The sequence below is a fragment of the Rhinatrema bivittatum genome, chromosome 9, assembly GCF_901001135.1.
Source record: "Rhinatrema bivittatum chromosome 9, aRhiBiv1.1, whole genome shotgun sequence".
Lineage (NCBI taxonomy): Eukaryota > Metazoa > Chordata > Amphibia > Gymnophiona > Rhinatrematidae > Rhinatrema > Rhinatrema bivittatum.
In genome coordinates this window covers 190,269,839-190,341,605 of record NC_042623.1, presented here as the reverse complement: position 1 = coordinate 190,341,605, position 71,767 = coordinate 190,269,839, and the positions used below count along the sequence as shown (strand labels likewise).

Here is a 71,767-nt window from a genome sequence, read left to right as displayed (position 1 = left end):
GCTTGGTTGCCCTGTGTAGAATTACGCTGCCAATTTCTGTTCACCTGTCATCTCTGAGTAGGAATGAATTGTATACAGAGGCTGACTTTTTCAGGCCACTAATAGCCTGCTATAAACAAATTAGTAGGGTCTGAGCCTGGGGGGGGGGGGAGGGTCAAGATCATGCTCTCCTGTGTGCTGCCTTAAGGTCTGCACACACGAATCTCTACTCCCGGGAGAACAGACACGGAGAGCTCTGGAGTTTTGCGGCATCAAGCAGAGAACCACCAGAAAAGCCACCAGAGATAGGGCCTCCTATTTTTTCCACCTCCTGGAAGAAGGAGAAACCCCTAGAAAAAACTACCAAAGGCCTGCATATACACAGAAATGGGATTTTGGGGCTGATCACAGCTGTAACCAGAAGAAAATGTGTATGGTGTCAATTGGTTACTAGGACCAAGCTGGACAGTGAGATCTTATTTTTGGAATAATTCAAATGCCCAGTCTGATTTATTTAACACAGACAATCCTAAGGACTGGGCTTCTCCGGGAGACTTTTGCACAATGCCTTGGGGCCCTGGAGGTATATCCTCCCTTCCATTCGGAGAATTCTTGCCACGGTTTGAGAGAGACACTTTGCCGGACCAATCCCTGGTATTGAAAGAAATATTGCATTAGTGTAGTGCTACTCAGCCTCTGGTTCAGGGGTCACATGCATTGACTCAGAGCTCTCCAGGTCACTCTTTTTTTCCTTGCAAATTTTTTTTCCACTCCAAGCACGTAGTCCAGAGTCTAATATTATCAGGCAGGCCATTATCTGAGGTTCTCATAGCAGAAAGCAAGTCACTGGGTGTCAAGCATTCAATCAGAGGTGAATAGTTGGCCAGATCTGCAGAATTACTCCAAATGGTAGTCCAGTGTTACTAGATTATTGCTACCGTTTCTTTTTTTTTTTTTTTTCTACAATTTTAACTTGTTCAATTGATCTGTGGAATAAGACTCCCATCTCAGTGAAATATCAATTGAGGGGTAATTCTGCAAACCTCACAGTATAGTTTATTAGTGTCTATTCTACACCCATTCATGTGCTTGCCTGCAGCTCCTCAGATGACGGCTAAGGAATAAATGCACATTTTCTCTCATTGCATGCTTTCTCTCATTGAGTGAACCCCCGATTATAAGTTTGAACATCAGCAAAAAATAAATAAATAAATAATAATAATAATTGAAAACGCTTCTCTAGATGTTGGCGTATCTAATTACCTTTCAGTTCAATAACCTGAGAACTCTTGACATTTTTGACTCCACACTCTATGTTCGGGCTCCCTGAGTTACCTTCTTTGTCGCCTGTCAATTTAATCATAGACACACAGAATGTAATGGCAGATAAGGACCTCAGGGCCCATCCAGTCTGCCCAAGCCACTTCCTGTTACAATGACATCAGTCCCAGCTTCTCCCCGGCTTTCCCCTCACTTCTTTGCGACTAGGATCTTCTGTGCTTGTTCCAGGCTTTCCTTGAATACTGTGACTGATTTTTGCTCCCATCAACCTCCGCTGGGAGGCCATTCCTTACCTCTATCATTCTTCCTATGAAGAAATATTTTCTAATGTTAGTGCTTCTGTAAGCCTCTTAGCATGACCTTTTGTGACCTCTGTGAGCCTCCTATTGTCATCCCTTGCTCTGGGATCTTCTTTTGCCTGGGAAATGCTTTTTCCTTGTGCATTATTATTTCTCTTTATGAGTCAGCTATAGGTCTGATTGATTCACTATTCCTATTCTGGGTCTATGGGAAAAAGCGTAATAAACCAGACCCTGTGCCAGCTTTTTTTAAATAATGAATTTGCTGTTGAGTTCCAAGTCTTCACGCACTTTTTATTTTACTTTTCTAGGGTTAATGCTCACTGGCCCTGCACCTTTTATGACTGTTACAGTGCTACAGTCTAGAGTGAAATGGTTGCTAATTAAAAATCCAGTAAAGGGGGTGGGGGTGGGAGAGTCCATACAATGGAAAGGGGAAACTGATGAATATATAAGAGCTGCTAACACTATACGATGGGGACAGGGATCGCAGACACGGGGACTATAAACAGGAGTCTGCCTACCAGAGAAATATTTATTTGAATTTATAAACCGCCTTACACTATGAGGCCTAGGCGGTGAACAAATTTACATACATAATATGAAAAAACAAAGAAGCATGAGACAACATAAAATCTAGAAAATATGATAACAAAACAATTAAAATAAATAAGCTAAAATAGCCTAAAAAGGAGCTAACTTGTTAAAATTTTTTAAAATAAACGGGAAACATATTGAAATAAGTGGGCAAAGAAAAACACAAAATTAACCGTAAGCCAAATGAAATAAAAATGTCATAATCTGTTTTCTAAACTTATTAAATGAGTCACATTGCCTAATATCTATAGGAAAAGAGTTCCATAGAGTTGGTGCTGCGAAGGAAAAGGCGCATTCACGAGTGATGTCAAGCCTGGCTAATTTGGGAGATGGAATTTCCAATAGGCCCCACTGTGAGGAGCACAGCAGCCTGGTAGGTCGGTAAAATTTGAGAATTATGTTGGCCCAATGACGCGTTTGGTCATTGAGAAGTTTGTAGAGATGGGGGAATCTTAGACATAGGAGTCAGTAAGCAGTCCTCTCCGTGACACGTTCTAGATCACATCAGTAGTAGCTAGCCATCAGTTAGCCATCCAAGGCCTTTCAGTGGCTTATGCTCCAATCCCTAGAGGACATTCCCCATCGGCAGTGGTTGGTAGGTCCACTGCTGGACATTCACGGCAGAGATGAGGGCAGGGGTGGAAGGTGTTTATGACACTTGCATTGTGCCTGTACGCTGGGTAAGCGGGAGGGACTTCAGCTTCACTTCCAGATGGGGACTTTACTCAAGAGCTAAGCTACAGAGCCTCGTTCGATGAGTGAGATGAGCTGCATGAGAAGGAAAGGCCAATGGTAATATCGCAAGTACACTTGTGGGGGCATATACATTTATTAAATAAATAAAATAAGTAATGTCATACCCAGAAGTTTCCTTGCTACTCTGTACCAAAGACATGCTCTCACACATTTTTATTGTATTCGATTTTTCTTTATTCTCAGCTAGAGAACCCTCACATAATGCAGACCAGGTGTACTAAAAGGGCTTTTCCAGTGTGTCAGAACCGGGCACCCGTCTGCAAAGTCTGTAGGTGCTTTTATCCCTGAACCTTGCCTCCATTTTCAAGGGGAAAAGCATAAGCGGATTTCCCTTTGAAAACCAGGCTGGAGAAAGGTCCCTGCAGAGGTCTGCACCACCATTTCCTCCGGGTACGTTTTAGGCGTTTGACGCCCGATGGGCAGGTCATGCCCGTCCGCTGGCGACCTGGCATCAGCGGACCAAGCAGAGAACAGCTGTGGACGAAATGTTAACATTTGGCAGTTCCACACACCAATAGAATAAAAAATTGTGCTTTCCATCTATATCTGTGAGAAAAATAATTACATTAGTAACGAGCGCCATCGGCATTAAGCAGCTGAAGGTACATCTTGCCTCCTTGTTCTATAGATATTAATGCTCCTAGATTTTGTAAATCCTCTCCCTCCCCACTAGGCCCACCTACATTGTATTTGGCTGAAAGGACATGCAAGGTCCAACCTTGCATGTAATTTCAGCCCAGGTAAAGGCACGACAATTGCCAGCCAGCCAATTTACCTAGGAAAATTGCGATTTATTCCTATAAATGGCTTCACGGAAACTGTTTTCTGTGTGTTTAAGGAGGACACGCTTTTGTACGTCTGGCCCCGGAGCCTCGTTTCACTGCCCAGGATGCCCTCCCTACGGCATGCATCAAACAGAGCTCTCGTAATACATACAGGGGTGGTCGGCATAAATAGAGTCATATTCATCACAGGTCCGTATGCCGTCGAACGCGTTGGTGACACACTCCCACCAAAGACCTCGGCATTTAGTACTCACCTAAAGGTGGAAAGGCAGCATATTAACAGTGTTTACGCCCAGTGGGATCCAGAGGGACGAACAACAACGCAGAGAGAGACACACACAACACGATACAAGACAATGCACACAGGGCTTACAGATGTCCTTCCTTCCCCCAAAGAGCTCGCCCAGCGGCTTTCAGTACAGGGAGGTCTGGCGGCCTGTTCAGAGTCACAGAGGGCATGCATGGCAGGCTGGGAGAGACAAAAACTCAATCTCCAGGCTAATCCTCTGGCCGCTACCAACTACTCTAGAAATATCCCAGGCGAGCAGAGATTTCAAAGGCAAATATTCCTCCGCGTTGTGGGGGCAAATCTTGCAACAACCTGCATAACTTTTACATCAAACGCAAGTATAAGTTGCGCAACTTTTCTAAGGGAAGTTTTGAAAAAATGCAAAAGTCTGCACACGAGTGGCAACTCCTCACCAGCCCCTGCCCCCCCCCCCCCCCCCAGGAACGCCTCTGCTCGCTGCAGGGAAACTCACGCGCATGCATGACGCACGCGTGCATAAGTTTACCCACTTATCTGGCAGGCAATGTCGTGAGGAGGGGTCATTTTCTTGGCTAATGCACTGCGTTGCCCGTGGAAATGCCAATGGGAAATGACCCTCTGCATTTGTCTTTGCCAATGTAAAAACTCAGTGTGGCAAGCAAACAGAAACTTGAAAGGCTTGGGCTAGTAGCACCAAGTGCAATACGGCAAGGCTTGAGCGTCTGAAGTTATACAAGGTTAGAGGCAATGACAACGGTGCGACAACCAAGGGGGGCGGGGAGGCAACTTCCAGCAATGCTGTGGCAAACATCACCCGTGTTAAAGGGGTGCGGACAGCTCCCGCCATAGCATGGGATAACAGCTTTATAGCTGTGGGAAATTAAGGCCTGTATGAGATCTGTGAGCTAATGAGATGTATTTAGAGCTGTTCAGTCACTAATCCCCAGCCCTGTACATTAATGCTGCTCAGCCGCGCTGGAAAGAGACGAGTTAGCAGCGGGCCTGCCACTGTAGGGCACTTCGGAGCCAGCAAGGCCAAGGCTCATTTACCCGCATGACTGTATTTAGGGAAGAAAATGGGAGGTCATTAGCCGTTCCGTCACTTATTAATGCTCGGGGCAATGCTCTTAGCTGCTGTGGCGGTCACACCAGGTTCAGGGACGTGACACCCATGCCCACTGCATCTAAAGGGTGCCTTTGTGCAAAGAAGAGAAGGTGAACGCACCCCCCTGGGCATGTCTGAGGCTCTCCAGCGAGGAGTTTTTGCCCTTTTACATTCCTTTGCCCTGGTGCATTCTCGTGGCACCTGCTGTCTGTGCATATTTTGCTGTTTCGGTGCGTGGTAGGTGGATTTGCTGATGTTTTGCTCAGAGGTCGTGCCGTTATTATTATTATATCTTGTGTGTGTCAAATTGTGCCTCACCTTACTGTGCTTGTCAATAAGGAAAGGCAGGTTCTTAAATGTAATGAAATCTAAAATTAAATTACAAGCCTTGTGACTACTGGTTTTTATTTGAATGTTTCCATTTAAAATTGCTTTGCTGCAGATAATAAATACTTGGGAATGTTACTGGATCTGGTGCTAATATTTCTGTTTCACCAAATGGCACCAAAGCTCCCAGAATCATGATTCCCAATCTATGACCTTGTAAAAGGTGCAGATCAGTCCCCCAAATGGTTTCTGTCTGTCTGGAATGGTTGACAGAGCCCCCGGGGGGCCCTTTGCTGGGGGCCATGCCTGGGTAATACAGACGGCAGCCACGCGGCTCTTTGGGTCTGGAGCGTTTTCTGCTTTATCTGACTCTGTGTGTGTGTTCGGGGGGTCAGCACAGGTCTCTCGCCAGTAAAGGCGCTTGCTTCTGGCCCTGCTCCCTTTGGTTTATTATTTAATCCCAGGGCAATCACAAAACAGTGCACTGCATGGTGGTGCCAAGAAGAAGTTTGCGGCAGGAGCAATATCCTGCACGTTTCTCGGCTAATAAAGTTACCTGTCTGGAGAAGGATGTTTTATGGCCAAAAATGAAGGTTTACCATTGATTAAACAATCTTCCCTTGTCTGTTGGATGCACATCCCGAGTTCACTGCTTTCTGTTTTCTATTACAACAATTAAAATTTTGTTACAATCTACTTGGACAAGAAGTATAAATCCATCTCCAGTTTTGCTAATATTGATTCCCCTGCACTCACGGTATTGGATCTTAAGACTGTGGACGGTTCCAGTTCACCTCAGGCTCCAATTACCTCCCCCCCTTGGGCTTCTAAACTTTTTTGACCAAAGGTGAATTTTTACCACATATTTTAAAGAAGGCAGATATCTCCGATTAAGCCATTTTCCTAAAGTGGTGGGATGTTCACCGCTTTACAATGTATTTCTTCTTACTTTGCTATTTAGCTTTGCTTTCCCTTTTAGATGTGTCTTGGGTGCACCTTATGAACCAGATGCAGATTATTTGTGAAACTGCTTTTCTTCGCATTCTTTACCGGTTTTCTAGTTTTCACGTTTTCCTACACGATTTTTGTCTCTGTTTTGTTGTAACTCGCCTTGAGCACCCTAGCGGAAAGGTGAGCTAAAAAAAAAAATTTTTAAAACAAGAAACACTAAGAAAAGTCCAGGGGCTTGTCCTGCCCTTTATCTTCTAAAATGAAAAATAGTTAACGCGCAATATTCATTTGTGTGGTTTGTGAGGTTGTTTCATTTAATAAACAGTTTTAAATATAACATGGAGAGGGAGAAAAATCCTGTCCCTTCTTACCTCCAGTGAGTCATCTGCGTTCTCCATCCAGCAGTCTGTCCAGGTGGCCACGATCAGAAACCCAGCGGAGATGAAGGCAAAGCAGAAAGTAACGTACTGGAGCAGGATCCTCATTCTGCAGGGCAGAACCTCCGGGGGTCCAAACCCTTCCTCCAGCCTCTGCCCAAGGGACCTCCCCTGCTGGCTCTGTGCTGGCAAAGGGGCTTTCTTTCGCCTCTACTTAGCCGGAGGCCTCCGAAGCACTGTTGGGCTGCGGGGCAGAGCCGAAAGGGGGGGGAACCAGAGTAGACCTGAGGAAGGGCGGGGATCTCAGGGCTGCTTCTGACCAACCAAACACCCCCCCAACCCCCCCCTCCCCCTGGCATTTCCCTCCTGAATTCATTAGAGTCGGGACGAGAGCCAGCAGGGCAGAGGTGGTGCAGGGCTGCAGTCACATGCTTGCTCTTTTATGAAAATTAGTGAAGATGTTATTATTTATTTCATTATTTATTTCATTATTTTTAAAGAGTCTTCTGTATCGATATTAGTAGAGGCATCATATCGGTTTACAGCGAAACTATAGGAAGGAAATTACAAAAAAAAAGGGGAATGGGGAGGGGATACAATGAACCAAGGAATAGCGAAGGAGTGGGGGGGGGCAGGGGTTTACAGTTTTTTACATTTGCCCTAGGACCAGGACCACTGAGAGCAATTCTAGGCTATAAGGGAGCAAACAAAATGCTAACTTCCCTGGGGCTGCAGTGCTGGTCCCACTCCTATTGCCAGGGCCCCGGGGGGAACTAACCCAGTTATCCTCTCGCCCCCCCCCCCCCCCCCACCTCTCAGCAGGTGGGGATAGCATTTGGAAAAGCTTTAATTCAGCGTCCTAATATTTCAGTGCCTTTCCTGCTTATGGAAACTTGAATACACGTGCATAAAAGACCCTGCCGCGCATATGTGCACATACGTCCCTTCTAATGGAAACCAGCAACTCATAGCAATGCCACTGTTGATTATTAACTGGCAGTGGCAGGGATTAGGAGAAGCAGTGGCAGGGGTATTACTGCATGCATGGCCCTCATTAGGAATAAACAAAGAAAATGTTTCCAGTCTTCTTTTTTTTTTTGCAACCAAGATAACATCGCTGTTTCTGGGCTCAGAAAGCAGAATCTTCTTCTCTCCGTCGTGAAGTCGTCCTCCTCCTGAGCCGTCTGTGGGGAGAGGGGGACTCTCTCGCCATATTTGACAGTCCCAGCGCCGAGATGCACTTCTTGTCAGATCCTGCTGAAAGGAAAGGAAAGGCTGCAATTACGTTAGGTGAGGAGATGGAAGGTCATTAAAGGCTCTTCTGCCACTGCACTTTTTCCATCTTTTTTAATAGCCGGGATGAAATTAACGAAGTCCTTGACAAAGTCAAGCCAGCCGGAAGGAAAAAAGAATAATATTCAGTCCAAGAAGGAGGCAGAAGAGGAGGTAAATGCGGGAATAAAGTCTACCAGTAAGGGCAGGGCAAAAATGAAGGGTTTCTTTCGATTTCTGGAGACTTTTCTGCTCTTGCCACAGGAATCTGAGCTGTGCAGCACTCTGCCTGCGGGACACCATTTGCAGAAGCCACACAAGGCAGGAAATTGTTTGCATTACGAACTTAGCGCAGCAGCTGAATAGCAATCACCCTCTGCAGAGTACTCGACTAGGCCATCCTTGCTGGATGACAATCTGGGCATGGGCGCTTTATTATGAAACCTGTTCATAGGAGCTTGCTGGTTGATCACGTTGACAATGATGACAAACAGTGCAATGGTGCAATAGTGCCGAAGACTGGTAACATAGCTATGGATGGGGGTGAATAGCAATCACCCTCTGCAGAGTACTCGACTAGGCCATCCTTGCTGGATGACAATCTGGGCACGGGCGCTTTATTATGAAACAAGCTCATAGGAGCTTGCTTGTTGATCACGTTGACAGTGATGACAAACAGTGCTGCAGTGCAATAGTGCCGAAGACTGGTAACATAGCTATGGATGGGGGGTGAATAGCACTCTCTGGTTTCGATTCTAATGTCAAGTCCACTTCTCTTTCTGTCCTCTGAGTCTGAACTCCTACCACACTTTGCTTTTACACCCAATATTCCTCTATGTTAATGTTATAACCCCCTGTTCTTTGTAAACCGATATGATATGATCTGTATCATGAATGTCGGTATAAAAGAGTACTAAATAAATAAATAAATAGGACTGTGAGCTGCTGCTGCTTGGCATCTGTTCAGAATCAGTTTTTCTTACACCATTTCCATTTAGTTTTAGGAGAGAAGGATCAAATAAAACCTCAGTGCAAAAAAAATGGATGTAAACATAAACCCCAGATCACTAGGCTCATGCTTCATAAGTAATATTTCTTCTATTGCTGATTTTCCCTTGGCTACTTGCCTAAATTCCTTGTTATCTGCTGTGTAGTTTCGTTTCAAGCTCTGTCCCCAGGTGATTTACTTCAAGGTATACTGTAGTAGAAAAAAAAAAATCTCTACGCTTTATTTAACTGTTGCATGGATTCCATTGCTCATGAGGGATGAAGAGCGCCGACGTCATGCTTAAACCTCGCGTATATGATGAAACTGCTTCCAAGTCTGTCAAATAGATAACTGTCTGCAATCCAAGGTTCGGTCACCAGGTGGCAGCAAACCAGCAGTTTAAGGACGGATGAGGGCGGCACACGGGTGATGGCTGGGGTTCTGAAAATGGGAAGGCAAGCACCCTAGGGAGGTGCGGGACGGATCCTGGGAAGGAGAGAAGCTGGCACAGCGTTTGGTGTCACCTAACTTTAATTGCACCACGTTGCAATGCAATTTCAAAAAAGCTAATTTTTTTTGGAGGGGGAAGGGTGGGGAAAGGAGGCTGGAAGTACCAAAGAGAAGATAAAGAGGGGGTGCAACTTAAACCATTTGAGAAACCCTGGGATAGGGGACCCGTTTAGGTGCCTGCCAGACTAATAATCGTGGTCTCTTTTATTTTCAAAATGGTGTAAATTAAAATGCAAAACAAATCCTTCCAAGGTTAATGAGCCGTGTTGTCTCAATCTCACAAAAAGAAGGTTTTGATGCAGTGGCTTCATTAGATCCTGAGAAGGTGCAGTACTATGGGATGAACACCCTGGGGAGCCTAGGGAGCGCATGCCTCTGGTTTATTTTAAGTTACAATTGAAGAGATGACCTCCTCCACGGCAGCGCCCCCTCGGACACGCGGGAACCCCGGGGTTCAGGATTGTTAGGCAGGGAATTGTTAAACCATCCCAGCCACAGCACAAAATTCAGTGCTTGAAAGCAGTCCAAAGGCTGGAAAGATGAACTCCAGCAATGCACCTGCCACCAATACGTCCAGAAATACTAGAGCGGATTACTGGCTTTGTCTGCTGTAACATTTCATTGCTGTTAAACCATTAATTAGTTTTCAACGTGACCTCTTTACCTCTCTCGTCCCTCTCCACCTTCTCCACAACATACACACACACACACACACACACACACACACAGATACGCACCCTCACACATACATGCACACAGATACACACCCTCACACGCACACACATATTCATACACACAGACTTACACGTGCCCACACATGCACAGGCACGCACACACACACACACATGCACACACATGCAGACACATACCCTCCCACTACATATTCATATGCATAGATACACATGCACACAGATATGCACCCTTACATACACATACATATTTGTACACACACACACACACACTGGCCCTTTACACACACATGCGCACAGACATGCATCCTCACACGCACATACATATTCATGCACATAAACACGCGCACACACAGGCACAGACCAGTTATGTAGCCAGAACTGAATTTTTTGGGGGTGTCCAAGGTTAATATGGAGGGGCAGTAAGCATACAGGTCTAGGCCCTATTAGTTATAGTCTTATTGGTAAATAATACCTGAGCATGCACCCTACAATGGATTTCTAAGTAGTCCGCAACAGCTATCATGTTACGTTCGGCGGCCAGTGGGCTATCCCAACGGACCGCCGCACTCACCTCCAGCCCGACGAGGCAGGCGCACCGTGTCCCGGTATGGGGACTGACATCCTGTGCACCGTCACACATATTGGGGCCAGTGCGGTGCGCTTGGGCATTGTGCGGGGGCCCTCGTGCTGTGGCGTCCCGTGTGCCGGTCGTCCTCAGATTTTCCTGTTCTTTCAGCGCATGCGTGCAGGACAGCTTGGACTCCTAAAGGGCCAGCGGCAGGCGAGACTGGTTCTGAAGCCCCACAGCCTTCGCTGATGACCTCATCAATCAGGGCCTATTTAAAGCCAGGCCCTGCCTTCAATCAGGGCCTCAGCAACGGGTCCTGCCCTTCCGAGAGTGTGAGTTGTCTGCGCTCCTGATCCCTGCATTCCTGACTCTGCCTTGCCTTTGTTCCTGATTCCTGGTTCCAGCATTCCTGATCCTTGTCTCCGGTTCCTGCCGTGCTCCTCATCCCCTCGGATTGGTTTCTCGGTTCTGACTCCTTGCCTGGTAACACTGGGCAACAAATTTTCACAAAAGTCATGTTACTGAAATGAAATTAGTCAATTCTTATAAATTTCCATGTGCTAAACACGAATGTGACTGTGAAAATGCAAAATTGGCTCTAGTTTTTTTGTAATATGCAATAATATAATTACATCTTGAATTGTATGCCAATAGTAGGAGACCTACGGTTAATACCGTTTGAAAAATGAAGTCATAGACTACGTCTTAGATTTCTTTGCTTATCTCTTGTACACCTGTTCAGGAGCATCTCTGCGGAGTGTCCAGCAGTAGTCAGCCAGTAGGGATGTGAATCGTTTTAGGACGATTAAAATTATCGTCCGATAATTTTAATATCGTCTTAAACCGTTATGGAACACAATACAATAGAGATTCTAACGATTTATCGTTATAAATCATTAGAATCGTGAGCCGGCACACTAAAACCCCCTAAAACACACCCCCGACCCTTTAAATTAAATCCCCCACCCTCCCGAACCTCCCCCCCCCAATGACTTAAATAACCTGCGGGTCCAGCGGCGGTCCGGAACGGCAGCGGTCCGGAACGGGCTCCTGCTACTGAATCTTGTTGTCTTCAGCCGGCGCCATTTTCCAAAATGGCGCCAAAAAATGGCGGCGGCCATAGACGAACACGATTGGACGGCAGGAGGTCCTTCCGGACCCCCGCTGGACTTTTGGCAAGTCTTGTGGGGGTCAGGAGGCCCCCCCCAAGCTGGCCAAAAGTTCCTGGAGGTCCAGCGGGGGTCAGGGAGCGATTTCCCGCCGCGAATCGTTTTCGTACGGAAAATGGCGCCGGCAGGAGATCGACTGCAGGAGGTCGTTCAGCGAGGGTTCCGGCACCTCGCTGAACGACCTCCTGCAGTCGATCTCCTGCCGGCGCCATTTTCCGTACGAAAACGATTCGCGGCGGGAAATCGCTCCCTGTGTTGCGATCCCCCCTGCTGCTGCGCTGCAGGAGGTCTCTTACCTTCCTCCAGAGGCCGCTCTGAAGCCAGGGCCTTGCCTGCGCATCATCCAGGACTTGCTCCAGGGCCTGAGAGGCCTAGCTGCTCCTGAGGCATGCCGGTGGCTTGCAGCCTCAGTGTTTGGACTTCCTGTTGGGCGACGCCCTTCTCTAGGGGCTGGCCCGCAGCTCTCTACCCTAGTTATAGGACCAGCGGTGGGCGGTCCTGGCAAGCTCCTCCCAGGGAGTTGCCTTCTACCTCCAGTATTTAAGGACTTTCTGTTCACTGTGTCTTTGCCTTCGGATTGGGTTACACAGTTGCCTGTGGCCTCTCCCGATCCAGGTCCTCCGTGACTACGACTCCTGCTTGTCGTCAGCCTGCCTTGACTCCGGTCCGTGACTCCGACTCCTGCTTGTCGTCAGCCTGCCTTGACTCCGGTCCGTGACTCCAACTCCTGCTTGTCTTCAGCCTGCCTTGACTCCGGTCCGTGACTCCGACTCCTGCTTGTCTTCAGCCTGCCTTGACTCCGGTCCGTGACTCCGACTCCTGCTTGTCTTCAGCCTGCCTTGACTCCGGTCCGTGACTCCGACTCCTGCTTGTCTTCAGTCTGCCTTGACTCTGGTCCGTGACTCCGACTCCTGCTTGTCTTCGGCCTGCAGATTGTGCATTACAGTTGTCTGTAACCTTGCCGGTCCAGGTCCTCCATGTTTCCTGATGTCTGCCTAGACGTGTTTCCTGATGTCTGCCTTGACGTGTTTCCTGATGTCTGCCTTGACGTGTGCCTGTTGTCTGCTCCTGTTCCTGCCAGCCGAAAGGGCTTCGGATGTGAGTATCCCAGCATCGGAGTTCCTGTTCGCCTGGGTCTTCCCCGCGCCCTCCTTCTCAGCGTGGTCCGCGACCAGCCTTCCTAGGCTGTGTAGGGCGCGTCTGGGACAGGGTGGTCCGCGACTCAGTCCCACGGGCGGGCTGAGTAGGGCGCCCTGATGGACAGTGCAATGTTCCCGTCCAGCCTTGTCTTCAGTGTCTGCTTCAGCCCTTGTCCGGATGTCTACCTGTCTCTGCCTTGACCTGGTTCCTGAGCCTTCTGTCCTGTTGGGCCCTGGAGTGGCCAACAGGAGGGATTCGTCCCACGGGCTCTTGAGCTTCTGCCAGCCGAGGGGGCTTCGGATGTGAGTATCCCAGCATCGGAGTTCCTGCTCGCCTGGGCCTTTCCTGTGTCTCGCTTCAGCCCTTGTCCTGATGTCTTCGTCTTGCTTCTGCCCCGTCTGATGTCTTCAGTTTAAGGACTCTGTCTGCCCTCGCCTCTGTCCGGCCTGCTGCCCATTGCCGTTCCCTGCGGCGGGTCCGAAAGGGCCGGGAACAGTCGGAGGACCGTTCACTAGTCAACTTCCCCGTGTTGGCTACCATGGGCATGCAGGTCCGGCTGAGGGCCGGACTCCCTGTTTCTGTTCCTGCCTGCCTGGCTCACCATGCCTGCTCAGCTCACCTCCCACGGTGTGGCCTTGGGCTCCTCCTGGGGTCCTGCCGTGGCCCAAGGGCTCACCACCCGCCCGAGACGACCGCGCCCGCGCGCGCTCGTAACACCCTGACCCCCGCTGGACCTCCAGGAACTTTTGGCCAGCTTGGGGGGGGCCTCCTGACCCCCACAAGACTTGCCAAAAGTCCAGCGGGGGTCCGGAAGGACCTCCTGCCGTCCAAATCGTGTTCGTCTATGGCCGCCGCCATTTTTCGGCGCCATTTTGGAAAATGGCGCCGGCTGAAGACAACAAGATTCAGTAGCAGGAGCCCGTTCCGGACCGCTGCCGTTCCGGACCGCCGCTGGACCCGCAGGTTATTTAAGTCATTTGGGGGGGGGTTGGGGGGGGTGGGGGATTTAATTTAAAGGGTCGGGGTGGGTTTTAGGGGGTTTTAATGTGCCGGTTTTGCGATTTTACGTTTTTTCGATTTTTCACGATTTTTCACGATATTTTACCCCCCCAAACGGCAACAATACGATTCCCTCCCCCTCCCAGCCGAAATCGATCGTTAAGACGATCGAGGACACGATTCACATCCCTATCAGCCAGCATGAATATTTCAAATGCTCACCCTTTCTGACTGGGCTTCATATAGTACACTGCTGACATCAGCTTACTCAGCAGCAGCATGGCAGTAGAACTGCATTGCATCAGAAAATGATGTAATAAACTCTGGATGATGTGTGCATGATGGTATCATGCAATATGATGCAATATTACATCATTCTAGGCTTATTTACAGTCCTACTGCATAAATTTACATGACTAAACATAGAAAGTGAACTATATTAAATATCTTCAAAACGAGAGCCAATAAAAACTTTTCATGGTCATATTCGTGTTCAGCACATCAAGATACTACAGAGTAGGACCTTTTTAGGTCAGTAACACTTTCATTGTTGCCCAGTGTAATTCGACTCTGCTTGATCTCCGCCTGCCCTGACTCCTTGACTGGTTATTCTACTCCTCTGATTGCTGCCTGCCCCGACCTCTGACCTGTTCCTGGTTCTTGTCAGCCACCAGCCTCAACCCCTGGATTCGTCCGATGCTGCCTTAGTCTTCTGGCTTCTCGCTTGGGAAGACCCGCACCTAAGTTCTGCCTGCCCCGATACCCAAGGGTTCAACCTGCGGGGAACGAGGGTTGGTATAGGTGAAGGTCCAATTAGGTCTTCTCTCCCAGAACCTTTTCCCAATGACGAGGACATCCAGGGGCAATCGTCTGGAGGTAGCAAAAAGCCTTGTCTTGGCTTAAGGGTCCACTTTTCCCACAGATTGCTGAGGCCATGGACCCGGCGGATCTGGCTGCCCTCAAAGCCATTCCTGGCCTCGCTCAGAAATTGCAAACCCTTCAGTCAGCCCTAGAACTTGTTGTGGTAGATATGAACTGCCTTGATGCACGCTTGGAATCCTTGACCCTCCCCGCGGCCCCACCGCCATCTGCCATCGTGCGCCAGTTCTAGATTCCCATCAGGTGACAATTCCCTTGCCTGCACCACCCCGGTATGATGGAGATTCCAAGCTGTGTTGTGGATTTTTGAACCAATATCATATGCATTTTTCTGCACCTGCACCAGGGAAATCGGTCACTGATGGATTATGCGATCGAATTCCGAACCCTGGCCACAGACCTGAACTGGCAGGGCAACTGCTTGCATACTATATTCTTGGAGGGTTTAGCCCCCAGGAGTAAGGAGGAGCTAGCGGCATGAGAATTGCCCATCTCTCTCTCGAGTCTCATTGATTTCAGGGGGAAGATTGACAGACGCCTCCAGGAGCGAGCTCAGGAGATTCACTCAGTTCAAAGGGGCTCCTCCAGGATGCCGTCTTCTTCCATGATCGGTCTCATTCCACCTTTAGGGGATTCCCTAGAAGAACCCATGCAACTAGGTAATGTCCATCTTACTAATGAAGAGAAGATCCAACGTCGTCAACTAGGCCTCTGTCTGTATTGTGGAACAAACGGTCATCTGCCTGTTCAGTGCCCAGAGGGAAAGGGAACTTCTCCATGCCTTGAAGCAATAAATTAGATGACCCTCAGGCTAACTATCTCCTTGCCCCAGTTTCTACTGTCCATCTTCCTGGAACAACCCTCCACCTGCTTCTCCACCCAAGCCCTGGTGGACTCCGGAGCTGGGGAAAATTTCATACAAGAGATTATAGACCGGTCTTGAATCCCCACGAAATCCCTGCCTCTGTACGTGATGGTGGAATCCGCTACCGCTGTACGTATCCATTTGGCCTACAATTCCAGGTTCAAGGAGTGACTTACCGTATAAAAACACTACAGGAAGCGGCAGAGGCATTCCGCCAGACCCATTTACAAGTAACATTTCAGATCCCTAAGATGGCCGCTGTATCTTCTAAACCGGATGCCATGCCTCGATGGCACAGAGCGGGAAAGGGAGGACATCGACTTCGCAGACAGTCGGAAGACGCACGCTCCACGATGTCAGAGCAGGGCTGACAAGCAGGTATCCTTTCTGATCCTTCTATCAATCAACTGCTCCTCATATAGCATCGGAGTCTAGACTCGAATCTCACAGAAACTTTATCTGGAGGAAATGGTTGTTCTTGTGGCACAAGATTTAAAGGGGTTTTATTTACGTTTGCACTATGGTATTTTCTCTTGTTATTATATTATATATAAGAAGGTGTGAAGGGGGGGCAGCCTCATTACTGGGGGCTCCTTACACACCGGGTATAGTTGAAGCCTCCTAGAGGTTAGTATTCCGTAGGGAATGGCAGACGGAATGCATTACACAATTTGGGGATGGCAACCGGGCTCTCATAATTTGTTTTTTGGGATATAAGTGGCATAAATTGCATAATCAGGGCCAATACTTGTTTTTTTGTGTTTATGAGGGTACAGAACCTGATGAGCATAGGGACCCATTATCAATATTTCAATTAACATAGAGTTCTATTCCTTAGATTCCTTAGAATTGCAGCTGCAGCCAGCTGCTATAGCTTTTGTCCAAGAGACGCACGTACGGAAGCGTTATGAACACCTATTAACGTTCTCTTTTCCATGTTCCTACTGGGCTGCTAACACTAAAACTTCCCGATATGCAGGGGTAGGGATTCTTATCTCTCAGTCAATAGTCCACGGCATGTTACATCAGGTTCTGGACCCCTTGGGTAGGTATTTATTACTTAAGGTGCAAGTGGATACCCGCATCATTACTCTAGTCAATGCATACTTTCCTAATACCGCCCAGTTATCTTTTCTGGATAGCATTGATCTCCTGTTAGCTAGTCACGCAGAGGGGGAACTAATCCTGGAGGGGAGACTTTAATATTACTAGAGACCCTAAGTTAGATAACTCATCAAAGTCGCAAACAGCATTATCAGGAGTGCGCAAAGCATGCAATCCTTCCTTACCCGCTGGAATTTAGTGGCGGCAAAGGCACCCAAACTTTAGGTCATATACATATTTCTCCCAACCACCCATTACCTGTTCCTGCATTGACTAAATTTTTATTGATATGCATATTCAAAATTTGGTCGGAAAAGTGGGTATTGATAGCATAACCTGGTCAGACCGTGCACCTATCTGAAAGACACAGATGATGGTCTTCGTACATGGCGCCTGAACGATAGTTTACTGAAAGACGTTTCTGTCACTAAACAGTTGGAAGCACACATACGGGAGTATTTCCATCTCAATAAGACAGATGGCATGTCTGCAGTGACATTCTGTGAGTGTTCCAAAGTTGTTGTTCGAGGGCTACTAATTGCTAGGACAGCTTTCTGCAACAGTTTGAAGGCAGCAAGAAGAGCCCAGACCTTAGTGGCTAAGATTAATAATTCTCAGGGTACATTGGAAACTTCTTCTGAGGGTATTCGTAGATGCTTCTCCGCTTTTTATACAGAGTTATACTCGCCAGACGCATCAATCTCAGATTCTAGAATTGGTGAATACCTAGACTCCGTGGCCCTACTGGAACTCTCTCCGGAACAACAGTTCCTCTTAGATGCAGGAGAAGTTCCTCTTAGATGCAGGAGAAGTAACTCTTGCTATAAAGAATTTAAAACCGGGGAAGGCACCGGGGTTGGATGGCTTCACCAGAGAGTATTATCGAAGATTTGCTTCCACAGCAGGAATTTCAGTGATAGCAAAACCGGGCAGGGATCCAATATGGTGCGGCTCATATAGACCTATCTCACTGATCAACCTGGATTTAAAGATTTTGGCCAGAGTTTTAGCAGCAAGATTAAATGGGGTTTTATCTACTTTGGTTCATCCTGACCAAGTAGGCTTTGTCCCGGGTCGGTTAGCAATGGACAACATGTGTAGGATTGTAGATATTATAGGACTCATACAGCACTATCATATCCTCTCAGTCCTGCTATCGTTAGACGCTGAAACGGCGTTTGACCTCATTCAATGGCCCTTTCTTTTCCAGAAATTAGTATGCATGGGATTTGGTACCTTTTTTGTTACATGGCTAAAAAAGCTCTATCATCACCCGCTGGCCAGAGTAAAAATAAATGGTAGCTATAAGATGTTTCCAATTGGACGGGGCACATAAGAACATAAGAATATGCCATACTGGGTCAGACCAAGGGTCCATCAAGCCCAGCATCCTGTTTCCAACAGTGGCCAATCTAGGCCATAAGAACCTGGCAAGTACCCAAAAACTAAGTCTATTCCATGTTACCGTTGCTAATAATAGCGGTGGTTATTATATAGGTCAACTTAATTAATAGCAGGTAATGGACTTCTCGTCCAAGAACTTATCCAATCCTTTTTTAAACACAGCTATACTAACTGTACTAACCACATCTTCTGGCAACAAATTCCAGAGTTTAATTGTGCGTTGAGTGAAAAAGAACTTTCTCCGATTAGTTTTAAATGTGCCACATGCTAACTTCATGGAGTGCCCCCTAGTCTTTCTACTATCCGAAAGAGTAAATAACCGATTCACATCTACCCGTTCTAGACCTCTCATGATTTTAAACAGGGATGCCTTCTATGATTTTAAACAGGGATGCCCTCTATCGCCCTTGTTATTTGCCCTACTCCTTGAACCTTTTACAACGCTTATTCGGGAGGCTCCTTCTGTTGTGGGTATCCGCAGAGGTCAACAACACTTTAAAATCTCACTGTTCGCAGATGACAACATGTTTACATTCACTAACCCACTCTCCTCATTGCGGGGAGTAACGAAAGAATTAATCGCTTTTAGCTCTGTTTCGGGCTTAAAAGTTAATATTGACAAATCAGAGATTTTGAACATTAATCTCCCTCTGCAAGCCATAGCGACTATGCAGTCATGCCTACCTTTCAAATGGGCCAAGACAGCGTTCAAATATCTGGGCGTGCGCATTGGAGCAAACGTTAGTCAGTTATTTACTCTGAATTACACGCCCCCTCCTGCAATCTATTGAAAGTGATCTCCATAAGTGGTCCCGGCCCACACATTCCCGGCTAGGGCGAATAGCCATCATTAAAATGAATGTACTTCCCCGTTTTTTTGTGCTTCTTCACCACCATCCCTATTCTAATTACACCCTCTATAATAGACAGATGGCAAAAAAAGGTCTTTGGGTTTATTTGGCGCAAAAGACCACCACGAGTTTCTAGGACCACATTATATCTACCAAAAGACTGAGGCGGGTTGGGAGTCCCGAGCCTTCTGTGATGTTACTATGCAGCACGACTACGTGCTCTGGTTGGTCTTCATTCATTGTCAAACGTCCCACGATGGGTCCTACTAGAACAAATGATTTTGGGGGGGACATGTCACTCTCGGCTCTCCCGTGGCAGCCTACGTCTACTTGGGCAGTGATTTCCCTACACACCCTTTGCGCTGGGTACTATACCCTACATCTTTGGCATAAATGGAAGCCCATGTTGACAGGAAAAGAGCCATCTACCCCCTTAACGCATCTCTTTGAAAATGCTATTTTCCCTAATACCACAAAATCCAAAGCATCAGGAAAATGGATTGGTGCTGGCATTAAATATATTGATCACATTCAAATTCGGGGCTCTCTGATGCCTGGAGTTCAGCCTTTTTTTTTTATGGAAAGTGACAGTATTTTGGGCCGGACGTTGGAAGGCTAGGACAGGATTATAATCTCCAGAGGAACTGGAGACAGGATGGCAAGTCCCAAGGCAAACTCCAGCCTGTGACCAATAGTTTCCTGGGAGAGCCATGCTCATGGATCATTATGATCAACCGGCAAATGTCTCTCTGAGCATTAGCAATAGGCTGGAGAAACGCAGCCTGTGGGTTTCACTTCCAGCACAGAAGCATTTTGAAGCCCTGCAAGGGAAAAAAAAAAAAAAAAGCATCAGTTGCTGGTCGTTGTTTTAAGAAAGAATTGCCGTAGAAAAAGGAAATCTTCTCCTCCTCTGTAAACGAGTCCCTGATCTCTTCTTGGCTGATGTGCCAGGATCAGCAGCAGGAGCTGCACCCTGGAGCTCTGGGGGTGGACCATGGTATGGATGGATGCAGTTTTGTCTCTGCACTCCCTTCCGCACCCTCGGATGGAATTTCTTTGCACTGACAAGTTCCAGCAGAGTTACTGGATCCCCTCCTCTCGCTGGAAACGCTGCCTCTTGCTGTGACCCAGGAGGCTCTGGAAAGCACGCGGGCTCTCCGCCTCACCCGGCAAACGCCAAGCAGCAGGACGAGGACCATGGGCAAAGCCGTTTCCGCCGATAATAAATAGCATTTTACCGTGCGTTTGGCGAAGGCGTTCTCGGGGGGGGGGGGGGGGGTTGAGTAAGTCAGGGAGGAAGGCAGCCTCTGTAAATTGCATTTTTCAACTCTGCGTACGATATTTCCCCATAAAAGAAGGGCCTGTGTGGGGTGAGTTTTCTACTCTGGCAGTAAGTGCAGACTTTCAACTCTAGTCATTATTAAGACCAAAATCTAAATGGTCAAATGTCCCCTGGCTAGACTGAGGTGATTTTTAATCAGCAACCTAGCTGGTTAAGGTCACCTGCATAACCGGTTCAGATTAGCCAATTCCTTTTCTCTTCAGCGGCTTTTTAACGGTTGACCCCTCCCCTAGAAGTCAAATTCCCAGCATCATAGCACTACTGAATATAAAAAAAAAAAAAGAAGGAATTAATAAAAACAGGATATTGCTTTCAGCATCACAGCCTCAGGTGGGAAGAGCTTACAGCGTTAAATAACAGTAACATCATTGAAAGATCCCTCCACTCCCTTCCCCTAAGTCAGACACTTTCTGAGGCACGCTCTCCCACAAACCAGAATATTGATGGCGGAGTGTTTGCACGTGGCAAACGAGTTTTGATTTCTCAAACACCTCAAGCTCCATGTTGAGTAAGCTGGGGGGATGGAAAGGTATCCAGGTAACCCAGGTTGGTGGAAAGGTATCCAGGTAACCCAGGTTTCCTCTTGAAGTTTCCTCCCCAAGGTTCTGCAGAGGTGGCATTCACAGATTCCCCCCCCCCCATCTCCACCCCCGAGAAAGGAGAAAGTCCCGCCTGTCACAAGTGGTGTCACCTAGTGGCCAGACCCTGGATTTACAAGTACCAGGTCCCAGAGGGAGAGATCGTCTCTAGCCCCTAATGGAGGGATGTTTCTGTCATGGATTGCACAGAGAAGGAAGGAAGGGGGAGGGAGGGCTGTTATGGGGGCCGGCACGGCGGGGAACTCTCTTGGCTCCCTCGTCGCAGTGGGGAGCTCCCGCCGACGTTCCAGGCCACCCGCAGGCAGCTCCGGCCCCCGCTGCCCCCCCCCCCCCCACCTGCGCGCCGCCTCGGGGGTCGCCGTCCTTGTGGCAGCATCCTGCCTGCTTCCTAGGTGCGCGCGCGCCTCTCTCCTCCTTTTAAAGGGCCAGTGGCGGGGAAAATGCCCACGACCCTCCCCGATCACGTCAGACCTGGGGCCTTTTTAACTCCGGCCCCCTGCATCTCCCAGATGCCTCAGCAACAGGTCGACCTCCTTTGGGAGCTGCCGGCTGCCATGTTCCTGACTCTGTGTTCCGACTCCTCTCCTCTGGATTGTCTTCTGGCTTCTGACCTCGGTTCGCGTTCTGGATTTTTGCTTGTCTTCCGCCTGCCCTGACCTTGGAACGTCTGCTGACCTCTGTTTGCCTGCTGTCTGCCCTGACCTCAGAACGCCTAGTGATCTCTGCCTGTCTGCCGCCTGTCTCGACCCCTGGAACGTCCCTGGACTTCTGTTTGACCGCCGCCTGTCTCGACTGTGGCCAGCCTATGCCCCTGCCTCTCGCTGTGGGATTCCACGTGACTGGAGACCCCCGCCTAAGTCCAGCAGGCCCCGGGACCCAAGGGCTCAAACTGCGGGGAATGAGGGCTGGTATTGGCAAAGGTCCTGTTGGGTCTCTGCACTGGCCAGTCCACCTGCCGATGACGACGAGGACCTGTTGGGGGTTCCCCACACCAGGTAGCGCCAACCTCGTCTCGGTCAAGGGTCCACCAACGCAACAGGGGCATTGTGAATATCTTGGCCCCATTGCCTCAGTGAAGGCCAGGTTGGATTACGCTGTAACCAAACAGCACTATCAGTGCTGGTCTGCGAAAGTTAAGACCTGCCATAGAAGAAGAAAAAGGAAATCTTCTTATCGGGGTAAGTTTATCTGTTCGGCGAGGCAGGAAATTTAAACCTTGGAGTGTCTTCCACTGAATATCTGCCTAAAGTTTCCAAACTGCTCTCAATGCTTTCCAATGATTTTTCCTTTTCGACACATCACTTTCCTTCTGTTATTTTAGCCTTTCTCTGTATTCCAGCCTGGCCCCCACTGAGGCAGTGGGGCCATGAAATTCAAAACTGCCCAGGGTTTCTCCCTCCCCCTTCCTTCTCTGTCTGTGCAGCTCAGTGGCTGCAGAATGCAGCCGCATGATTACTTCCTGGTACCAAGCGTACTGAACACATTACCCCGACCATGCAAGACTTACAACGGAGAACTCAATTTTAAATAAAGGCGGTGGTTAGAAATCTTCTTTATTTTGAGATTCCAAGCAATTTAGCCAGCAAAGTTGCTGGGGATAATCCTGCCCACACCCTGAGGTCATCTAGTTCACTTGTTCGGTGTTACGAGATTATAAACTCCAGCAAACGCGGTCCAAGGCTTTTTCATATATTGGACCATTGCTGTGGAATGCTTTGCCGACAGAAATTAGGGAAGAAAGGGATTTGAAGGTCCAGCTAAAGGCATTTTACTTCTTGCAGGCATACCAGTAATATTTGACAGTTGCTTGTGCAGAAGTAGTTTATATAGTTTTATCTTTTTTATATAGTGGTTTTTTTTACTTTATTCTATGTTTGTGACTTATAGTGTGTATTGTAATTTGTATTAATGTGCTTATATTTTTATGACGGATGTGAATCTTGCAATCTGACTTGAACAATGTGTTGGAAGTAGCGGAATCTAAAAATGCTTAAATAAATAAATAGATAAATGTGATGTCAGCTGGTGCCATTTTGAAACATGGCATAGGCACAGTGAGGACAGGAGCGGCCACTCCTGTCCCCACTAGACCCCCAGGTATACAATGGTGAGCCTCAGGGGGAGCTTTGGAGGGGCACTCACCCTGGGTATTTGTTATGCCAAGTTTGTGAGGTAGGCACTAGACTCCAGGAAGGGTTTTTTTTTATGCAGGGGGGTAGGGTGGGAGGGCTTTGCTCAGGCCACGATGCACCTATGAGGGTAATTATGTGATACTGCAAGGTACTGTAACAATATACATAGATTTTGGTGCCAGGTTCCTGGGAAGCAATTGTACGTGTGAGGCAGAGAATAATCAAAGTAACTGAGGGCTGGCAGACTCGTACCACGTTTGCTGCCGAGGATTATTTGCACGCAAGGGTCCTCTGAGCAGAAACTTTGACAGGCAGAATCCATCCTGAGTCAGAGCTGAAGCTTCTTACCTTGGGTTTCAACCTCAAACCCGACCTCCTCCCCCCTGCTAAATCTTGCTTCATATCTGGAAACCCCGTTCTGTCTCACAACAATCAGGCAAACAAGTTTCAACAAAACTTACCATTCTATTATGTTCCTCTGAGCAAAACAAAACAAAAAAAACAAAAATACACAGTTTTGGCTGCTAAGGCTTGATTCATCCTGAGACAGCAAATGGGAAGAGAAGGGCCAGGCTGTACTATTTCCTAACAGCAGCATGATCTGCTACAGTGCCTAATTATTAATCCCCTCTCACACAGGTAACTGGGAACTCCCACACCTTTCCCATCCGGGAAATACTTGGCATCTAGAACAGAGACCTAAAAAAAAAATCAGATCTAAAGGCATGTGGGTATCTTAGCCTGGATCAATGCTACAATTTTATATATTTGTGCTTTGGGCTTCGGACAGTTTCCTATTGTTAATTTAGCATTTCGGTGTAATCCAGGATGAGTGGGGGCCATGAAAGTCACAGTGACCCAGGGTTTCTCTCTCCCCCTTCCGTCCCAGAAGCAGATCCTATCCCTCCCTGGAACTTGTAAACCCAGAGCCTGGCTGGGAGGCCTCACCGTGGTGCGATAGAAGGGGCTTTCTCGGGGGGGGGGGGGGGGGGGGCTGGGAACGCTGCCTGCACAGAACCTTTCAGGCCCAGCCGGCCCAGGGAGCTGGAACCCGGATTTCCATCAGGGCAGCACATGAGCTTTGGAAGGTTTTGTATCTGAATGCCTCCAGCAATGCTTCCTCTTGGGAACCATCTGTAGGGATGTGCATTTGGTTGGGGTTTTTATTTTCAATTTTTAGTGCACATTAAATGAAAACAAAACAAAATTTTCAACCGCATCCCTAGCCATCTGCTTCACACTTTTAACACGCTGGATGTGAAGCTGTTCCCCTCCACTCCACACTGCATTCTCTCCTTTTAGGATCCTGCGGTTCTCTGCCCCCCTCTCTACCTCTCAGCTCTCGGTTCTCATTAAAAGCCCCCCTCTTCTGCCATGCGCTCGGCCAAGGTCTCCTTCCTTGCTTTACTTCTGTTCCCTTGCTGTTCTCTCTCTCTCTCAATTTCTGCTCCTCTCCATGCAGCAAGCCTCTTGTACCCTATTATTGTCCCCAAACCCATTAGAGAAGCCCCTGCACGCATCCCGGATGTCACCTTACGAAATGTTGCAAGCTTTTCTTGGGGGATGGGTAATGACCTGACTTGTTTTTTAATCCAGTGGGATTCACTTTCCCCTCGTCCTGGGGGGGGGGGCTACAAACTGGCCTACCTGTCAGCATATTCATTGTGCATATTCATGAGCTACATTTGCATAGCCGGTCAAATTACCGTATTCTGATTACGGCACTCTGAGGGTCATGGGGGGTCAAATTTCAAGAGGTCTAGGCACTTCATGTTGGTAGTTAGGTGGTTAAATCAGCCCCTTTGAAAATTTACCAGGGCTGAATTCCTAAATTAGGGAGCCAATAGGGGCAGGGCTGGGGGTGGGGCCATGGCATGAAAAGCAGATCATGCATCCAAATGTAGGCATCCCAATGGCAGGGATAAATCTAGGCAACCAAGTTATAGGAGGATTTTCAACTGAAGGTTTAGGTATCTATTAAAGTACAGCAAAAAGTTCAGCTAAATTTAGGTGAACAAACTTTAATCACCCATATGAAGAAGCAATGAGCATTTTTTAAAATCAATCAATCATAGTGAATACCTCCACCTTAATTATTCATTCTAGTTCAGTATTAATGTATCTGAAATTACTTTGTACTGTGCACCTTATCAGTGTTACACAGGCAATACCCTGAACCCTAATAATAGTCAGAAGGTGCTCATCTTCAAAGCAAATCCCAAGTGAAACATTGGTCCAGGAAGCAGGCCACATTACTAAATGAACATATGGAAAGTGACAGCTGTGCTTAATTTTGGTAAACTATCCCCATCTCAGCCTGGACCAGGAGCTTAGGCTCCTCAGATACTCCCTGGGGAAACAAGTCTTTTTCATTACAGGTATTCCTGCATTCAGAAGGCTTCCAAAAGGCTAAGTAAACTTTTTGCTGTTTAAATTATCTTAAAGCCAAGTTTAGGAGTTCTCTATAATTGCATTATTGTGTGCTTTTGTTTTTTTGAGAGGCAGATTTAACTTAAGAAAAACTGCCCCTGACTTTAAGTGGATTAGATAAATTCACAGAAAGTGCATGTCAAGGAATATTTTGCTCACTGATAATGTCAACTGTTTAAAGCCCTCCCTCACTCCCCTGCTACCCACCCATCTCAGAGCCTGGATTGGCCACTGTTGGAAACAGGATGCTGGGCTTGATGGACCCTTGGTCTGACCCAGTATGGCACATTCTTTTGTTCTTATGTTATAATATAGTTTTGCTGGGGTACATAATTGCAGTAATTGGCAGCAAATTACTTTGCTAATCCTTATCAGACTAGAGGAGTTTTATATCAAATCAAATGAACAAAATCACTATTATTCAATGTAAAAACTGTGGTACTGTTGTCTTGAGGCAAAACAGCTGGAAGCCTAAGGCTTGCCCCATTTATTCACAGCTCTCCTCAATGAAAAATGATTTGACTCACCTTAAAGCTGAATTAGCTGCAATAAAAAAGGAATTAGCAACCTCCACGGAAGCCTCCCCTACCTTACAGCATGCAGGAAACTTTCCCTCACTACCACAGAAGATTCAGAAACCCAGAAACAAGTGGTTTACAGTGGGCTCAGGTAGCATAAGACCTGTGACCCAAAAACACCCATTCTTCCCATTTGTGCAGCCCACGTGCACAGAGCATCCAGAAACCCAAGAATATAGTGGGCTCTGGTAGGATAAGACCTATGATGCAGAGACACTCATGCTCTCAAATTACACAAGTACAAAATGCCTTCTTGGTATTGGAAAATGAAGAAGCTCTAGCAATGGAGACTGACATGGTATCTGAAAGGAAAGAAGAAACCCAATGTGCAGAGAAATCTCATAACACAACTGAAAACCATAAGAAAAAGCTCCTTCAGCTGGGAAGGCCAGAGAGGACAGGAAAGGGGGAGGAGGAGCTCTTTGTCAAAAAACAATATCCAAGCAACTGAAATGCAAAGGAGACAGGGTAGGGAAGAAGCATTTTGGGCTGTCCTAAAAAAGAAGATGAAGCTTCCATTTGTATCGATGTGGTCTACAAGCCTTTGATTTAGTCAGAAGAGCTGGATAGAGATCTGATCGAAGACATCCAAAAGGTGGAAAAGAAGGGCGAAGTGTGGCTCTTTAGAAATTTGAATCTGCCAGATGTAGACTGGCATATCCCTTCTGTGAAATCTACAAAAAGTAGAGAGACAGTGGATGACCTTGAAGTGGCTCTGCTTAAACAAATAGTAATGGAATCCATGAGGGAGGATGAGATACTCGGCCGTGCTCACTAATGGGGATAATGTATCTAACATCTATGTAGGTGCCCACCTGAGCACCAGTGACCATCAGATGGTAGGTCACATGAAGACCTGAGTTTTGAATTTATAAAATACAGACTTTGTCAAAATGGGAATGTTCTTGGAGGAAGAACTAGAGGACTGGAGAAAATGGCTGAGGTGGAACAACAGTGGGCCAAATTAAAAGAAGCTATTACAGAGGCAACAAATCTATACGTTAGAAAAGTAAACAAAAGTAAGAGAGACAAAAAAGCAATCTTATTCTCAAAGGAGGTGGCTGCAAAATAAAGACATAAAGAACAACATTCAAGAAATATAAAGGATCCCTAAATGAAAACCACAGAGAGATAAAGAAATCAGAAAAGCAAAAGTTCAAGGAGAAGAAAGGATTGCCAAAGAGGTAAAGTGAGGTGACAAAACATTTTTCAGATATGTATCAGAAATGAAGTGGTATAGTGAAATTGAAAGGTGACAGGGAACAATGTGTGGAGAGAGATGAAGAGATGGCAGAAATATTAAACAAATACTTCAATTCGGAATTCACTAAAGAAGTTCCTGGTGAAGGATTGTTGCTGGTTGAGAAGATAGTAGTCAAAGGTGGGGTAGACGAAACTCTGTTTACAGAAGAGAATGTATGGGAAGAGCTAGGACAACTGAAAGTGGACAAGGCAATGGAGCTGAATGAGGTACATCCCAGGATACTGAGGGAGCTCAGAGATGTGCTGAAAGGTACACTGAAAGATCTGTTCAATAGATCCCCGGATTCTGGAGTAGTGCCACTTGACTGTAGAAGAGTGTGGATAAGTGCAAGGTGATGCATATAGGGAAAAATAACCCATGCTATAGTTACACAATGTTAGGTTCCATATTAGGTGCTACCACCCAGGAAAAAGATCTAGGCATCATAGTAGATAATACTTTAAAATCGTCGGCTCAGTATGCTGCAGCAGTCAAAAAAGCAAACAGAATGTTAGGAATTATTAGGAAGGGAATGGTTAATAAAACGGAAAATGTCATAATGCCTCTGTATCACTCCATGGTGAGACCGCACCTTGAATACTGTGTACAAGTCTGGTCGCCGCATCTCAGAAAAGATATAGTTGTGATGGAGAAGGTACAGAGAAGGGCAACCAAAATGATAAAGGGGATGGAACAGCTCCCCTATGAGGAAAGGCTGAAGAGGTTAGAACTTTTCAGCTTGGAGAAGAGACGACTGAGGGGGGATATGATAGAGATGTTTAAAATCATGAGAGGTCTAGAACGGGTAGATGTGACTCGGTTATTTACTCTTTCGGATAATAGAAGGACTAGGGGGCACTCCATGAAGTTAGCATGTGGCACATTTAAAACTAATCGGAGAAAGTTCTTTTTCACTCAACACACAATTAAACTCTGGAATTTGTTGCCAGAGGATGTGGTTAGTGCAGTTAGTATAGCTGTGTTTAAAAAAGGATTGGATAAGTTCTTGGAGGAGAAACCCATTACCTGCTATTAATTAAGTTGACTTAGAAAATAGCCACTGCTATTACTAGCAACGGTAACATGGAATAGACTTAGTTTTTGGGTACTTGCCAGGTTCTTATGGCCTGGATTGGCCACTGTTGGAAACAGGATACTGGGCTTGATGGACCCTTGGTCTGACCCAGTATGGCATCTTCTTATGTTCTTCTTTTTACCTACATTTTTACTTTTATCCCCTTGTTCTTTGTAAACCGATGTGATATGATATTGATCATGAATGTCGGTATAGAAAAGAGTTAAATAATAATAATACATTAAATGGAGAGGGACCAGTCCACGGCTAGAAGTGCCCAGCACGTCACAGGCAGATGAAAAATAAATGAATAGTCTATCAGGGAAGGTTAGACACGCAACCAGCAGCACAGGTGTAAAAACTGCATTTTCAGTCCAGATGACTTCCAAACATAAAGATGGTGTACAGGAATAAAAAGGGGTGAGACGCCGACATCAGAGGGGGCGTAGGTGGATCCGAACTCCCTCTCAGGACAGGCTACCATCCTCCATCCACCCAAAGGGCCACAGGCGAGCCGACAGGAGGAAATGTTTCAGGAAATATCCACGATTCCCCAGGAGCTCTCTCTGATGCAACGCATCCCATTGTTTGCACAGTGCAGGCGCCAGTAATGTGCTTTACACAGCAGCAAGCTTTAATTGGAAGAAGTCGGCAGCCCTTTGAGCACAACCCGTCTTGAAAGTACCCACCGTCTATTGATCTGCGGTGACCTAGAAAGAAACAACAAAAAAGATTTCCTCCACAGCTCCAGCTAATTATACCGAGTGGGTTGCTTGAGAAATTTATTTTGGGGGGGGAAACGAAAAAAATAAATGTATTGTTCTGTCTCGCTCCCAAATTGTTTCGAAAGCAGCAGCATAAGGAAAGCCCATCTGCCACAAGAAAACTGCGTTGCACCTCGCGTCGGACCATTTCAGCTTCCGCGCTTTCGCAGGCCCACGCGATAAAAACGGGCACTCGTATTGAGTGCCCGTTTTTTCCCTAACGAGAGTATAGCCACATCTCCTGGGCGCCCGGTGCAATATTTAAATAAGCTGCTGCAGTAAAAAGGGCGCGCTAGGAAAGAATGGCGCGTTCCATTGCGCTCAAATGCAACGGGGCGCCCAGGAGATGCGACTGTGAGGTTATTTAAAAAAAGCAAAAAAAAAAATCCAAAAAACAACCCCATCCCCATGAAAGTGCAATAGGAGGAAATGTTTCAGGAACTACGGGACAGTCCAACAACACACACACACAACCAAATCATCAATGGAAAACCAGTCCAGCCCAGCTCGAAACCACCTCATGGTGAAAGAGGGGAGGGAGAGAGAGAGAGGGGGAAAAACAGCTCCCGAGAAAGCAGGGAGCGTGAGAGGCGGTGCGGGGGCAGGGCTGCTACCGCTGCCGCATTTGCAGAGCGCGAGCCCCGCACATCACGGCCAGAGCCAGCAGGCGGCCACCGGCACCCGGGAAATCCGTCAGGGGCAGCTGTTGCCAGGAGCCCTCCACTCACGGGAATGACTTAAGTCGGCTCTGGGGCTGGAGCTAAGCTTGCCGCATTAACAAGCGCGCATTGGGCGCCGGTGAATTTTCTGCATGGGGTGGGGGGGGGGGGGAGTAGCTAATAGCCTCACCTACGTGGAATTTACACGTGACGAGCGCTATTGGCTTAAGCGGTTGTTTGGGCGCGCTTCTTGGACGTGCTAATCTCCTTATTGCATCGGGTGCGAGTCCAGCCGCCCATAAACCCGTGCCCCCCCTTGAGGTGTTCACGAGTCTCGCGGTGAGTGCCCCGCCCTCTCTCCTTGCCCCCCGCACGTAAGTCTGCCAGTGACCTCCCTGCACATAAATAGAGCGGTGGCGTCCCAGTAAGCAGCCAGTCGCATTATTCGGTTTCTCTAAGTCACTTCACCGATATAAAAACATAAGAACCTGCTGCCCCGCCCGCTGCTAACTGGAAGCAGAAACATCACGCGCGCCTTTTTCCCCCTTCAGCTCTTTCTTCGCAGCTCGCTCCTGTTAATGCAACCCGTGAGCCAAAGTCACATCACAGTCTGAACTGGATGCACCGGGAAGGTTCAGCAGAACTCAGGAAATGTTCCTCAAGATCGGCATTTTTAGGGCACTTCCTTTCATTCGGTGCAGAGGTCCGGTTAGCCATGTTGCTTGTGGAGCAAGCCGGATTTATTATTGTTATCATTACTATTTTATTGTTTTATCTATTTTAATTTTGTCAGCGGTCATGCACAGCACTTTACAAAATGAAAAAAATCAGTTAAAACAGTGAGGCCTTGGTCAGAAAGAACTAAATCAAATGGGTTATAGATAGGATTGATTGAGCAAAGTTCAGTTGTCTGCTCACACTCTCTCTCTCACACACACACAAGCTCACTCACAAGTTTATTCCCCACATGCTCTGACACACACATGCAGAGTACCTTACATACTCCCCTTTCCCTTCCTTCTCACTCTCCCCTTCTCTTCTCTTTTATCCCCTCGCTCTCTCAGCCCCTTTGCTTTCCTTCTCAAACACTCCTTATCTCCTTCCTTCCCCTCCCCTCTGCAGCCTTTTCACTCGATCCTTTCCTTTCCCATTCCCTCTCACTCGCGCGCTCCCCTCCCATTGCATCTCATTCAACTGCCCCCTTCCCTTACCTCCCCCCCCCCCACACACACACACCAGGTCTCTTCTTTCTTCCTGCCCCGTGGGATGTGGGATCCCCGCAGGCCCGTCAAAATCCAGCGCTGGCCCGGGATCCCCGCAGACATGTCTATCTAGCTGCTGCTGCTGCTGTCGTCTCTTTCCCATGGGGCCTGGGATCCCCGCGGGTGCATCATAAATCTGGTGCCGCCACCGCTACCTTCTTTCAACTCATGGGGGCAGGATCCCTGCAGGCACATCATAATCCCAACTATAACCATTGTCTTCCGGGCGCGTCATAAATCCATACCGCTGCCGCCATCTTCTTCTTGCAGGGGGCCTAGGATTCCCCTCGAGTACATCATAAATATGCGCTGCTGCCGCTGTCTTTGGTATCCCTCCGAGCTGCTGGCTCGTTCTTTCTGCCTGCGGGGTATTTCGTATTTGGGTAAGGGTGAGGCAGCTGCCACAGAGGTGTCTTGGGTGACGCTTTTTGTCACCTTAACACTTTGCCACCTGAGGCAGCCACCTCACCCTGCCTAATGCTAGATCCGTCCCTGCTCAGTACTGCTGCTGCTGCCGCTCAGCCACAGGGCCGGCCCTGGCTTTATCAGAAACAGGCCCAGGCACCTGATAGACAAAAGCTGATTCATTGCTGAAGGGGACTTTTGCTCTGGAAAGCTCATCCCTCGATGTAATCGGCAGTCTATCAGGTGCCACCAGCCTGTTTGCTATTTTGCGCTGCTACGGACCAACACGGCTGCCCCCTCTGGAAACAGGATAGTAGCCTCTGGATGTTGAACAAATACAATTTCACAATACATTTGTGGCTAGCTGTGCAAGATTATGAAGGTTGAAGAAACGTTAGCACTTGTAAAGCAGTCTTCTGTTTGCAGTAGAAAATGAATCCCTCTGTTGCTTCTGGTACATTATACTGGTTAAGTGGTTTACATAATGAGGCTCCTCAGCCTGATGCCGGAGACTGAGGCAGACGAGAGGTGACTAAGCAGCAGTCCCTTTATAATGGGGGAAGCTCTGCTCATTTTTAATGTTTGTTGTTATCAGTCGTCTCCTCGTTTCCAAACAGCTATTTGTGGGCGTCTGAATCATTTCTGCCTAATCCCCACCCAGAAACCCCCCCCCCCCCCTCCAGCCCAGGACACTCCCATCACCATTACTGCCACCACCACCATTACCACCGCTCCTGTTACCACCATCGCCACCCCTAACATGACTGCCGCCATCACCACTGTAACTAGAGAGGCAAGGGGAAAGGCAAGAAGAATGGAGATGAGGTTAAACAGAAAGGAAAGAAAAACGAGGAAGAAAGAAGGAGAAAAAGAAAGGAAAAGGGAGAAATAAAAATGTGGGATAGTGGAAAAAAGGAAACTGGAATAAAAAATGGAGAAAAGGAGAAAAAAAATCAGAGATAATGAAAGGTAAGAATGATAGAAGGAAATCCCCCCCCACACACACACTCATTCACATACACATACACACATGCTCACATATACATACACTCACACATGCTCACACACACATATTCACATACGCCTACACACACGCTCACATATACATACACATACACTCACACACATATGCTCAAATACACTCACACATTCACATACATACACATAAACACATACACTCACATACAAAGACCACATACATACATATTCACACCTGTATACACCTACACACATTCACATACATACACATACTTACACACACACACACATTTACACATAAATGCATACACACACACACACACACAAGCTTCTGTACAATTAGGGGACAGAATGATGCATACAAGGAGGAGATGCTATAAGGCTGGGGTCACCGGGGCTCCAAAATCTCCCCAGACATCAATGTCTCTCTCCCAGTCTTCTTCTCAGCCACTTTGCACTTCTTTTGCTTCTGCGGCTTATTGCTTGTTGCTGCTTTTTAATCTTGCCAGCGGATCGTGAGATGCTGTGTCATACTGTCCTCTACTCCACACTGGGGTATAGCAGCACATTCTATGCAAACGGGAGCTCGGTGGGGGGATTTGGATTGGAGATGTCTCCTGGGCCTCAGCAGGAAGGTAGCTGGGAGGCCCTCCCCCCTGTGGAAAATGTGTGCCCTGACCTCCTGGATTCTGCATATGGACCATGGACTAATTTTAGTTTTGCATTTAAGCAGAGGATTTTAAATTGTGGTGAAATGCCTCTTGTACTGTAGGTAGATAATGAAGGGATTAATGAAGTAATATTCCCCGCCTCCCCCTCGCTGTGCTTCCCATGAGCGGGGGGAGCTGACCAGCAGGCTAATTACACACCCTCAACACTGCAAATTAAGACAGGCTTGATTCTAGGAGGCCTTTAAAGAAGCAGAAGATGCTGACATCTCTCAGGGTCCAACCATAACCAGCCGGGGCGATCAGATGGCCTGAAAAAAAGCTATCTTTAGCCATCAGTTAAGCAGATGAAAGCTCTCTGTAATCCAGCAGGAGGCGACTGTTTCCTCCAGTCATTACCTGCCAGTGGGGATTGCATCAGAACTGCTCTCTCATATTAAGCCCCACTACACGTCCGATGCTAAATCTGAGTCTGCGTCACCTGATCCCGGTCTGGGTGTGGGACAGGGGATGAAACCACAGCCAAACCTGTGTGTGTGTGTGTGTGTGCATTTTCCTGGCCTGTGCATGTGCCCTGGGGATAGGAGCCTGAGGGGGGACAGAACCTTTCCTAATACCTCCCAGGAGAAACCAAAGCCGGATCCGGGCTTGTGTTGCCAGCAAAAGTAAAAGATCTGAAGGTGATCTGCAAAGAGAAGTAAAAGCCTTCATAAGAATATAATCAATATGTGGTGGGGTCAGGTGGTTCGGTGGCAGTGCAGATGGAGGGTTCCATTCCCAGCTTGGTTCTTCCCTACCCCCAGGTCGACTGGGGCTGCCTGGGGGGATGCCTCGGAGGCAGCTGTCACAGTCCCTGGGTGGGGGGGAGGAAGTGGTGACCCCCATCAACAAGAGCCCGTGATACAGGGGAGCCCGGGCCCTTGCTGCGACGACCAGAATAGGGAGGGAGGAGCTAGTAAAACAGTGGCTGTGTATTTGTGGATCCTCGGACCGAGGGCAGGGTTGGCTCTGGCTTCAGGGGAGAAGCCCCGCAGGTTCCCACCATTGGCAGACGGATCTGGGCGGAGCAGGGGACCGGTCAGGACCTTCACCTAAACCAGCCCCCTCGGTTCGAGCCTTTGGGTGCTGGAGGTAGCAGGACTTAGGTGGGGTCTGTAGCAAGCTGGGTCGTAGGCAGGCGGCAGCCAGACTTATCCGAGGTCCAGGCAATGGTCAGGGGCAGGCAGTGGTCAATCGTATCCAGGGACCAGGTCGAGGTCAAACCAGTCACCTGTCAGAGGAAGAAGAGGGGCGAATTGCAGGACAGGCAGGCGAGGGCTGGAACAGGTGGGCAGCGTGGAAGGGACGGACAGGGGTGAAGACTGAAGACGAGGCTGGAACACTGGAAAACAAAAATGCACTACTTAGCAAGCAGTTGGACCTGTTACTGAGGTGAGCTGCTTCCTGGGAGCTGCCTTTTGATAGGATTTTGGTGCTAATGCCATCAAAAGGGGCTGCGGGGTTTCCCCGCCGCGGTCCCTTTAAGTGCCAGCAAGAGGCGCAGTGCTCAGGGGCCAGCTGTTTAAAAGCAGAGCCTTGGCGTGCGTTGGCGGCGTCCTGCCACGAGACGTGCGGGCAGCATCTCGCTGCCTATCAGGGTTAACCTGGCCGAACTGGACCCCGGAGATGAGAGCGGTGGTAGCCCATGGACCACTGAACATAACACCGTGCATGAAGGCTCATGGTGGAAGGGTCCCCCCAGCACCGTTTCCGACTGAGCTGAAAGAAGGAGATAATAATTTGATATATATATATATCTGTACTGTTAATAATTACATTATTCTGCACATAAACTACCTTTATTCAAGTGTTTTATAGGCAAATTAGACAAGTGCTATTTACTAGATAAAGCTAGCGATAAAATATTCTGTGGTTTTCCAGTTTGATTCAAATCAATATTGAATTAAGCATGTGCTTTCTGGCTTGGTTTTCAAAGGGACTTACAAGCATAAAACTGTTTAATGTGCATAACTGGTGCCTTGCAAATCAGGGGCAGTGCACGTAAAACTGCAGGGGAAACTCCCATTGGCCAGAGGCATTGCTGGGGTGGAATCAGGGCAGGGAAAGGATTCACAGGCAGACTTTCTGATTTTGGAAATTATATTGGTGATGCAGGGATATGTGGTATACAAATATTTACTTCGTTAATAAACACGCAGAAAGTCCCAGCTGCTTGGGAGCCAGGGCAGCTCCCTGCAGCTAAACGTTTATGTGTGTGTGCGTGTGTGTGTGTGTATGGTGTGTATGCGAACTGTGAAAACTCACAAATTTTCAAAGCGGACTTCTACGCATAAGTCCGTTTTTTTAAATTCAGGCTTAAGTCTGCATGTACAGCTACAAAGTATACGCAGACTTTCGCCCTATGCAACTTCGCTATAAATTACCCTCAAGGGCTGTTACCTAAGAAAAACGAGTAACATCACAGTCACCCTGCGCTATATCAGCCAATGCTCTCAGCTACTGACGCTCAAACCCTGAACTCTTCCCAGCGCAAACCTACAAAGCAGCCCTGAACCTCTTCACAACACAAGTGCACAAAACTCCAACCTCCTTTCCCATCCCAAACATAACATTCCTGATACAAGAATATCTGGACAGACAAACCTGACAGTGGTCCATCTGGACAGAACAGCCAGTACTTCACCCTCCCCTAGCACATGCTTCGGGATCTGTCCCTGCAGGAGCTAAGCATGAGCCAGCGACAGGCATTCAGGCAGGTGAGGCCTGTGCGTACTGCATACATTAAAATAAATAAATAAATAAAAAAATAAATAAATAAAAAAAAGATCAGTCCTCAGAACTGAGTGCAGAAAATCCTGTGAACCCTGGCCAGTTTATTATCCAGCAGCTCTCTGGCTCTCATTCTCTCGGTTTATATCAACTGGAAGACTACTGGCATTATGTAGCTATGTATTATTGACATTTCACATTATTCTGAAACTGCTGACTGCAGGAGGAGGAGGAGAGAGCTGGATGGCACTGGGGCTTGCAGCTGCCTCCTTCCTGGGGGGAGTGGTAGGTGCTGCTGTCTGAAATCTGTGAAACTGTGAGCAGAGGGAGTGGCTTTCCCTGGCTGAAGATGCAAAGCCACAGAGGAGGTGTGGTGGGGGCCCTGCTCCTGGGGGGGGGATGATAGCCTGATGAAAGCACCAGGGGGAGCGCCAGACGCTCCACTTAAATAGAGAGACGCGCAGGGCTAGGGCTCTGAACAGATCATTTCAGCTCCCGCCTGCAGACGAGCAACTTTTTTCCCTGCACAGACCCCTTTCTTCTTTTGGTCCTTCTAAAGAAATAAAGCCCCGAACTTTTTTTTTTGTGGTGCAGCAGGTGCATCCATTGCTGACCCCGTGACCTGACCTCGGAGTGCACCGGGTAGCTGCAGCTTGCAGGAAGATGGCCAACGCCGGGCTGCAGATGCTGGGCTTCATCCTGGCCCTGGTGGGCTGGATCGGCTTCATCGTCTGCACGGCCTTGCCCCAGTGGAAGATGTCGTCCTACGCCGGCGAGAACATCGTCACCGCCCAGGCCATGTACATCGGCCTCTGGATGTCCTGCGTCATTCAGAGCACCGGGCAGATGCAATGCAAGACCTACGACTCCATGCTGGTCCTGGACGGTAAGTGGGAGGGGGGGGCCGGCCCTCGGCTTCGGCGTCGCTTCCCCGGCCTATTTAAAGGCAGGGCCCCTACGTGCCTCGTGCCGTCCAGCGGTTTGCAGCTGGCACAATCTAATTTAGCTCTCTAAGTATTTTATTGTAAAGCTTATTGCTGCATTATGGTTCCTTGTAAACCGAGGTGATGTTCTGAACATGCCGCGGTATATAAAAATCTCTAAATTAAATAGATAATCGACAGGGCCCCGAGCAGCCAGAGGCACGCAGTTCCCTTGCAGCTATAGTTTGGATGTATCTTGCCCATAAAGGTGGTCTCCCCTCTTTTCTTCTGTATTTGCCTCTTGCCTTTGCTATCCCTGACTGTCCCACCCTCTTTTGGGCTTCTAATATGCAAACAGGCTCACAAAAAGGAGAGGGAGGCTGCAGCTGAAGGTCCGATTTGATGATTAAATCGGTGACATGGTGTCTGGGTGCATGGAGGAAAACTCGGAAATGTGAGGGTTGGGGGAGTCATGGAGCAAGGTGGATACGAGTGGGGAGCAAACCCTCGAGAGGGAGAAACCTGCTCGGCAATGCAAATGCTTAGCGCTAATAAAAAGAGCAAAAGGTTCAAACGTCAGCATGAGACAGCCCCCACCGCTTCTCCTCAGAAACCTGGGAGCCTCGGGGCTCCTGACTGAGCTGGGGTGGTTGTGTAACTCACAGGAAACTGCTGATCAAGCCTCGGTTTGTAAAAGGGGACGAATTTACCATCTTAGGAATGGGAAGAATACGTTTACTTATAAAGAAGGCAATTTTCAGAAGCCACTTAGCCATCTATAATTGTAAATGGCTACAAGGGCTTTTTTTTAAATTGCCCCCCCCCCCCCCCCGAATGAGGGTAAAAGTTACATACTTTGTTCCCCAATGTACCCACTTTTACCCCACATTTTCCTGGAAGTGTCGCCTGGGCCAGCTTAGGTCGCGGGGAGGCAACAAGGCAAGTAGTTCTGCTTTTCCAGAAAGGGTTCACAATCTGCAGGTAAAAGCACCCCTGGGGCTTTGCACTGGGTCACACAAGTTTTGAAAATCGCCCTGTACAAGTGGTTAATTCCCTGCAGGTTTTGCCACAGGGAAAAATGCCTGGCGAAAGCTCATTATCTACAGTGGGGGGTGGTGGTGGTGGTCAGCTCCGGTCCTGAAGAGGCACAAACAGGCCTGGTTTTCAGGATGTGCACAAGGAATATTGGTCCAATAGATTTGCGTGCACTGCCTCTCATGCATATGCCTTGTGGATTTCCTGAGAACCAGGCCCGTCTGGGAGTTGGCCACCCCTGATCTATTGAGCTAGGGTAAGATAATGAGGCGAGGAATCTTACTCTACTAGCTCTGCCCTTCTGAGTAGGGTGGCCATTCAACTGGCTCCAGATTTTCAAGACAGGTTGATCCAGCCCTGGTTTTACCCCTGCTGCCTGCATGGACTCGTAGTTCTGCTGTCCCTATCCATTTCCCCTAGAACAGCGAGACAGCAAGTCCATGCAGGCAGCGGGGAGAGGTAAAACCAGGACTGAACCAGCCTGCCCTAAAAAATCTGGAGCCAGTTGGCCACCCTGCTTCTGAGAGGGAGCCGCTTGCAGGATTCAGTGAGCGAGCCCCCAGATATAGACTCAGGTGAACTTCGGTTCTTGCCAGACAAGCCAGGTCTTGCACAGGTTCTCAGCTATGGGGGCTGCATCCTGATGCTTGTTAACTCCTGTAAGCTGACTCAAGAATGTCACTGCTGAAGACTTCTCCATTTTATTAGGGGTTTTTCTGTTTGTTTTTTTGATGTAGTTTTAGCCCTGTTCGCTTTTCTTCCCACCTGCCCCAGCTTCCATTGAGGATGGTCATGAGCCATTTAGTTCCTGCCCAGCTCCCCATATATATATATTCCAGTTATCAGAGCATCGGTAGCGGGCTCCTGACCTCGATTTCCTCTGCAGCCTTGCACGTGTGCGTCCTGAATCCTCACCCGCATCACCATTGTCCGGTGACTGGGATTCTCTCACTCCATGGATACCACATCTGACACTTGGGTAAAAAAAAAAATGTTTTTTTTTAAAGGAAACCAGGAGATTCGAGACTTAAATTTGGAAATTAATACTTCGCCCCTATTATTTTACAGTGGCATTAATGTATGTAGCACTGTGCATGTATAAAGTCCCATGGCGCCAAGGCAACACTAGGACTAGAGCAAAAGCTTCCCAGGGATGAACAGTGATTGCAGGGTAAAGGGGTTCAGATGTATAGGGCTAAGATGGACATTTTCAAGGAAACAGATGGGATAAGTCCCAGACCCAGATATGGGGTTGTCAACTCCAGGTCAACCAATCAGGCTGATCCAGTTCTGGCTTTTCCCCCATTGCCTGCATCGACTTGTACTTCTGATTTGTCCAATTGAGTTGCCTATGAAAGCCAGAACTACAGATCCCAGCATACACGGGAACAGAGCCAAGACTGGATCAGCCTGCTGGGTCAACCTAGGGGTCAGTTGGCCACCCTAGCCATACACATCGCTTCGGCGGCTGCTTTATGCCATATTGCGTTTGCAGTAAGGAAAAGGTTCTCTGAGAAGCTGGGTCGGGTATTGTGGGTTCAGCAATGGGGTTTATTTTGTTATAAGGTGCCTGAGTCAGTCCTTTCAGAGCTGACACTCTGGTAACCATCTTCCTCAGAGCAGTTCCTCCTTAGACTTTGCACACACACACTCCGGGCAAGTTTAAGCTCGCCTGAAACTGACTCCTGAGCTAGACGTTTCTCTTCTGCGGAGATTAAAGGTGTGGCAGGGCTTCAGTCCCTCGGGGTCCCCACCTACGCACTTCTCTGGAATCTCATCTCCAGCCGGGGTGCGGGAAATGACAGAGCGTGCACCGCTGCAGCTATCCTGGGACAGAGAGAACGATCGTTGCGAATTAAGTGGAATGCACAAATTTCAAATAAAGAAATAAAGAGATAGATAGGGGCTCAGTGAGTAGGGGGAAGAGCTCTCTCACTATGTGGCCTGGTCTCTCTATGGGAGAAAAACGCCCTGATTTGCCCTGGAGATGGAAAGCCATGGGGCGGGAGTGAGTTGGTGCAATTATTAGCATGATCTGTGGAGAACAGAGCGAAGGAAGCATTCCCTTTAGTCATCTCAGGTCCTGCCAAACAGCCATGCAGCACCTTATAATGGGGCAGAAGGTTTTCTGTATTCCCCTGGTGCTGTTCATACTTGTTGCCGCCTGTCTGTCTGGCACTATGTCAAATTCCAGTAATCAGGTTTCAGCAACATTTGGGCTTGGATTTTAAATTGAGTTGCTTGCCTTTCAAAATACAAGCTCAAGGTGAGTTTCATTGAGATACAATAGGTGTTTCCTGTCCCGGAGAGCTTATAATATGTTGGTTTCTGAGGCAATGGAAAGGGAAGTTACAAGCAGTATTGGTGGGAGAAGTGGGATTTAGACCCCGCCTTCATTGGTTCTCAGCCCACTGCTCTAACCCCCCTAGGCCACGCCCCTCTAGAGGCAGCTGTGCTCAGCTGAGTGCACTGTTTTACCCGCGGTTGGATGCACGTTTTCGATGCATGTCCACTACCCTTTATACTGTAAGGGGTTTAGCATGTCAAAAACGTGGATCCAACCCTCCCCCCCCCCCCCCCCCCCCCCCCCTCCCCGAAACTAATAGCGCTCATCACATGCAAATGCATGTTAATGAGGCTATTAGTTATGCACCCAGGATACTGAAAAAAAGTGTGGCCAAGCTGCACATTTTATGCCCAGGCGTTAATTTCTGTGCAGCCCCAAAAAGTGTATAGAAAAGCAGAAATACCGCTTTTCTGTACGCCCTCCAACTTAATGTCCTAGCGATATTAAGTCAGAGGAACCAAAAGTGTTTAAAAAAAAAAAACAATTAAAATTTTTTTTTTTTTAAAAATGTGCAGATCAGTCAGGTTAGGAAAACAGATGCTCAATTTTAGCAGCGTCCGTTTTCCTAACCCATGGCTATCGCCGAATTCAGAAAACAGACGCTCGCAAAATTCAGCTTCGGTTTCCTGAACCCGCTGACAGCCACCTCTCCTGGGCCGAGAAGGCACTAGGGGCGCGTAATCGTCCCTAGCGCCTCCTTTTAGCGCAACCCCCTCATTTAAATATAGGATCGTGTGCCCAGCAGAGGTGACTGGGCGCGCGTTGGGAGAGCGGGCACTCAGCACTGAGCACCCATTTCCCCGCGGAGCTTACTATATCGGCCTGTAAGTCTCAGATCGGTTCCTGAAACAGATCAGAGGAGATGAAACCTTCCCAATGTGTCAGACTACAAGTTAAAGGCTGAAAAGGATATCCAGGGCTAAGCATGGATGACTATGTGCAGGCATGCCTGTGACTCGGGCAAGGTTGCTGATTAAACCGAATTATCTGGTAATTTTAGGTTAATCACTTCGGGCCTAATTCATCAAGGTCTTTTCCCATAGACACAGAACGGGAGAGAAGCCTTCATGAATCTAGTCCTCGGGACCTTGTTCAGAAAAATTCCTGTTTTCGGCCTTGAAAACTGGATTTCTTGCTATTTGTGGTAGCTTTTGATTTATTGATCTAGCAGAAGTACTAGAAACTACTTTCTGTTCCCGGGGGCAATATTGCAAATGTTCTGCCTGAGCCAATCAGGTGTGTGTGTGTGTTTGTGAGAGTGTGTGTGTGTGTGACAATCTTCTAACCAGGGCAGTACAGTGGAGTCCATGTGTTTTCAGTATTGTTCAGTACAATCAGGAGCAGTAAGGACACAATCTCAGGGTTTTCCCTGGCAGGCTGGCAGTTGTTTCCCAACCCTCCCCTGCAGGCACACCTAGCCAGTCGGGTTTTCAGGACATAAGTAATGAACAAGCATGAGATAGCTTTGCATATCCTGGACACCCAGCTTATGCAAATGTGCCTCATGCATATTCATTGTGGCAATCCTGAAAACCCGAGTGGCTAGGTGTGCCTCCAGGGGAGGGTTGGGGAAACAACTGCCCTACTACTGTATAACATGACGCAGCCGTGAGAAAGACCTAACCATACTCTTTCCAGCCCTGCCACGTTCTCTACATCTCAGTCCTCATTTGTCATTATAGCCCTTCCCGCTGGACCCTCGTTTGTAGAGATCGTCTTTCCTCTCATTTTAGCACCCCCTCTCACCTGTGAACCTTGCCCCTTGCTGACCTTCACCTTGGGAATCCGCACCCCTTCCACCACATCTGGCCTCTATGTTACCTCACGGGTCGCTTCACTACTCTCCATAAATCCCCCCCCCCCCCCCCCCCCCCCGTCTCTTCTGTAACCATTCCTGCAGCTTCCCCACCCTCAGGTGGGGAGAGTGCCCCCCCTTTATTGCTTTATCTTCTTAGCCAGTGCTGTACACGCTGTTAGTGCTACAAAAAAGGATAACAACTCGCTGTTTCCAAGCGCTGCCTTACTGAGTCCATGTCAGACCCCTACATGACAAGCTCTTCTGAAAATCAGGCCGATAGAGTACAGTGCGCTCCGGCGGAGCGAACTGTTAACCTGTGATTGGACGCGCGTTTTTGACATGCTAGCGTTACCCCTTTTTCAGTAAGGGGTCGAAAATGCGCGTCCAACCCCCCCCCCCCCCCCCCCGAACCTAATAGCGCCCGCAACATGCAAATGCACATTGATGGCCCTATTAGGTATTCCTGCACGATTCAGAAAGGAAAATGTGCAGCCAAGCCGCACATTTTACTTTTGGAAATTAGCGCCTACCCAAAGGTAGGCGCTAATTTCTCTGGGCACCAGGAAAGTGCACAGAAAAGCGATATTAAGTCAGAGGTCCTGAAAGTTACAAAAAGTAAAAAAAAAAAAATGTTGAAGTCTGCTCATGGGTTGAAAACCGGACGCTCAATTTTGCCGCCGTCCGGTTTCCGAACCCGTGGCTGTCAGCGGGTTTGAGAACCGACTCTGGCAAAATTGGGCGTCGGCTGTCAGACCTGCTGACAGCCGCCGCTCCTGTCCAAAAAGAGGCGCTAGGGATGTGCTAGTGTCCCTAGCGCCTCTTTTTACCGCCGGCCCTAATTTGAATACTGAATCGCACGCACAGGAGAGTGGCCTGAGCGGGCGTTCTCCCGCTCTCCCATAGACTTTACTGTATCGGCCCGAATGTGAGGCTGGCTCTTGAATGACGGTGTGAAGGGGGGGGAGGGGGGAAGACAAATGGAGGCCCAGAAGGAAACGTGAGGGGGCGAGTTTTGGAGCCTCGATGGTGCATTGCTGCAATACTCAGACTACAGTAAGGTGATGGATCAGCCGGCGAGTATTTACTGACTGTGTCTGCGATTTAGGCTGGAAGTTGCGCAATAGCATCACAAGTTATTCAGTGTTGTGCTACAGGGGGGATTGGGAATTCCAAGGTATTCCGGGAAGTCCTCACACGGTGCAGCTTGCTGCAGGCCGGCCTTTCGGGTGGATGTGAGATCCAGGTGTGTACGGCAGGGAATCGGCAGCCAGGGAGGGCGTTTGATTCCTGCAGTTAAGAGCTGTTTTTCCTCTTCTGTTTCAAGGAACTATAATTCCAAGAAAATCCAGTAACAGCCCTTAAATGTAAACATTCACTGAAGGAGCTGCATCTCCCGCTGCTGGTGGTCAGCGAGCCTCCTAGACTTGTCTAAAAAAAACAAAACACCACAGCAATTATTGATCGGTTTGGACTGACTGACAAGGTAAAATAGGTATTGTGCATCCAGTTCATCGGTGTCAGGCCTCAGTCGCTGCGTGTGATGCGGAAGCCCCCCCCCCCGGTACTGCACCGCGAATCCTATAGGGGAAGGGCAGGTTCTCGTTTCTGTATTCATTGCTTGCATCTGTGAAAGTTCCTGGCCACAAAAGGGCTCCGGGCAAAATACATAATATGCAACATTAATGAGAAATACTCTGAGACGGATAAAAAAAAACCAAAACACACCCACAGCATAAAATAAACAGAAGTAGAATATGAAGATAAAAGCAGAAGCCTGGGAAAGGCAAACCCGGCTCTGAACGGCTGAGAGCAGCAGGAGCGAGCCACATAGGGGTGCGCAGAGAAGATTTTTTTTGTCTTCAGTTTGTTTTTCTTGTTTCATTTCTGTTTTGTTTCTATTCAATTTTTTAAAATAAAAATAAACACACAAAATATATATATATATATATTTTTTTTTAATGTCAAGCCCAGAGCCAACCCCTCCCCGCCCCCCTCCAACAACAGCACCACCTCACTCCCGAGCTCTCCCCTGCCTTCCCCTTGGACTCTCATCCTCTTGCAGCCATCTTCACAGGGCGAGAGCGAATCCCCCAGTGTCTCCTGCCCCACGGCTGCAGTTACTGCAGACAGCGCCAGCAGATCGAGGCCAGCACCATGATTGCATTTTTTTTTTTTTTTTGCTGAACACGATGGCACTGGCCAGGACTATAATCAGCACAGACTGTGCCTGTAAAGAGTCGAGTATGTAATTTAAATGTCCTGATTTGACAGGGGTTGGTCCGTGGTTGCGGTGGTCGACGATAGTTTGAGCTTGTAGGCTTCGACTGCATTCACTGTTGGAGAAGCAGGAGCCGGTAAGGACCGTGGATGCACGCGTCACCAGCAGATGACGTTATTACAACATGCTGCTTACAGAAATAAAGATTAGCAAACCAAAGGAAAAAAATAATAATCTAAGGCGATACCTTGTTATTGGACTCCCCTTAATCCTTTTCTTGACCAGCTTTCTAGAGTTGAGTTGGACTAAAGGGAGTCTCAGCTCCCGAAAATCAGTCGAAATGGATTAAATGAGTAGAATAGAAAGGTCTCCCTTTATATTATTATTTTTTTGTTCGTTAACCTTTTATTTCACTTCATTTTTGTGCCCAGTTCTAAAATCGCTCTCTTAAAGCTTGCTGCAGTTTTACCCTTTCTTGCTTGGTTTTCTAAAGCTCTCCCGTTTTTGTTTTTTTTTGCTCCTCAGCCGATCTGCAGGCCACCCGGGCCCTGATGATCTGCGGCATCCTCCTGGGGTTTTTTGGCATGTGCATCGCCGCCATCGGGATGAAGTGCACAAAGTGCCTGGAGGACGACAAAGGGAAGAAGTCGAAGGTGGCCGTGGTCGGCGGGGCACTCTTCATCGTGGCAGGTAAGAGGGCGAGCCGGCAGCCGACCACTGCGGCGCATTTCTGTGGCGCTTCACTCGATGCAATGCTGGTGCACTTAAATCACACTCCTCTGGCAGCTAAGGCTAGTTAAATGTCCTGGATGGCAGTTAAGTCTAACAAATCATCAGGCATCCCCGTTGCCTTTCTCATTTTTTGTCTTCTTCCTGAGGAGAAGATATTAATGCTGAGAGTATCTGTAAGCACCTTCCATTTTGTCACACCTGCCTTGATGAACAGTAAACGAAATGACAATGGATTGATTTATCTTCTAATAAAGCATCTTGACGGACATTCCTTGGCATCTATCGTTTGTGTTGCCTCCAATGGTAACCTAGGACAGGACAACAGTTAAACACCCAAATGGTCCCATCCAGTCTGCCTAGCAAGGGTTTTAGGGTTGTTTACTGCCGCACCAGGCAGGTTACCCTAAGGGTAACGAGGCTCCATCCAAGCTGTAAAAGCAGGTGACGGCCAGACCTCTCCATCCGAAATTTTATTTCTTCATTCCTTCTTGTGGTGCACAGATGGCTTGACCCTGCCGTAGAAGCACAAGAGCGAACTGCCCTTGCCCTATCTCCGTCGTGAGTGAACTTTGATCACATTTTGTTGCATGTAATAACCAGATAGCTGACCCATATACTGTGTTAACTGTACAATATGCCCTTGCGGATAACCTGCTGCTCCATACAGGTAATCCCCCATGAATACGTGTTTCACCAAAACTTGTCCTAGGTTAATCCCTAGAGGCAAGAAGAGATTGCGGGGAGAATGGGATACAGAGGATCCCTAGTGGCATCCTGTAGCCACTAGGGATCCTCTGTATCCCATTCCCTTTTGAATTATGTTATTAGTCACTAGATATTTAGGTCCTTCAGTCTCATCTGGCGTTTGGTGTAGACCCTGCTCCCTTTTGGTTGCCTTTTTCTAAATCACTTCTAACCTCTCTCTGTCCTTTTTGAGATACGGCCTCCAGAACTGAGCACAGTGTCCCAGGTGAGGCCTCATTAATGATGTATACAGGGGCATTATCACCTCCCTATTCCTCTCCATGCAGCCCTACTCACCAGGGATGTGCATCCTCCGATATTTCAGTTTGTCTTTTCGTTTCAGAGTTTGTTTTTTCCCCCCCCCCATTGTTCGGCTCATTTAATTTTTCTTTTGGTTTGATTCATTTGCCAAACTGAAGAAAAAAATTAAACATGAAACAAAAACCCAAAATAAACAATAATGGGCTTCCTGCGGCCCTGGAACCCCATCCCGCCCAGTAGAATGTGAACCTGGGACCTAGGCCCTCCCCAGACCCCTTTGACCCCCTTATTCCTATCTGAAAAAAAAAACTAATCCAGCCTGACCCTGATCAGCTATGGCCCTGCCCGAAGAACCTGGGACCTTTAACACCAGGCAGAGTATTAAGTGATACTAAATGCCCTTCCCACCGATGATTATTGCGATCAGAAACCTATTCCAGTGTAAGCTCTTTTTCAGTAGGCGTTTTTATGCTATTTTTTTTTTAAGGCATAGTTAAGGAGAGAATCCCGAGCAACTGAATCAGTAAAATAGGGCAACTTCTAAGGACTGAAGGCCCTGAGCTCCAGCCAATGAGATTATTCTGTGGAATTTTCAGCATTCTGCTGGGATTATGATACGCTAAAAAACCTATCAACCGCTGTCTGGTGTACTTTTATTTTTTCGTGTTTTTTATGGCACATTGGTCAACAAATTTATTTCATTCCATACTATCAGGTAATTAAATACTTAATAAATTTGTCATAAATTAATATTTCCAGTCCCCAGAGCTGTAGCTAGAATCCATAAGGCTTTTCAGCTTGCAGAAGAGATGATTGAGAGGAGTGGGGTGGGACGGGTGAACAGGGATTCGGTTATTTGCCCTTTTAAATAGTAGTATGATTAGGGGGTGCTCCATGAAAATCGCAGATGGCAGATTTAAAACAAATTTGAAAAAAAAAGCATTTCTTCAGTTCTACATAGTTGAGATGTGGAATTCATTGCCAGAGAATGTGGTCAAGGTTCAAAGTGCGGGGCTGAATTTTAAAAAAGTGTTTGGCCAAGTTTCTGGGGGGGGGGGGGGGTCAGGTCCATTAACAATTATTAGCCAAAGAGACATTGAGGGAGGGATGGCTGTCCCAGTTCCAAATGGGCCCAGATGAACCGCTGTCAGAGACAGGATGCCGTGCTTGATGGTCTGTTGCTATGAGCCAGCATGGCGCTTTGTATGTTCTTATTAACTCTTCTGACTCATCCCAAGCTGCATTCACCGGACAGGACGGAGTAAGGCAGTTCCTCTGCCCATTGCTTCCTTCAAGGAATTAACTTCTTGTGCGGGTGGGTAAGAACATAAGAGCATGCCATACTGGGTCCATCAAGCCCAGCATCCTGTTTCCAACAGTGGCCAATCCAGGCCATAAGAACCTGGCAAATACCCAAAAACTAAGTCTATTCCATGTTACCGTTGGTGGAGAGCTGGCTTGTGTTGTTGCACCTTGTGATGGAACATCCTCACAGAAATATCGCACGTAGTTAAACTCTGGTCTTCTTTCTTTAGGTCTCGCGGTCCTGATTGGCACGGCCTGGTATGGAAGCAAAATAGCGCGGGACTTCTACAACCCTATAACTCCCACCAATGCAAAGTAATGAGATAGTAAATTATGTGCTTATTTCTATAGCTAGAAAGAAAGGGATGCATGCAGCACGGATGGATATTTGTGATAGCTGATGGATGGGTTGATGATTGGATAGATACAGCATGGTTTCCAACATGTTGCCATTCTGCATGCAATGGCGACATGATAGCTTTGGAAACATGCTCATTCAAGCACTTACCTCTGTGTTAGCACGGTGTCCGAAATAGTCGTATTCTTTGTATTTGTTACCCAAAATAAAGCAGGAGGACTGCTTTAAAGCAAGGGGATGCCCAGACTATAGAAAGAAAGAAACATATCCTGGAACCACAGGGCTTGTGTGTCTTTCTGAATTGGAGATGTAGTATCTGCCTCCAGATGGAGACCATTAATCAACAGGTGTGGACAAGGAGCCAAAAAGGTCTACAGGAAACCAATGGTACAACACACAGAGTCACACACACAGAATATGTACACAGCAGCATGTCCCAGAATGCCAGGGTCTTCCTCAGGGAATGTACGCAACATATCTAAGACACCAGTGAGCCACAGTGCTCAGAAAGCCACCCCCCATCTGAAGGTCACCATTTGACTAGCCGCTGCTCATTATGCAGTAACACTTACTTTGCAAAATAATGGGTTTTCTGCAGTCTTGTTTGGTTGCCTGTGTGGCCCTGTTGTTTCTGGACCCTGGTTGTGATGAGCTGCTGCTATAATTCCAGTTCTTGAAGACACACAAGTCCCTAGGCCTAGGCAGCGCTGGAGATTTCCTTCTTTTTCCATGTTACATAGTGCATTGTAAATTCATCCTAATGTGTTACCAATTCATAACAAGCTACACTGTAGCCTTAAAAACAGTTTGCAAATGCATTGGATGAAGATGGTTGAACACTGTTGATACTAAAACTTCTAAATAACAATAACAACCGAGAATCAACATGGCGGGATAGAGATGTGCAAGCTTCTTTAGGTTTGTGTGCGGCTCAGGGGCGGATTGGTAAACTCTGATTCTTGGGTCGGATCTTCAGTTCCCCAGGTCAGTCAGGGCTGGGATGCTATCCCATGGCCACACCTAGATGCAGGACCCTGAAAAGAACCCTGGTGCATGGCCCCTGGCCAAGGATTGTCCCTACGGTGACTGGGCTATAAACAGGGGGACAATCCCTAGGTGGAGGTGAATGAGCCCAGTAAGGGCCAGTTCCAGGTGAGCTGGAGGCCCAAAAGAAGCAGGAGGAAACTGCTGGCTGGGGAAGGGAGAGGTTCACGAAGCAATCTGACGAGCCCAGAGCATTTTAGAAAGATCACTGGATCAGTATGTTAAGAAATTGCCCACAGTGGGCACAGTATGTAGCAGCTCAGCCAAAATCTGATGTAGATCTGCAGAAAATCTGCTGCGGCTTTTGTAGATCACCACATTCGTGTCAGATTTCCTCTAGATCCGCAGAAAACAAAATCATGGATTTTCCCAGTTGATGTTGGGGGAAATCAGCATTTCCCATCAAACTCAGCCCAGGTTGGACTCTGCCCACCTCGATCTTGACTCGGAATTGTTCTCACACTTCCACTTCTGCATGGTGATTCCCCCAGAGACGGCACAAAAGGAAAGGCATAGAACAAAAGCCAGAGAGAGGAGAATTCACCTAAAGCAAAATAATGTTCCTTCCCTGGTTTTTTTTGAATGTCGTATTTGTCTCCCCCAGGTATGAGTTTGGACAGGCTCTCTTTATAGGCTGGGCAGCTACTGTGCTGGTGATTGTCGGAGGTGGCCTGCTCTGCTGCTCCTGCCCGAGAAGGGAGACCTCATATCCACCCCCAAGAAGCCACGGCAAGAACCCACCCACGGCGGGGAAAGACTACGTGTAACGCGGACAACTCTCCCAACGTCACAGAACAGGAAAAGGACATTATAGAGCTGAAACGGCTCCCACAGGAGCTCCGGCCTTTCAGTGTTCAGTGGAAAAAGTGCCTCAATTTTGTTATGTACATGAACTATTTTCATTGCCACGATCAATGGGGGAAAAAAAAAGAGCAATGTTGTTTTCTCTTTCTATTCTCTCACCCATAAGATTTGGTGAGAGGTTTCTCTTAAATAACACATTTAAATAAATATATATTTTTTTACAAAATAAATACTAAAAATTGCTGTGCGCTCTAAGATAGTATGTACAGGAGGTTTTTTACAGTGCTGCGGAAAGGGTAGACCCGAGACAGTTCATCCTGGCGTTGCCCCTCCTCCAGTATCTCACTGGTCAAGGTGGCCACTTCTGGGAGCAGCTGGGCCATCACTTAACCCTTGGGGCTCCAGCAGGAGAAGGGAAGGCCTGCTTCAGGACTTTAAGGGCTATCGAGACACTGTGATGTTCCTGAAACAATGACAACTCTGGCCTCAGATTGTATTTTTTCCAAAATGAATAGAGTTTAATGATGTATAACATGCGGTGTGGGGATCACTAGAGGGAAAAAAAAAACACATTTTCTTCTAGAGATATGCATTAAATAAGTTGAAATAATCAAACAATTCAAGGACATACAAGGGCACCCCTTCAGATTATTCCAGGGGATCTATCCTTTTGTATTTGACTCTCCTTTTCTGAGTTGCTGAGAATGTACATGGTAGGATAACCTAGATAAGATGATGACTCTTTCACACCATAGGTTCTCATTTTTCTTTCCTCTTGACACCGATTGGAAAGCTTCTGTTGCAACTCTTCCTCTGGTGGCCAAACCTTCCACACTTTCAGACATAGTGGACACTCCCTCCGTCCCTTCCATCCTTGTATTTCCTTCCCAAGCCACTGAAAACATACATGCCGGCAGAGCAAGGAGTCGGCTATACTACCCCCCCGTTCTCCAGGAGTCCTCTCTTGAACCTTTCCTGAAGCCCTTCACAGGCTGTTCTGGGAATTCAGAGGCTGCCACCTGGATCTTTGGATCCATCTCAAAGAGTTCTGGAACATTCCGAGCCTCTGCTTTTTATTACTCCTCAAAATCCTCATGCCCCAACCAATGGGGCACCTTCTCCCCCCTGTTCAGCAGTCTGTGTGCACCCTTGGTAACCTGGTAAGGAACTTTCAGTGCCCTTAGACCTGCAGACAGAAGCGGAACCAGGAACCAGTCTTTGGGTCTCCCGCCTCTCTCTTCTGATTGATGCACAGAATAAAATTCAGCCACTCTGTTAATTCTTTTGGGCGGTATATTGATCCTGAACACCAAAACAATGTGCTAAGATTGGATTTCCATCGAGCACTGTGCCTTTAATGTGACTGTCATCCGGCGGTAATCTGATTTTAATCTCCCATATAATTCCCACAACTTGTATTTTGTTAGAATTCTTTCTTCAGAGTGTCAAACCCTGCTTTATTGTCACGTGCGGTGAGAAGTGGCAAGGGACGGGCACCGTGGAACATACTTAACCTTGCCCTTGAATTTGGATTCTCTGAATTTTTCAGGCAGGGAAGGGAAATGTAAATACAATTGATATTTCATGTAAACTTGTACAAAAAAACCCCCAAACATTTGTATGGATTTCTTGCTGTTTTTCGTTACGTTGATAAATGCTATGGTTCGGTCGCATTGTGTTGTAAAATAATGTTTAAAGATTTCAGGGAAACCTGTAAAAGACGTGTAATTACGGAGACTTTTCTATGCTCTGTAAAATACATTTTTCTTTTTTTTCTATTATTCTAGATGGTACTGTATTTTGCAGACTTTTTTTTTAAAGCTTTGTATATGAGATGTAAAGAACCTTGTTCAATAAATGGGATCAGTATATGAGGTTTCTGCCTGGATTTCTGTTATAAAGGACAAGCCAGCTCATGTCCTTTTGAAGGAGAGATCTATAGAAAGGGAAATGTGTAAGGGGATAGGACATTCTTTGGATGTAGGATTTAATTACTTGCCTCTCCAGATCCGAGGTTCAATAGACGGGTCCCTGCCCAAAAGAGCTTACAATCTAAATTGGTACCAGTAGCAATGGAGTTCAAAGGCCACTAGAGGCATCAGTGGAGGAGGCAGCTGTCAGGCTGCTGCTCTAACACCAGCCAAAGCCAACTGATCAGTTTCTGGGGGGAGGCTTTCAACTCGTGCTGGTACTGTAGGCCTGCTTCTTTCATTTGAAATCACACTACAAGTACCAGCACTAGTTGGACCATCGACGCTGACGTAGGAGAGTCAACGGTCCAGTGAGGGTTGAAAAGCCCAGCGGCAGGTCCGGAGGCGCCGCGCGCCTAAGGAGCGCAACCAAAGGGGCATGCCCCTTTGGTTTTGCCCCTTAGTTTTCCCATTTAGTTTCTCCTTAAAATTCCTAAACACACTGCGAGTTACCCCTTATTTGATTCCTCTAAATTAAACCGTAAATTATGCTAAATAACAACATGGATTCCAAACACATCCCTTCCATCATCTCCCTCAATAGACAAAAAATAGTTAAGAAAACACTTCCAAAGCCTTGTAGGCATCTAATCTCTATCCCCTTAATTCCCAAAAATAAATTACTTAGTATTTCACTTATTTCCCTACTACTGGTAAATGTGCAATCCCTAGTCAAAAAAATGCCTATTCTTAATGACATTCTCACAGATAACAACCCTGATATATGTGCAATCACCGAAACCTGGTTTAAAAAAATCTGACTATGTTCTTTTAAATCAACTACCTAAAAATAAATATGACATCACATCTGTTCCTAGGCTTAACAAAAGAGGAGGTGGTATAATGATACTGTCTAAAAAGGAACTAAAAATACAGCAAATAAATTCTCCACCCAAATTCGAAATAGCTCTCTTAAATTCCAAGTGCCTACAAATTTGTTTAATCTATGCACCCCCAAGCCTACTAGAACTTAATGTCTCTCCATTAATTGAGTTTTTCGTTACTAACCTAAAAACTGAAATTCCTACCATCATTCTCGGTGACTTTAACTTACATGTCGATAAGGACCCATTTATCTCACAACTGTGACGCATTCTTAAACTCAATGTCAGCATTAGGTTTTCATCAAATAGTAAATCAATCAACCCACAAAGCAGAACACATACTAGACTTAATATTCATCAACTCTGATCTCAATACCACTCTCAGTCCTACTACTTCCCCAATCCCATGGTCTGATCATAAATTAATTACCTGTGATATAAATATCCAATACACAACTGTAACACCCCCAGCAACCAAGACCAGAATTGAATACAGGAAACCTTGTCAACTAGATACCCTAACTGATCATCTCTCAAAAGCTCTGAATGACCTAGACACATCAAACAGTGATAACACAATCAATTCATGGTTCTCTTTAACAAAAAAAGTAGCTGATAATTGCTGCCCACTTATTAAAAAATATATTTCCATTAACAAAAACCACCACACCCCATGGTACAACAATGAATTAAGGATATTTAAAACAACACTGAGAAAAGCTGAGAGACATTGGAGAGCTTCTCCTTCCACTGAAACACTAACTAACTACAAATCTCTATTACATAAATACAACGAAGCCACCAATAAAGCAAAAAAAGATTTCTATTTTAACAAAATAAATAAATTTCAATATAACCCTAGAGCTCTATTCTCATACGTAAAAGACCTGACCAGTCCTATTGAAACTCCCACATCAAACAACTCTTCTAATTGTGATACAATTGCTCAATATTTTAAACATAATAAAAAACATAGCTCCCGTGAACTCTAACCAAATTGTACTACCAAGCAATCCTAAGGACCATTTAACCTCCTTTGACACAGTGTCATCTCTTGAGGTCGAAGGTATAATTTAAAAAAATGAACCCAGCTGCCCACCCAATTGACCATATCCCAACTAAACTATTAAAAACTATCACCAATATAGTATCTAAACCTATTGCCGATATAATTAACTTGTCCATAACCGAAGCTAATGTCCCACTCACTTTAAAATCAGCAATAGTAAAACCAATCACAAAAAAACCACAAGCAAACTCATATGATCTCTTAAACCTAGGACCCATTTCTAATTTACCTTGTATATCAAAAATTCTCGAGAAAGTAATTTAACAATCAACTAACAGATTATCTGGAAAAACATAGTACCCTGTACCCAGCACTACACGGATTTAGAAATTATTATAGTACAGAGACCCTTTTAACTTTACAAGATATCATCCTAAGAGGAACCGATAACAGCCAATCTTACTTCCTGATCTTACTGGACATCTCGGCAGCCTTTGATACAGTTAACCATAATATCCTCCTTGATAGACTAAACGAAATAGGCATTAAAGATTTAGCGCTCAAATGGTTTAGTTCTTACTTAAGAAATAGAACCTTCAAAGTAAAATTTCTTGATAAAGAGTCACATCCTATCGATCTCAGCTTCGGAGTACCCCAGGGATCCTCTCTATCCTCTACACTATTTAATATCTATATACTCCCTTTATGCAAAATTCTATCAGGCCTCGGTTTAACACATTTTATCTATGCCGATGATGTTCAAATTTTAATTCTTTATTTCTCATTTTCAAAATTACAAACAAATCATAATAAATTTGCATATAGAATACATGAACTGGCAAGGCAAAGAAATAAGCTTTTCCTTCAATTTACTGAAAAACAGAATATCTTAAGCAAAAATGAAAAACCACACCAGTTTCACTTAGTATTAAACATAATTGAGGGCATGTTGCACAGTAAATGAAAATTCAAAGGGGAGTACTTTCCTCGAAAAACTTTTTCCTAATAAAGGGCACATATAACCTGCTATTTTTCTATTCCATTAGCTCAAAATTGGGGATGAGGTTGGAATTTTTCGATGTTCTAGAAACTCTTTAAGTTGTTCTGGTGAAAAGAAGATAAATACATCATTCAGTTTCCTTAGTACACATTTACACGGAAATCTTAAAGTAAAGATATAACCCATAACAATTGCTTCTTGGCGCAAACCTAAGAAGGCTTTCCTCCTAAGCTGTGTCGAATAAGCTAAATCAGGAAATATCTTAATTTGTTTGTCCATAAAATTGACAGGATATTTTTGGAAATATTTCTTCATTATCAAATTTATGTCTTTAATTGAGGAAAAATTTACCAAGAGAGTTCCCCAATCAATAATCTGAGCACTTGTCTCAAGAAAATTGGTGAGGTCTCCCTGAAAAGGCTGTTCTAATCTATCATTTTCATTTCTTTTTTTTGGTATAAAGTAGCAGTTAACTACTGTTATTGTATCTCCAGAGAGCTCACCAAGAATATTAACTAGAAAACTTTTTAGGGTGATTGAGGGTAATTCCCCAATCACTCTAGGGAAATTCAGAAATCTCAAATTATACTTCTTGGTGTTATTCTCTAGATTCCAACCTTCTTGAAATTACATCTCTGTCTTTAACGACAGCTACATGAAATTCCATATTTTTCTTTTGATGTTTCTCTAAATCTTTAGTCCTGTCAACTAGTTCTTTTATTTGTTTCTGTGTTTGTAGTGTGTCTTGTTGATTACCTATTATTAAATTGTCTACCTTCCTTTCTAGCCCTTTAATATTAATTAACATTCCCTCCATCATACCCCAAAGAGCATCGAGTATTACCACTGCGGGGCGGGTAGGTAAGCCAAAACTGCTATCTTGGTCTGATTGACTCAAATTCCCATTCTTGGGATTTAGTAATTCCAAGTCCCTTTCTCCACCTTTTGGAATTACATCCAGAATAGCAGTGGCTCCTTCAATGGTAGTTTCAGTAACAGCTCTATCAGAGCTTGTCTCCACCAGTCTTTGTGCAGGAGGTATGCCGATGTTTGGGCTCAGAGATGCCTCATCTATAGGCCCACTCAGCCCTCCCTGGCTGGTTGGCACATCAGAGTCTTTGGACTTCTCTTCATTTAAAGCAGGAGAAAGGAGAAATTTACTGATTTCTTGTTGAATTGGGGATGGTAGAGGAAGTGAGGGAAGAACCCGCACCTTCCCTTTACGTTTTGGAGGCATAATTTAGAAAATTAAAGAAATCAGTTCTTTCTCTCTAATATATGGCCTGAATTTACATGCAACTGATGGTAGCAGAGATTAGAAACAAAACAGTCAAGAAATTTTACAATACCTCAAAAGAGCCACCTTTTAAATGATGTTTCCGACGTCCGACGAATCCGGGCAAAGCCGTAACGCCGCGCGCCCCTTTAGCGTGCTTGGCTTCAGCGGCGCGCCGGCTCTGCTGCGTGCTGCAGAGCGCCCTAGTTTTATGGGGCACTTCCGGGATCCGCCTCTGGGTCCGCCCTTGCACGTCACGACGTCGGCGGGTCAGCTGGAGCTCAACGATCAGGTAGGAGGCTTTCCTACCCCCGTGCTCAAAACAGCTAGCAGGAAAGGTGGTTCATTTCTTATGCTCTGCGCCCTCAAATGCAGTCCAAGACGCCCCAGCTTTATGGGGCACTTCCGGGATCCGCCTCTGGGTCCGCCCTTGCACGTCACGACGTCGGCGGGTCAGCTGGAGCTCAACGATCAGGTAGGAGGCTTTCCTACCCCCGTGCTCAAAACAGCTAGCAGGAAAGGTGGTTCGTTTCTTGTGCTCTGCGCCCTCAAATGCAGTCCAAGATGCCCCAGCTTTATGGGGCACTTCCGGGATCCGCCTCTGGGTCCGCCCTTGCACGTCACAACATCGGCAGGTCAGCTGGAGCTCAACGATCAGGTAGGAGGCTTTCCTACCCCCGTGCTCAAAACAGCTAGCAGGAAAGGTGGTTTGTTTCTTGTGCTCTGCGCCCTCGATGTTCAAATTTTAATGCCGATCCAAAAGTCCATTGACCAAACTCTAAAGCTCTGGGACATATACCCAATCCACCATTGAAAAGGTATTAACCCAAATGAATCTTTCCCTAAATACTAAATAAACTGACATCCTATATATCTCCCCCAAATTAAGCAAGACAAAAGAGCTTGAAATTCAAGAAGCAGCCAAAAACTACCCCATCTCCCTAGAAGTACGAGATCTAGGGATTCTTATTGCGAATTCTCCATGAAATCCTGCGTTAAAAAAATCATAAGCGATGGCTACTTCAAATTAAACATACTCAAAAGATTAAAACCCCTCCTATTCCCTAAAGACTTTAGAACTATCTTACAGGCACTTGTCTTATCAAGATTATACTACTGTAACTCACTATTCTTAGGCCTTCCCACAAATATCACAAGAGCATTGCAACTTCTGCAGAACTCTGCAGCTAGACTCTTGACAGGTACTAGAAGATCTGAACATATCACCCCAATATTAAAAGAACTTCATTGGCTGCCGGTCAAATACAGGGCCCAGCATAAAATCTTATCACTGATACACAAAACCCTCTACAATGAAAAAATTGAATGGCTTAACCTCTTCACTTCACTTCCACACCCCCTCAAAAACCACCAGATCAACCGGAACAGGGATGCTGCCAATTCCTTCCCCCAAAATTGCCCACCTAAATAATGTAAGAGAAAGATCTATCTCTATTGCTGGACCCCTTCTACAGAACTCTATTCCACATGAATTACGATTAGAAGCAGGCATCAAATTATTTAAAAAGGGGATTAAAACCTGGCTTTTTTAAGAAGCCTACCAAGAGCTGTTAGCATAATTATCTTACACTTCTGATTTAATACCAAGGTAATTTATATTTTATTTTTATTATACTATCTCTACCCTAACTATACTACCTCTCTATAAGTGTTTACATTTTGATTATTTAGCATACTATTTAGTTTGCTATGTTTATTATATTATGAAATAATGTATTTACTTCTTTCTTCTTTGGAAATGCAAATAATTTTAAATGATTAATTGCTAACTACCGTAAACCGATTTGATATGCTCGCATGAAAAGTCGGCGTATAGAAATTATTAAATAAATAAATAAATAAATAAATTATGCGCCAGGAGAGGGTTGTCACAGAATCAAGCCTGGCCTGAATTCTTCGAGGAGCCTGGGTCATTCGACTGTTGTGTAAGTGGGACGGCTGGAAGGAGGTGCTGGAATCTATAACCTGGTGAATCATCACTTTTTGCCTCCAGTGGGAAAGTGTTTGGAGTGGATGTTCAGCGGCTCTAGCCACTTACCAAACGAGGGAGTCAGGCGGCTAGATGCTGCGAGGGAGGAGGTGGAAATTTCTCTCTCACAGCGGCTAAATTTGGCCAACTAGTTTCACTTAGGGGGCTAAATTCAGCTGATTAAAAAAATGAACATCCCAAGAGTTGCTTCCAGGGCTAGGAGACCATTTAGCTGCCCGGTTAATGATTTACAGCTAAATTTAGCCTCCTAACTCCAACTGGCCAAATAGCAGCCCTAAATCTAGACGGCCAACATTTGGTCACCTAGATGTAGACAAGTTTTCAGACACAGCTTTGTGCCACTGAAGATTTTCCCACGGTTGTTGCCAGCAATCTCAAGGATTCACAGAGCAGCTAAAAAGTATTCCCCTTTAAACCAAGCTGGTGGTTATTGGCTGGCTCTGTGCAATATCAAGAAGACTTCAAAAGGCCTTTCCTATCCATCTCCCCATTCTTCCTCCAGACAGGGTCTGCATTACCTGAACCATCCCAGAGAGATTTTAGTGTGATTAGATTTCCGGTGATGAAAATCTATTCGCAATCTATTCAGGAAGGACTGGAAGGGAGGAGGCGTGGCATTGTATATAAAGAACACTATTAATGCAACAGCATTGCTGGGTTTACGAGGTGAGGAGGGATTGTGGGTTAATCTGGAAAGAGGCAATGGAACATCTGTTTATATTGGTGCAATATACAGACTATCACAGACTGAGGAGATGGATAAAGATTTAATGGAGGATATTCACAGGATTGCTGAGTGTTGCGACCGTCGGTCTACGACGGCTTCGCCCCGCCTACCTCACTCTGCTTGCGGCTCCTCCCGCTCACCTCAGACTACTGGCTGCCGCGGTGTCTGTCTGCCGTCCTCTCCGGCGTCCCCGGACCGGCTTTGGTGCTGCCTCCCGCCATGCTCCTCCAAGGTACCATAGGGCGCACGTGCGCTCGCCGCCCTCATCTTTATTTCCACGTTGGCGCAAACCTCAGGGGCGTCCCCCTGATATGACGTCACGCTGCCCGGATATTTAAGCCTACAGTATTTGCTAGCTCATCGAGTTAGCAATGGAAACCCTACGGATGGAACTCGCTCTCCGTACCGAAGCTGCTCTGCCACTCCAGCGCTGTCTGGAACTCTTATACCCTTCGGGGTTACTAACAGGGTACCCGCTCCTCGGGGGCCTCTTCTGCTTCTTTCAGGTGCTATCAGGAAACCAGTACTCGCTCCTCGAGGGCCCATGTTCCCTGAGTTGCTACCTGCATCTACAAACCTTTCTACTTGGAAGACTTCACTAACAGTTTCCATCTGTGAGTACAACTACCATCTATTTCACAGTATTGCTTCACTGGAACCAGGTACTCGTTCCTCGAGGGCCTGCCCTCTGTTCCGGTGCCAGACCTCTTGTCTAGTGGAATCTCTGTTACTGCTACGTGAGTACAATCCAACTGAGTCTCTAAGGGATCAGGTACTCGCTCCTCGAGGGCCTGTTCTCCCTGTCTCGGAGCTTCTCCTAATTCTACCTGGGACTCTATATTTCTCACTGTACTCATAACTCTCACTCTTTCCACTACAGCACAGGCAGCAGAGGATTCGCTGTTCCAGCGTCCTGTGGGATACTCACCCAGCCAGGCTCAACATCCACTACTCACTACTGCCACCTCTGGTGGTTTCCAAAACTGTTTAATAAAAGATTCAAATCTGTGTTTGTGTCTTCAGAGTTTAGCCTGACACTGTGGTCCCTCTCGGGACTGCCCCCCCCCCCCCCCCGTGGGCATGGTCAGCTGCCTCAGTGTCCAAGGATCCACCCAAACATCAATAACCATAACACTGAGGAAGGGGAGGTGCTAGTGCTAGGGGATTTCAGTCTGCCAGATGTTGATTGAGACATCCCAACTGCAGTATCTTCTAGAAGCAGGGAGATCCTGGATCCTCTGCAAGGAGGTAACGGAACCCACACGGGAGGGAACGATACTGGACCTAGTGCTTACCAAGGGGGACAGTATTTCTGATGATGTAGGTGATGATCTGGGATCCAGCGACCACCGGATGGTGTGGTTCAGTATTAGGACGCATGAGATGAAATTTCATTCTAAGGCGAGGGTCCTAGACTTCAGGAAAAGTAACTTTCTCAATATAGGGGAGTACCCCAAGGAGTCGTTAGCTGGATGGGAAAATCTGGGGGAAGTAGAAGGGCAGTGGTCAAAACTAAAAGGAGATATCATAAGGGCAGTGGCGTACCAAGGGGGGGGGGGGCAACAGTGACAGTCCACCTCAGGTGACAGCCAAGAGGAGGGGGTGCCATCGGGAGGTCCCCCGCACAGCCCACCGACAGAATCCAACATGCCGGCGGCCAAAACGCAAAGACCACCCCCCTCCCCTTCAAGGCCAAAAAGAAGAAACTGACTGCCAACGGAGATCAGGATCACCCTTCGGGGGGTGGGGGGGGGAGAGGGGAGTGCGCTGGAATCAGCACTTTCACAGCCCCCCCCCAGCAGTCATCCCCTTTGCGCTGCAGGAAGGACTCCCCCAAGCCGCATCTGCTGCACTTTGGCAGAAAGCCTTCTCAGCACGGGTCCTGCTGGCACAGAGGAAGGGGCAGAAGGGAAAAGATGACTGCCACCATGAACAAGGTGTCTGGGAGAGAGAGAGAGAGGAGGAAGAAGTGTTTCCTTGGCTTTGGTGCCTGGGTGGAGGAGAAGGGATCTTGGTTGGAAGGGAAAAGACTTCATGGGGTATTTGAGGGGAGGCGCAAGCTGTGGAGAGATTACTTGGGGGGGGGGGGGGTGTCACGGGAGAGAGGCTGCTTGAGGTGTCTTGGGGGATGGAAAGGGCATTATGGATGTGTGGAACAACCTCCCAGTGGAAGTGGTGCAGACAGAACCAATATCTGAACTCAAGAAAACATGGGATAAATAAAGGGGGTCTCTAAGGAAGTGCTAAATTAATTGGACAGATGGGCCGACTGGATGGGTCACACAGTCTTTTTATGCTGTCATGCTCTTATGTTTCTAAAATCCCACCCGTTCTCCCAGCAACGTCTTCCTTTATGCTGTTCACATGGTCGCGTGCACCTCGAGACCAGAGGCGAATCCGCATTCTCTCCAGACCGACTGCTGCTTGTGTTCACACTCGAAAGAGAACGGAGAGTGAAATCCACCTTAATCCTAGAGTAACTCATTTATTTATTGACTAACTGATCGCACTTTCATACTTTCTGTTCAAAAAAAAACTGCTCAGGGCCGATTACGGCAATCAACGTAAAATAAAAAAAAAAACCACGCAAACACAATTCAGCAACATTGAAAAAATTGTGGTACAAAATAAAATTGTAGACAATATGCAATAAAACGGAGAGGCAATCTCTCTCTATAAAACAAAATATGCCTCCAGCGACGAATTGTTATCGCAGAGTAGGCAAAGTAAATCAGGAGAGAGCTATACAAAAGGGGGAAACCCCCCTGGTGAAGGCCCGTGAGTTTCAGAAGCAGGAGGAAGCTGCCAGTCCCAAAATGCAAAATAAAAAGCCGAGGCTTCTTTTAGGGTTCCATGCATTTCCTGCCTGGGTGCTCAACTACAAGATGCCAAAAATTATGCATTGCATGTAGGCGTGCTGGCATATTTATTTGTTTAAATTTGTTGACCAGGAAAAGCCGTGTGAAAACACAAGCCTTTGCTTTCAACTGACAAGCAGATAAACATAACAAGGAAAACGCTAGAACAGTTACATCATAATTACATAAACAGACAATGAAAGTATGTTAATTTGGAAGAGAATTTAAAGCTACAAATAGCTAGGGGTGTGCTCAAGCAAAAATTTTGTTTCATTCACAGGGGTGTATGGGAGTGGGATTCCTTTTGTTCCTGCAGTGCTCTTGATTTCACAAACAGTGCTCCCTTTCCCTTTGGAGATTGGCCAAGGAAAAAAAAAACCTGTGGGGATTTGCATCGGCTTCTTCTGTGGATTCTATTTCCCAATCAAAACAATGCGCTGTAGTTCTGATAATGCAAAACCACATATGTTATTGCCTCCCCTGGTCTAGGCCGGAGCCCAAACCCAGGCACGGCGCTACAGCCCGGCCTGGAAACCGTGTCCCAATGCCTGGTCCTCAGCCTAGGCTGGGGCCCGAGCTCAGGCCCGATGCCACAACCCGCACCAGAGGCCAGAACCCGATGCCAGGGCCTCAGCCCAGATCCTGGCCCAACATCGCAACCTGGGCCACAGTGTTGGACCTGGGCTCAGACTTCGACCTACGCCAAGGCATCGGCCTACACATGTACGATATTTCGGCCTAGTCGCTGCCGGCGACCAGGTAAGTTTAGGCCAGGACGATCCTGGCCCCCAGCATTTTTATGGGGGTAAGGGGAGATAGGCCTAGTTTTTGGTTTTTTGCCGTTTTGGAGTTTGTTTTCTTTAATTGCTTGATTCATTTTTTTTCACACGAATCAAGCGATTCAAGCAATCCACGAACCAAAATTCATGAGGAAAAAAAACTCCCGAAAACAAACCAAATAATGAAAACAAATGTTTTTCCCCGCAAATCCCTATTTCTAAGTTGTTAATATTGATGATGTATTTTATATTTACTAATTTCATTTTTTATTTTGTTTATTAATTTTGTTATTATTTTATGAACTTTATATTGTGAATCGCATTGACGTAAAAGTGGTATAGAAGACATTTTTAAATAAATAATTAAAATAAATAATTATTAGGACTGGCAATTTATATGGCATTAGATTTTTTTTCTATGAGTCAATATGAGCCTTGGACCACAAGTTCAAATCTCCTCTGTCAATGACTCTGTGTGACTTTGGACAAGTAACTTTATCTTCCTATGCCTCAGCTTAGCCACTTCTAATTTGATAATGCTAAAAGTAATAACCCTAAGGTCAATATTCAAATGGTTTCTCTGGATAAGTTTGGACCTTAGCCAGACAAATCATAGGTTTTAAGTTTCCTGCCACTCCGAATGCCTCTGACTTATCCAGCTTTCTAGCCAGATAAAAGCCAAATAAGTTGGAGGCGCTCCAGGGCAGATTTAAGTTAGCTGGATAAGTTATCCAACTAACTCCAATATTCACAGATATATCTGGTCTTAAAGTTAGCCAGATGTTTACATGGCCAGCTATGACTTTAGCTGGCTATATTCGGTGGAGCTCCTAATCAGCAGTGTTCGGCTGAAAATCCGTGACAATGAGTCTGTTACATATGGCAGCTTGCAGGACGTTGCTGCAAGCCGCTGCACTCATCCCTCTTTGTGGCACTTGGAACACCTCCGCCATGCTGCCTCCACCTCTCCCATAGGCACATGCACATGGTGCGCACCTATTCTTCAAAGTCCCACAATGGGAACCTCTCAAGCTGGCGCCCGATGATGACGTCATGCGACTGGGTATTTAAATCCTAGCTGCACAATGAATGAGATCTCAGGAACAGTGTAGTGCATGCTGCTAGTTACTGTCTCATCCAGCCAAGCCTCGCCTCATCTCTCCTGCCTGCCTTTGCCTCGTCCAGCCCAGCCTTGCCTTGCTTCTCTAGCCTGCCCAGCCTCATTATATACAGATCCTCTTTCCTCTCTGTCCGTCCTGCTGTGTCAGTCCCACCTGTCTTGTCCTTGTCTCCTCTTCGAACTGACCACTGGATTGACCCCTTGCCTGAGAACTGACTACACCCATTTGCCACCTGCCCCTGACCTTATTGCCTGAACATTGACCTCTCTTGCTTGCCACCTGACTCTGGCCCTGCCTGGTCCTGGACCATTATCAATGTCATTCTCTAAGAGACTTTCACCTGTGGTTTTGAGGTGTTTGAGTGGATTCTCGGGTACTGTGGGAGATGACCACGCCCATGGGGAGGAGCCCCGTAGGGAGCCACAGTAATGAGCAAGACTCAGGTCGTACAAACACAGAGTTTTGTCTTTTATTGCACAGCTGATGGATACCACCAGAGGTGGCAGTACTGAGGTGATCCAGAGGTCCTGGTCCAGGTCCAGGGTCCCTGGACCCTCGGCAGAGGGAACTCATCTCACTGAGATGGTATAGGGAGCTCCAGGCGCAGGTTCCCAGCATGGTAGAGCTGTAGATGAAACAGACTGAGAATTAGATTACTCACTAGATGGTAGCTGTAAGGTTGACGATTCCACCAGGCAGAATTAGATGGTAACAGGCACCGAGGCAGGGAGAGCAGGCCCTCGAGGAGTGAGTACCTGATCCCAGTAAGGCACCTGAAAAGAAGCAAAGGGCCCCCCGAGGAGTGGGTACCCAGGTTAGGTACCCAGCGGCAGCACGGAAGCGGCAGAGTAGCTTAGACCAGACAAATCCAATCCTTGCTAACTCAATGAGCTAGCAAACAAGTGTAGGCTAAATACCCGGATGGCGTGACGTCATTCAAGGGGGACACCCCCGAGGTTCCCGCCATGACGTGGATAAAGACGTAGGTGGCATGCGCGCGTGCACCCTAGGAGGCTCTTAGAAGAAGAGGCTTTGCTATAGCCGTTCCGCGGACGCCGGAGAACGCGGCTTGCTGATGCGGTGGTAGCCATCTTCCCAAGGCTAGTGGGGAGAGCAGAGGAAAAAGGTGAGGCACAAGGGTCAAAGCCATTTGAGACCGATGGACACAACATCACCTAAGTCCTGCCAGCCCCCGAAACCCAAGAACTCAACCTGTGGGGAAAGGGGCTGGTAAATGTGAAGACCTAGGCTACTCTGCTGCCAGAAAACCTCTGCCAGCTGTTGGTGAGGGCCTACGGGGCTCATCCCATAGAATGTATCAACCTCACCCAGCAGCAAGGGTCCACACCCATTACAGTTTGCTGAGGCCATGGACCCAGCGGACCTGACTTTATTCCAGGCCATTCCCAGCCTGGCTCAATGTGTCCAACAGAAGCAGGGGGTCCTTGATCAAGTCACTGGGCTTCTAGAGAGACTTGATATCCGCATGGATGCCCTGACACCAGCAAAGGCTCTACTTCTGGTGGCTTCACCTCTGCCGAGACCTGCTTCTCCTCCAAGGCTGGCGTCACAACTCCTGCCACACCACACTACCACAGGGATCGCAAGGAGTGACACAGCTTTGTAAACCAGTGCTGCAATTAGAACTCTAGTTGCCCTCGTTTCCCTCCCATTGGACCAAGGTCACTTATATTCTCTCTTTGCTGGGCAGCACAGCACTAGCCTGAGCATCCCCACTATGGGAGTGAGACGATCCTCTTCATCATAGTCTTCCAGACTTCTTACGTCAGTTCCGGCTCATCTTTGAGGAACCAGGCCATGTTTCCTCCTTGGCAGAAGAGTTTCTCCGGGTTTAGCAAAGCTCACGGACTATCAAGAGGGTATGCTATCCACTTCCACACTCTAGCATGTGAGCTACAATGGGGAGAGGATAATCTCACTTCCATATTCTGACAGGGCTTCTCTGGAGGGATAAAGGAAGAGTTGGCTGATTTTGAAGTTCCCACCTCCTTGGACATGTTAATCATGCTGACTAGCTAATCGCATCAACTGATGGTTTAAAAAGCAAGCCTTGGAGATTAAGGCCACCTGATATCCTATCCCATTAGCTCCCCATTTCCAGAATACTCCAGTGCCGGTGTCCACCCCAGAATTGAGGGTTTCAGAGCAACCTATGCATCTAGGCCACACTAAGTTGTCCCTCAAAAAGAAACTCCGTAGAAGACAGCTAGGCTTATGCCTATACTGCACAGGTCACCTTGCATCCAAGTGTCCCAAAAAATCAGGAAACTCTTATACCTAGGGTTGATTGGGAGGCAACCCTAGGCCAAACACTCTCCTCTCTGCATCTACTGGTTCCCGTCTCTCTCTTCATGGAGCACTGCTAGCTGTCTATGGAAGCATTCCTTGATTCTGGAGCAGGGGGAACTTCATTGAGGAGGTTCTTGTTTGCCAACACAGGATCTTGACAACTCCTCTAAAGCACCCAGTAACTATCTCCTCTGTCTAAGCTAAGGGGATCCTCTCCCAGGGCACCTCACGGAGATGACCATGCCACTCATTCTCCAGACCACTTCTTCACTAAGAGGCCATTTCATTCCATTTGATATCCCAAGCCGTGAACCCTGTTATTCTAGGCTTGCCTTGGCTTCAACCATGCCAGCTAATAATTGATTGGAACTCCTTGGAACTCGCATGTTGGAGCCCCCCCACTGCTATCACCTATCGCTCTACTATTCAGCCTCCATCCGTCTTGGTGGTGGCCATGACTATGCCTGGGCTGCTGCCTCAATACGCTGCTTATGCTGATGTCTTCTCAATGCAATGAGTCAAATACTTGCCCCTGCATCAGTCCTATGACTGTGCCATAGACCTTCTGCCTGAGAAGGTGCCTCCACAGGGAGGGTATATCCTCTATCGGCTCCAGAGGCCATGAGCCAATACATCAAAGAGAATTTGGAAAGGGACTTTATCCAGCCTTCTGCTTCCCTGGTAGGAGCGGGCTTCTTCTTCATGGGCAATGACAGTTCCCTCAGGACTTGTATCGTCAACACGGGCCTAAATGTTGCCACAAAGAAGAACTGTTATCCTTTAACTCTGATCTCTCAAGCTTTTTGACTACCTGCAAGGGGAGAAAGTTTCACCAAATTGGACCTGCAAGGAGCATACAACCTTATATGCATTCGTAAAGGAGACGAATGGAAAATCGCATTCAACATCAGAAATGGGCACTGCAAATATTTAGTTATGCCCTTTGGCCTATACAGTGCCCCTGCAGTATTCCAGAATATGGTGAACAAAATATTCAGGGCTTTCTTATATAGATGATATCTTCATCTACTCTTAGTTTCAGAGTCAATACCAGACACACATTAAACAGGTGCTGTAGAGGCCATGCAAACATCATCTTTACGCCAACTTGGAGAAATTTCTTTTTGAACAAAAACAACTTTCTTTCCTGGGATATAGCATATCTCAGACTGGCTTCCACATGGATTCTGCAAAAAAAAAAAAACCAATCCTAGACTGGCCTCAGCTAGTAGACCTTCAGGCGCTACAGCGTTTTTTAGGATTTGCTAATTATTAGACAATTTATATCGGGATACTTAACCCTCACAGCGCCACTTACTGCCTTAACCAAGAAGAGCGTGGATACTGGTGCTGGTTCGCTGAAGCCATTGATACCTTCCAGGCCTTTAAGTGGGCATTCTCCCAAGGACCCTGCCTACAGCACTCAGATCTTGATCGACCGTTTGTCTAGAGGTAGATGCTTCTACCCTTGGGGTAAGGGCTGTCCACAGCCAAGGGTCCCTCCTGCCTTGTTCCTTTTTCACCAGGAAGTTCTCTCCAGCAGAAAGGAATTTCACAATTGGGGATCTGGAACTCCTTGTGGTAAAATTGGCACTGGAAGAATAGTGATATTTTCTATAAGGAACCAAACATTGGATCACGATCTACACCAATCATAAAAACCTGGAGTATTTAAAAGTGCAATAGCTCAAGCCAAGACAGGCCAGATGTCTCTCTTCTTCAATCAGTTTGAATTTGAGCTGTGCAGCTAAGCATCAGAGCAGCAGATGCCCTCTCTCTCATTACTTCCAGACAGAAGATATTCCAGAGCTCCCTTGACATATTATAGATCTGGCGAGGATGATCGTCATTGCTGCCATACTAGTACCCCCTAGAAAGACTGTAATATCAAAGAGTCTGCGTGAAAAAATGTTGAAATGGGCTCATGATTCGCACCTGGCAGGACACCCAGGAGTCACCCACACCCTTAAACTCCTTCTGCGTCATTACTGGTGGCCCCCAAGTAAAGACCAGCTTAAAGAGGTATATGGAATGCTGCCTTGCCTGACTACTTGTGCCCAACCTTGGTTGTTACCAGCCCTGAGGGCACAAGTTGCCAGCCTCCCTGAGGAATCCTGGACCCACTTGTCCACTGATTTTATCACAGACCACCCTCTCTCTCATGGCAACACCACAATGTGGGTGTGGTGGATAGATTTTCCAAGATGGCGCATTTTGTTCCTCTCCTGGGCTTGCCTTTAGCTCCTAAATTAGCCCATCTCTTCATACAATATGTCTTTCACTTGCATGGGCTGCCTTCTCACATCCTGTCTGACTGGGGCATCCAGTCTGACACTGGAAAAGGCTTTGTAAGAAATTTGGAATTATGGTGGCTCTCACTACAGCCTATCACCCACAAGGGAATGGCCAGATCGAAAGAATTAATCAAGTCCTCAAGACCTTCCACACCTATATATCAATGACAGGCAGGACAATTGGGCTGAATTCTCACACAATAACATGTAAGCACTTCCACTGGCTCATAGAGATATGGATCGGGTGCACGATCATTTCCGCTTTCAGTTTCGTGTAGCCGCGGGAAAAGTTCATATTCCCGCGGATTGGCATTTTTGTTTTTCGTATAGAATTGTTTTCGGTTTAGAAACATAGAAACATAGAAATATAGAAATGACGGCAGAAGAAGACCAAACGGCCCATCCAGTCTGCCCAGCAAGCTTCACATTTTTTTCTCATACTTATCTGTTTCTCTTAGCTCTTTGGTTCTATTTCCCTTCCACCCCCACCATTAATGTAGAGAGCAGTGATGGAGCTGCAACCAAGTGAAATATCAAGCTTGATTAGTTATGGGTAGTAGGGGAAGTAACCGCCGCAATAAGCAAGCTACACCCATGCTTATTTGTTTTACCCAGACTGTGTTGTTCAGCCCTTATTGGTTGTTTTTCTTCTCCCCTGCTGTTGAAGCAGGGAGCTATGCTGGATATGCTTGTAGTATCAGTTTTTCTTCTCCCCTGCCGTTGAAGCAGAGAGCTATGCTGGATATGCGTGCACTAATTCCCATTAGCGCGCACCCCGATCCTTCACATTTAATTATTTACAATTATTTACCAAACAAAAACCCCCAAACCCACCCCAACCCTTCAGATCTAATTATTTACAATCCCCCACCCTCCTGACCCCCCCCCCCAAAACTTGCCTAAAGTCCCTGGTGGTCCAGCGGGGGTCCCAGGAACGATCTTCCGCTCTTGGGCCATCGGCTGCCAGTAAACAAAATGGCGCCAGTGGCCCTTTGTCCTTACCATGTGACAGGGGCTATCGGTGCCATTGGCCAGTCCCTGTCACATGGTAGGAGCAATGGACGGCCACCCAAACCCACAGAAAGTGCCTCCAAGACCGACACCAGTTATGAGGTACAGGAGACTAAACACTCTGAGATGACAGAACAAACTAGAGTACCTCATAGCTTGGAAGAATTATGTTCTGGATGAGAGTGGGGACCAGCAGCCAACCTTCAGGCCCCCATGTTGGGGCGAGACATTTCAACTCAAGCGGTTTCTCAGGAATGAAACTTGGGCAAGATATTTCAACACGAGTGCTTATCTGGGCATGAAACCCGCACATCGTTCATCCGTCAAGCTCACTTAAGATAAGTATCAATAGTTTACAGTGATGACGTTATTATTCTAAATATTATTTTGAAAACAATGAAAAAATAAAATTTTTTTTTTTTTTTAAAAAGAAGGTCTTTAAAAGGCCAGTCATTAAAAATCTGGGCATTAAATCGCTCTCAGTGGTTTAAGTACAATCATACATAAACCACATATAAGTGATTTTTATAATCACCCCCAATCTTGGCAAATTTTGATTTCCATATCCCTGTGGCTATTGTTGCACTGCTGGTAAGAGAATTTCATCATCGATTACTAAAGCCACCAAGATCCAGAACCCTCAGGAGGGGGCATAAGAGTGAGGTGTATTGTTATGTTTGGTGGCTTGTGGGACAGTCCCGCGAGCCACCGCACTCACCTCTCTTCGCGGCACTCGGAATGCCCCCACCATGCTGCCTCCACCTCTCCCATAGGTGAGCGAACCTATTCTTCAAGGCTCCGCGGCAGGAACCTCTCAAGCCAGTGCCCAATGATGACATCACATGGCTGGGTATTTAAATCCCAGCTGCGCCAAGAACGAGGCCTCAGCAACAGGTCCTCCTACCAAGTGTAGTGTGTGTGTTGCTAGTTCCTGCTTCGTCCAGCCCAGCCTTGCCTCATCTCTCCAGCCTGCCTTTGCCTCGTCCAGCCCAGCCTTGCCTCGTCTTTCTTAGCCTGCCTTGCTTCATCCAGCCCAGCCTTTCCTTGTTTCTCCAGCCTGCCCAGCCTTATCATATCCAGCTCCTCTTGCCTCCCTGCCCATCCTGCTGTGTCAGTCCTTCCTGTCTTGTTCTTGTCTCCTCTTCGGATTGGCCCCTTGCCTGGATACTGACTATGCCCATTTGTCACCTGCCACTGACTCGTTCCCTGGACATTGACCTCTTCTGCTTGCCACCTGCCTCTGACCCCTGCCTGGCCCTGGACCATCATCTATGCTGTTCTCTATGTCCTGCCGGCCCTGGAACCCAACAGCTCAACCTGTGGGGAAAGAGGCTGGTAAAGGTGAAGATCTAGACCAAACTCCTGCCGAAGAACCTCCGCCAGCTGTCGGTGAGGGCCTATGAGGCTTTCCCCATAGGCTGTGTCAACCTCACCATAGCAACAAGGGTCCACACCTATTACAGTTTCCAGATAACTTTATCTGGATAAAAAATGATCTGAAAACTGCTGAATATTGACTTCACTGTCTCATCTCTAGTTTCCTCTTTCGACACCAGTCTCAGAGGTGGCTGTGTGTAAGTGCCTAAAGCATGAAAAATTTGCAAAGCACGTTGGGAGTCTTGTTTGAATGAAAGGTTCTGTATAAATACAAATTATTGACTGTTATTATTTCTAAATGCATTGCAGAGAAATTTGATGGCAGAGCAAAACTTTAAAACTTTGAAGTCTTCTTCTACTCTGATGAGTGATTATTGGGGAAATAAAGAGAGCCGGATCTAATTAACGGCCTCTTCATTGGCCAATACGATAAACGGAATGTTGACTTAATCAGCGCCATCCCTCTGAAGCTGGTTATTCCCGAGCACAGTTAAGCGTAAGCCTATTGTAAGGCATACATTTGTGCCCAAATCAACCCGTCAATTAGACAAAAAGCTCAATGGAGAATAATGTTTCTCTGTGTACGGTTTAGGAATAGTCCTTGATTCCAGCAAAGGTCCCAGAAAGTACAAAACGTTTACACACTGAAAGAAAACACTTAGTCTTGAACTCAGCTTGATCACGTTGACCCTTGTACAAAGAACATGTCAAGCAGTTCTGGATTTTCATTCTGGTGCTATTGAGGTCAGAAGAATAGCCTTGCCCCCCTTCATGCCTGCCTGCCCTGACTCCACTTTTCTCATGTCATGTACCCGATAGTATTGTTTTTTTCTGTTCTGTCCAATGTTTTTGCAAACATGATATCGCAGAGGGGCTGGTAGGAAAGTGGCTTCTTTGTGCAGATGACACTAAAATCTGAAGCAGGGTAAACGTTCCAGATGAAATGGACAAAAAAAAGCAAGAGGAGTGATCAAAGATTTGACAACTAGGATTTAATGCAAAAGTAAAAGTGCAGAGTAACTCGAGTCATTTCAGGTACAGAAACCCAACAGAAAAGTACATTAGTTAGGATGTATTTTCAGTGGCATGGCAAAGCCGCTGACCTGCTCTATGGGGTGTCTAACTTACACGTATACTTCTACACCTCACTCACTCCACCCTTGATCCGTCTAGTACTTGCCTACTGTTTGTGTGTGTGTAACTTATATTGCTAAGCGGTGGCTGCTGAACATAAGCGCATATTCAGTCCCACTTATCAGGCTAAATAATGCCGAAAACGCTTTGACTACCAGGCCCAAGGTGACTAACGGAAAAAAAAGACCAAAAAAAAAATTCATCCAGTCTGCCCAGCAATTTTTTTAAAATCTTTTTCTTTTCTTAAGTTTAGTTTTAGGGTAGTAGCAACTGCCGATCCATTCAGGCCACCACCCCCAAGCCTAAATGTAAATTATGGGCGTGGCAGAAAAGTTACCCCATTTCTTAATTTCCAATCTCAAGCCAGCAGGGATCCTCGGTGTTTGTCCCATGCCCTTTTGAATTCCATTACCGTTTTCACCTTCTT

At 46.9% G+C, this 71,767-nt stretch overlaps 2 protein-coding genes across 5 annotated transcripts in view; one reads left to right on the top strand and one right to left on the bottom strand.

Moving 5' to 3' along the window:
• CLDN16 (claudin 16) overlaps positions 1–6,968 on the bottom strand; it is a 16,393-nt gene extending 9,425 nt beyond the window's left edge. For 2 of the 4 annotated variants that reach the window (XM_029616899.1, XM_029616900.1), the window contains exons 1-3: positions 6,720–6,968; positions 3,849–3,951; positions 1,243–1,326 (exon numbers count right to left, since the gene is read on the bottom strand). In XM_029616899.1, coding sequence (XP_029472759.1) covers positions 1,243–1,326; positions 3,849–3,951; positions 6,720–6,833 — 301 coding nt within the window. In that variant the 5' untranslated portion in view covers positions 6,834–6,968. The remainder of the gene's footprint in view (positions 1–1,242; positions 1,327–3,848; positions 3,952–6,719) is intronic. The other 2 variants (XM_029616901.1, XM_029616903.1) reach the window with 1 other exon arrangement.
• A 29,765-nt stretch (positions 6,969–36,733) lies between these two features.
• CLDN1 (claudin 1) lies at positions 36,734–51,513 on the top strand. Its single transcript, XM_029616255.1, has 4 exons — positions 36,734–36,956; positions 44,917–45,081; positions 47,664–47,748; positions 49,440–51,513. The coding sequence occupies exons 1-4, from the start codon at positions 36,734–36,736 to the stop codon at positions 49,600–49,602; spliced, it is 636 nt and encodes a 211-aa protein (XP_029472115.1). The 3' UTR covers positions 49,603–51,513.
• Positions 51,514–71,767: the final 20,254 nt, after the last annotated feature.

What these genes read in the sequence shown, in the direction of transcription:
- CLDN1 (XM_029616255.1), top strand. Translation starts at nt 36,734, where the DNA reads ATGGCCAACGCCGGGCTGCAGATGCTGGGCTTCATCCTGGCCCTGGTG. An exon ending in CTCCATGCTGGTCCTGGACG is followed by an intron (nt 36,957 to 44,916) that starts GTAAGTGGGAGG and finishes TTTGCTCCTCAG; the next exon opens with CCGATCTGCAGGCCACCCGG. An exon ending in ATAACTCCCACCAATGCAAA is followed by an intron (nt 47,749 to 49,439) that starts GTAATGAGATAG and finishes TGTCTCCCCCAG; the next exon opens with GTATGAGTTTGGACAGGCTC.